The 72,089-nt window shown below is 45.7% G+C and overlaps 1 protein-coding gene and 1 pseudogene across 1 annotated transcript in view; one reads left to right on the top strand and one right to left on the bottom strand.

Annotated features, from left to right (window-relative positions):
• Positions 1–13,598: 13,598 nt before the first annotated feature.
• Positions 13,599–44,076, top strand: LOC141988518 (olfactory receptor 5AR1-like; annotated as a pseudogene).
• Positions 44,077–57,867: 13,791 nt separating this feature from the next.
• LOC141989300 (interferon-induced very large GTPase 1-like) overlaps positions 57,868–72,089 on the bottom strand; it is a 25,237-nt gene continuing 11,015 nt past the window's right edge. The window contains exons 2-4 of the mRNA XM_074955771.1: positions 68,388–68,515; positions 65,433–65,658; positions 57,868–62,630 (exon numbers count right to left, since the gene is read on the bottom strand). Of these exons, the coding sequence (XP_074811872.1) occupies positions 57,868–62,630; positions 65,433–65,658; positions 68,388–68,515 (5,117 nt within the window). The remainder of the gene's footprint in view (positions 62,631–65,432; positions 65,659–68,387; positions 68,516–72,089) is intronic.

The raw sequence follows: 72,089 nt of genomic DNA, 5'->3' as shown, positions 1-72,089 counted from the left end.
TCTAATAAAAATAAAAGTGTAAAAATGATGGTTGTGCTAAAAGCACTAAAGAGGGAAGTGTGGAAAAAAAAGGCATTTCAGTGCAGTCATCTTAGTTCTGTTAAAAAAAAAAAAAAAGCAAAAGTCAGGCTAACTCTAACCCCTAAGAACTCAAAACTTCTAAAGTCAAAACTGGTGTAAGCGTACAAAAATTGCAAAGCAAAAACCTTGCCTTAAAAGAACAATAAAATGTAATTGTAGCAAAAACATGTTAAAAACAAATACAATATAAAAAATGTATAGACAAAGCAGAGCTTTATGTAATAAAAAGGTATAAATACTTGCTTTACATTGTTTATACTTTAAAAATTTGCATAAAAACAGACACTCTGTCCAAACGGCTGTCTTCCTTCTTGCAATTGCCTAAAAGTAAAACTGTCTCTAACTTGTTGCATGCAAACTAAAAGTAAGAACTTGTCTTCTTCCACAATATCTATTTGTTCTTGTGTCCAGATTGGTACTGAGCTTAAAGAATTCCTCTCCCTCCCTGGTATTTATCCCTCTGATGTATTTATAGAGAGCAATCCCATGTTCCCTCAGCCTTCTTTTGGTTGGGCTAAAGAGGCCAAGCTCCTTGAGTCTCCTCTCATAAGACAGGTTTTCCATTTCTCGGATCATCCTAGTAGCTCTTCTCTGTACCTGTTCCTGTATCCTTCTTAAACATGGGAGACCAGAACTGCACGCAGTCTTCCAGGTGAGGTCTCTCCAGTGCCTTGTAGAACGGTACTAAAACCTCCTTATCCCTACTGGAAATACCTCACCTGATGCATCCCAAGACCGCATTAGCTTTCTTCACGGCCATATCACATTGGCGGCTCATAGTCATCCTGCGGTCAACCAATCCTCCAAGGTCCTTCTCCTCCTCTGGTACTTCCAATTGATGCATCTCCAGCTTATAACTAAAATTCTTGTTATTAATCCCTAAATGCATGACCTTACACTTCTCACTATTAATTTTCATCCTATTACTATAACTCCAGTGTACAAGGTCATTCAGGTCTCCTGTAGGATACCCCGGTCCTTCTCTGAATTGGCAAAACCTCCCAGCTTTGTATCATACACAAACATTATTAGCGTACACTCACTTTTTGTGCCGAGGTCAGTAATAAAAAGATTAAATAAGATTGGTCCCAAAACCGATCCCTGAGGAACTCCACTGGTAACCTCCCTCCAGCCTGACAGTTCTCCTTTCAGTATGACCCTCTCTAATAATTAGTATTATTGGACTAATAATTCCCCATGTGGCACCGTAACAAACGCCTTACTGAAATCTAGCTAAATTAGATCCACTTTGTTTCCTTTGTCTAAAAAATCTGTTACTGTCTCAAGGAAGGAGATCAGGTTTGTTTGGCACGATCTATCTTTTGTAAAACCATGTTGTATTTTGTCCCATTCACCATTGACCTCAATGTCCTTAACTACTTTCTCCTTCAAATTTTTTTCCATACTACAGATGTCAAACTAACAGGCCTGTAGTTACCTACCCAAATCACTTTTTTTCCTTTCTTAAAAATAGGAACTACGTTAGCAATTCTCCAGTCATGTGGTACAACCCCTGCGTTTACAAATTCATTAAAAATTCTTGCTAATGGGCTTGCAATTTCATGTGCCAATTCCTTTAATATTCTTGGATGAAGATTATCTGGGCCCCCCATTTAGTCCCATTCAGCTGTTCAAGTTTGGCTTCTACCTCGGATATGGTCATATCTACCTCCATAGCCTCATTCCCATTTGTCATGCTACCATTACCCCTAAGATCCTCATTAGCCTCATTAAAGACAAAGGCAAAGTATTTGATTAGATATTGGGCCATACCTAGATATTCTATGATTCTATGATTCTATGATTCTCCTTAACTTCCACTCAGTCCTCAGTGTTTAACTGTCCCGCTTCTTCTTTCTTTGTTTTCTTCTTATTTATATGGCTAGAGAACCTTTTACTATTTGTTTTAATTCCCTTTGCAAGGTCCAACTCTACATGGCTTTTAGCCTTTCTCACTTTATCCCGACATGTTCTAACCTCAATAAGGTAGCTTTCCTTGCTGATCCCTCCCATCTTCCACTCCCTGTACACTTTCTGCTTTTTCTTAATCACCTCTCTGAGATGCTTGCTCATCCAGCTTGGTCTACAAGTCCTGCCTATGAATTTTTCCCCTTTCTTGGGATGCAGGCTTCTGACAGCTTCTGCAACTTTGACTTGCAGTAATCCCAGGCCTCCTCTGCCTTTAGATCCATAAGTTCTTCAGTCCAATCCACTTCCCTAACTAATGTCCTTAATTTTTTTAAAGTTAGCCCTTTTGAAATCAAAAACCCTACTCACAGATCTATTTTTTTTATCCTTCCATTCAGGTTGAGGTGAATTAGCTCATGATCACTGGAACCAAGGGTGTCCCCTACAACCATTTCTTCTAGGAGGTTCTCACAACTTACGAAAACCAAATCTAAAATGACATCCCCAGTTGTTGGTTCAGCAACTACTTGATGAAGGAATTCATCAGCTATCGAATCTATTAAAATCTGAGCCCTATTATTATTACTAGCACTTGTCCTCCAGTCCATATCTGGGAAGTTAAAGTCTCCCATGAGCGCACAGTTCCCATGAGTATTTACTTCATTAAAGACATTAAAGAGGGCCCTATCCATATTGTGGAAGAAAACATGAGGTTTTCATTGTGTCCTCCACCGCTTGGGTCACCACCACTGCTGCCTCTGTGTCTGTCTTTGCCTTCTCACCTCAGTCCTTCTCCTCCAGCGAACTCCCCCTCAAACTCCCCTGTCTCCAGCTCTGTTGGCTGGCTCCTGTGCCGCTGCAGCCACCTACACTCCTTCCGGCCAGAGGAGGGATTTCAAAACGTTCTGAAGAGTGCGCAGAAATGGGTAGAGGAGCTTCACACGGAAGCTATTTCCCCACCCATTCAAGAATACAAGAGTCACCGAAGAAGACGACATTTTGTTTGTGAGGCACGGGAGAATCTCATAAGAGACCCCAAACAACAATTCAAAGCTGAATTCTTTAACCGGGTGCTAGACTGTGCGATACAATCAGTTGCAGAACGTTTCATGCAGCTCAAGGATCACAGCAGTATATTTGGGATGTTGTAGGATATTCCCAGACTCCTCACTGTACCTGAAGAAGACCTAAACCAGCAATGCAGGGCACTAGAGACCGTGTTGGCACCTGATGACATGTGTGATATTGATGCAAGTGATTTAGGTGATGAACTGAAAGCCCTTTTAGGATACATTCAACAGGATCAACTCCAAAGGCTGTTCTGGAATATACGTGCACAAATAAGATGACCACCATCTTTCCAAATTCTTTTGTTGCTCTGTGCATACTTCTAACACTTCCTGTAACAGCTGCCAGTGGAGATCACAGCTTCTCCAAGCTGAAATTAGTAAAAACACATCTACGCTCCACAATGACCCAGGAGAGGCTAGTCGGCCTTGCAACCATCTCAATAGAGTATGAGCTGGCCCACACTGTGGACTTTCAGGAAGCAGAAGCAGTTCAAATCTCTGCAACCAAGAAGGCACGGAAAGCACCACTTTGATTATTCAAACATCAAAATGCCAGTGTTAACTTTCAAACGCCTGAACAGCAAATGTAACTTTTCTTGTCTGCATAGTAAAGTGTACTTACAATTTTTGAACAAGGCATTGAAAGTTGTTAGTTCTCCTTTATTGGGGTAGGTAGCAGAGCAGTACCATGGGCGGAGTAGAACAGAAAGAAGTCAGAATTGAGACCTTTCAAAGTTTTGGCCCAAGCAAGGGGGCATGGGGGCGTCATTTGAGCTCCCCGCCTGATAGGGTGACCAGACAGCAAATGTGAAAAATCAGGACGGGGGTGGGGGGTAATAGGAGCCCATATAAGAAAAAGACCCAAAAGTCGGCACTGGCCCTGTAAAGTTGGGACATCTGGTCACCCTAATGCCTGAGGTGCCAAAATGTTGTGGGCCGGCCCTGGCGGCAGGTGCAGTGTATTGAATAAAACAAACACATACAAAACAGGATGTGATTGAAGAGAATTAGTCATTAAATAACTTATTTCTCTTCTGTTTATCTTGATGGAGGTATTAAATCAGGAATCACAGACTCTGCAAGCCCCAAAGCTGCGGGAGAAAGGTGGCATAAATCCAGAGTTGGAATTAGACTTTCAACAAACCAGAGAGCTGGAGGAGACAGACCTTCCCCAAGACAATGTCCTCTTCTCGCCCTTTGTTCTGTAGTGGCAGTGAATATGGTTAGAAGAGATTGGCACTGCCAAGTGTGATTGAGGCTTGTGAGAGTGAAGTATTTTCATTGTATTCTGCAGATAATATTGCTCAGATTTAAAAGGAGATGCCGAGTTAACTCGAGCTACACCTTATGCATTGCCCTAACTCGACTCCTGTCCACACAGAAAAACCCTTAAGATGTGGCGCTTATAACTCAAGTGAGCTGGCCCCTCGGGGCACAGGCTAAAGCCTAAGTTAGCACAACTCACCAGCTAACATGATCTTTCTGTAGTATGGATGCAAGCTAGCTGCACTTGAGTGCTTCTAATTCTCCAATGCCTTCCCACTCTTCCCCCTGTGTACCAAGAAAGGACAGACAAGTTCTCCCACCATCCACTGGGAAAGAATCCATAGAGTGGCTCAGCTCACTGCTGTGCAAAGAGCCTTGGGATGAGCTCCTAAAAGTCTTAGTGCCCCACCTGAGTGAGTGCAGTGCCAGTGTGGACACAGCAGGACCTTTGTTTATTCACAGTGTGGCTCTTCTCATTTGAGAGAGGCTGACTCAAGCACAGTAATTGAGTGTAGAAAACTCAAGTTAACTCTGCAGTGAAGACAAAGCCTCAGATCTTTCGGCTGACAGGGATCTATTCTACCACAGTGGTTCTCAACTGGGGGGGTCTGTGGCCCTGTGGGTGGGGGGTCACAAGCAGGCTTCAGAGGATCTGCCCAAATAAACCAGAGAGCATGGCTGGCCTTAGACTCGGAAGCTTCTCTATCAAGCCTTAAAACCCACAGATTGTGTTAATCACTCTTATTGATGGACCTGGCGATTCCACAAGCTACTGCCCACTACCTCCAACTGTAACACAAACTTTAACTGTGACATCAGCAACATTAACATAAGCTTTCTAGAAATGTGAAGATACATGATCTATTCTTTTTGTGTGGGGGAAGTAGGAATTCAGAGTTAAGGTTTTGTGTTGCAGTTCGAGCTAAAGGCATTTTTTGTGTGTACTGTATTTCTTTATAGTGTTGCCTCTCGGCCCAAGTGGTTAGCAGTATTCGGGGCCTCTCCAGGTTGTTTCCATTAAGAGGAGAAATTGATTATAAATGTCCCATATTTCTTGGTACAATCTTGTTTACTTAAGAAGAAGGTGCACACAGCTCTGTTTCCCTGAACACAGTAGAAATGCAAACTTGCTTGTAGCCAGTCCTGTGCCCTAACAAAGGGCTTTTTCTTGGCTTCCTCCACAGCCACATTACCAATGCTTCTCTGGGTTTCTGCTGGCTTCCTTATTCCTTTAGATAGTTATCTGCAACATAAATCCATTCCCCAGCCCCTGCATTTTTGCAATCAGTCCTAGGGTTCTCCTCAGCCTGCTTGTCTCACCTTCTGCTCAGGCCTTGCCATGCTGGTCCATGCCTTGGGTGGTGGGTTCTGTTGTTTTTGCTCCCACTAAACCATGAGGTATTTAATTGCTCCCATATTTAGCCTAACTGAAAGGGTGCTTTGTCCACACCTGAACTTCAAAGGTGGCTATCAATGGACGGGAAATACGTAGGAGGTGGAGAGAAGAAGAAACTGCAGTCATAAGTGGGGAGGGAGAAAGAGCACAGATCCTAGCTCAGCTGCAAAGGCCTCCTTTGCCTTTCACAAAGATCATCAGTGATGGGGATCCCCAGTGATTGAACTAAGGATCTCTTGTACCATGAGCCAATCATCAGGGAGAGAACTCCTGACTAAGGATGCATGACATTAATGGTGGAGGCATTTACAGAGGTTATAGCTGCCCCCACCATTCCTTCTCTCCCATGGTCCTCCCAGATATTCCTGCTCCCCCAGTCCTTCCATAGCATAGGCCAGAAGGGCCTCTCCTTGCCCCCCAATAACTTCCCTTTGCAGCTGGGGAGGTGTCCCATCAGTCCTGGCTCCTCAGAGCAGGACATCCCTGCCCGCAAACCGCAGGAGAAGCTCTCTGAGAAGCAGAACTGGCACCTGAGCTCTGGAAACCGCTTCAGGGACAAGTTTCCTCTCTCTCAATTTGACAAGGGGGCAGGAATAAGAGGCATAAATCCCTGGAGCTGTGTCAAGAGCTGGAGTAAAGGACTGTGTGTCCATGGGTGAAGGTGGGAGGGGAATGGATGGAGATGTGGTTCTCTGCTCTCTCACACTGAACATGTCAGCCAGCACAGCTGAGCCATCGTGGGGTTCTGTTAATTTTCTGCTGTTAGATGCCTGCCATAAATTATTGCCTCCCATCTGAATGAAGGCAAAGCAAGAGGGGCACTGTGCCCTAACCCTTGTCTAGACTTAGGGGATGTCTTCACTACCAAGCGTGGCAACGCTTTAACGTGGCTGTGTAGTCGCAGCACCAGCGCTAAGAAAAAGATCTCCCAGTGCTGTAAAAAAACCCACCATGACCAGGGGAGTAGCTGCCAGTGCTGGGAGCATTTCCCCACCCTTGTGTCCCACCCAGCTACCAAGTGGCAGGAACTTTTACCAGCAGTGGAGCGTGGGGAACCCTGGTGGGCCAGCTTATATTCCATCTTAGTTCTGTGGCCTGCCGGGGATATCAGCTGGTGACTCCTCCATGGAGCCGTGAGCACGGGCATGTACTTGGTGCACTTCACCTTTGTCCCTGAAGCCTGCCCCTTCTGTGGCGTGAGGGAGAACCTGGCGCATGGGTTTCTTCAGTGCACCAGTCTGCAGCCCCTCTTCCAGCTCTTACTGAGGTTCTGGATGCACTTTTCCCCGCACTTGTTTATTTACCTCGTCAACCTCCTCCTAGCCATGACTGAGGTGTCCATTCGTAACACCAGGGAGAGGAGGTTGGCAGAGTGGGGGCCCTGTGACTATGGGGCTGTCTTTCATTCTTTTATCTGCTCATGTATCCAGACAGAATTCCTCTGGGCAGTGTCCCCCGGCTCTCTCGACACCTTCGAGGAGCAGTGGGTGCTGTGCGGGGTTCTCTGCTCGGTGTCCCCTTCTGGTTCCCTAGTTTTGGCCCTTTGACCCCCCACACATGTTCCTGTTATTGCCTTTGTCGTCCCCTGAACTTGGTTGGGTTCTGGTTCAGTAGCTCCTCCCTAGGCTGGGGGAAGAGCTTTTAACAGTAGGCAAGCTAGTGCTCGGCCACGTCCCGGCGCTCAAAAGGACCACTCTCCCACTGCTCCCTGGCCCTCCTGTATCACATTACCCAGTCCCAAATATTGAAGTAAAATAACCCCTCTTCTCCTACTTGAGATTCCTGCTGTTTATGCATCCCAGGATCTCCTTAGCCTTTTTGACCACAGAGTGACCTGGGAGCACATGTTCAGCTGATTATCCACCAGGGTCCCAAATCTTTTTCAGAGTCACTGGTTCCCAGGATAGAGTCCCCCCCATCCTGGAATTATGGCCTACATTCTTTGTCTCTACATGTATACATTTACATATAACCAAATTCTAACATGCATTGTTTGTTTTCACCCCATTTCCCAAGCAATCCAGGTCACTCAGTTTCAGTGACCTGTCCTTTTCATTACGTTCTATTCCCCTGAATTTTTGCGTCATCTGCAAACTCTATCAGTGACAGTTATATGTTTCTTACCGTTCATTAATACATATATTAAGTAGCATAGAGCCAAAAACTGATCCTTTTCTGGGACACCACTAGAATCACATGCATTCAATGATAATTCTCCATTTACAATTACATTTAGTGACCTGTTAGCCAGCTTTTAATCCATTTAATTTGTACCATCTGAATTCTATGTATGCAGTGTTGTTGTAACTATGTTGGTCCCAGGATAATAGAGAGATAAGGTAGTCCAATATTTATTGGTCCAATAAAAGGTATTACCTCACCCACATCATGGGATCTATTTTCCCTAAATCCGTGTTGATTGGCATTTACTATGTTACCTTCCTTGTATTCATTATTAGTTGAGTCCTGTCTCACCCATTCCATGATCTTGCCCAGGATAAATGTCGGACCGAAAGTCCTATAATTACCTGGGTCATCCTGTTTTCCTTTTTAAAACATTCATGCAACATTAGCTTTCTTCCAGCTGCTGTATATAAACAGATCTCCTGGGCATTGAGCCAGGGCTAGTGTGGGGACATAGTCACACTTATTATCAAAGACACATATGTTTCAAACCGGAACTGGTAGTCTGTAGTTCATTTTTTGAAATTACAATTTGCAAACTGCAAAGCAGTGTTGTCTCCTAAGGGCTGTAGACTTAATACCTTGGAAAAAAGTCTTGAATTCAAACTTAACACTGTTTCCATATTGCTAACCCCAAGTGTTGACAGATCATGAGTCGGACCCTGCCCCCCACAAAAATCATGAGGTTGTCTAAAAAATTATGAGATTTAAACTGTTAGGCATTTTGGTTTCTATTTATTTACTTTCTCGTTTTGAGCTCTTAGGCATCATGTTTTTGAACTTTACTCTGAGACCACGAAGGTTAGAAATTTCCTTTTTTTAAAAAATGAAAACTGAATAACATCACTCCGAAACTTTGCGAGAGTTTGAAACACTGCTGCTTGCAGCGTTGGTACAAAAGGAACACAGAGGGGAAGACAGAAGACTAGTGTTGCCATGAGGCAGAGAGACGGTTGTTTGGGTGACTTAAATTGTGGATTTCCATCATGCCAGAGATGTGGGGGCGGGTTCTGGGGCCATGGTTTCTCCTGGAGGTGGTGTTTTGTGTGTTGTGGAGTAGTAGTTTGTTCAACTTTTTGTGTGTGTGTGTGCCGTGTTAATCTTATATTGGTCTAGTGTGCGCCTTGACCTACTGTCAGTCAGGGTTCCCCCACCTTATGGGGGCACGCCAGACTAAGAGCTCTCCTCTGCCGCTCAGAGCAAAGAGGGAACATTGGACATGCACAATTAGGCTACAATCAGGGCTACATAGAGAGCTCAAGAAGGGAGCATTTTAATAACACGAAATGGGCTAAATTGCACTCTCACTGAAATGAACAGTAGACAGTGCAATGGGCAGGTGTCTACAACAGGGGAATCTGGTCCAACATCTGAACACATGGAGAATGTCCAACGCCAGCACACTGATCGTCCGCTTTTCAGCCGCCCAGGACCCCTCACCCTTTCCCCCTAGTCAGTAGAGCAGCGGGTATTTAATATCAAACTGAACTGGAACATGCTGACTCGTCAGACCCCTAAGATTTTTCACCCTCTGCTTTGGGCCATGCAGACAGCGGTTTCTATGAGCCCTGCAGCGTCTCACTGAGCGTTTTGTTCTGATTTATCACACGGCGCCAGCACCAGGTGGTATCGCAGCGTCGCCGAGGCCTGTGACTGAGGAACCTTTGGGAGATGCCGACGGAGCGACTCCACTGACAGAAGCAACCAGAGGTAACGTCTCTGACAACAGGGCCTTGGGGGAAAGTGTCTCCTTAGCTGGCACCGCAGGGTCATTGCTGGGCTGTTGTACCCATTGTTATATACATGTAAATGGAGGACTCACCCCAGGGGTGCTTCCTTGTGGCTGGCCGTAGTGTAGCTGCTCTTACCTCTCTACCACCCTCTGACACACTCCACGTGCACGTTAGCCAAAGTTCACAGAGGTTTTAAATTTTCCCCAGGCCAGGAGTTCTAGATTTTCCCCAGGTAACATGTCAATTTCCCAGAGCATGCCCACTCTGACCAGAGAAACCTGGGTGCCTGTGTCTCACCATCCCAGGCATTCTTTGCCATTCACTTTGGCAACTTGAATAAACTCTAGTTGGTCTGACTTTACAAAATTCATCAGGAGTCCCTCAGGCACATCTGGGGGTCCTGTGTTTATGACAGCTGCATTAACCTGGGCTGGATGGGGTGTGGACCTAGATTCCCTTTTAGGACAATTGTCCCTCAGGTTTTCAGTGAAACACCTCCTTCAACCGTCCTCCTGTGAAGGGGGTTTGTGAGTGTGATTTTCAGGAGTCAGTTCTGAGGTGGTGCGTGCCTGGGCTCCCAACCGCCTTCTCTTTTCCCAGCAATAAAATGGGGTCTCTCTTTTCTTTGTGCCTTGTGCTCACTGGGTGCTCAGGATTGTACATAAGGCTCAGCCAGATCTGCTGCTTCCTGTACAGAACCCAAAGATTTATCGCAAATGGTTTCTCTGATCTCTTCAGGTCATATACTCAGGAAATGTTCCTGTGCAAAGAGGTCAAATAATTGGTCATAATTCTCAGCCCTTCTGCCCATTTTTTTCATAAAATCACATCTGATAAACCTTTTTGGCCTCCCTCTCTTTGGCTGTCTGGTCAGCTTCCCATTTTTGGTGTTTCTTAGTCTCCCATTCTTTATCTTTCTGATCAGCCTTCAGTCTGCCCAGTTCAAACTTTGTCATTCCATCCATGGCTCATTTTATACTTTTTTGGGGTCTGTTTCCTCACCTGAAATAATCAAATAGAACACAACAAACTGTAATCTTTTCTGTCTGTTCCCAGTCCTCTAACTCTGAATCACTCCGAAATCTAATGTACCAGCGCTTGAAGCTCGAACTTCAGTCAACCAGCAAGCTGTGTGTAAATTTTGCCACCAACTAGGCCACTGTGACACTCTCCTGAAGTCCCTCAGAACCAGTCATTGTTTCAGAGGGGGAGCCGTGTTAGTCTGTTTCAGCAAAAACAACAAGGAGGCCTGTGGCACCTTAAAGTCATTGTCATGTCATTGTCTTACCTCTCTGCATCAGCAAAGGAGAGTTTTGCTGAAGCTTAAACTGTGTGTCAGCTCCCTGCCACACCAGTCTGTCTGCCCTCACCAGCAAACTCCTTGAGACTCTGCTAGCCTAAACTTTTCCTTGCAGGTAACCTACAGTGTACTCTAGTTCTCAAATTCCCCAGAGACGTCTCTCTGCAGCGTCCAGTTCCTCTGATTGGACACTCATAGAAATTTAGTTTGCTGCCTCCAAAGAGACAGAAAACACACTAGCCAGTTAATTTAGATGAGGACTCACTCTTCATTTTGATATACAGGACTGAGATGGTTTCATAAGAAAACCAGAATAGGTTTATTAGTGAAGAACTTAGATTTAAGTAATACTAAGAGGAAAAAAGAGAGATCTAGTTACAAACAAAACAAAAACAAAACACATTTTCTAGTGACTAAAATTTAATCTTAGCAAGTTACAATATTTGCCTAAGCAAATTTCTTGTTTACAACATATTACCAGCATCTTCCTCACTTCAGATAAGAGGATTGAAGGGCTAAAATCCGTATGCTGTTCTGTTTGTCGGGTTTTGACATGTTTATACTCCAAATATTCTCGAGGGCTGATTATCGCCTTTCCTTTTGACGACATGGGCTTTACTCACCCTGGCTGCTGACCTTGTTGGGAATGTACGTCTTTCCCCTTATATTTGTGGTTTTAATCTCCACAAATGTTAGCCTTAATGGGGATTTACGTTTCCCCCCCTTTTGAATACTGTGGTCTAAATTTTTACACTGACAGCTTTGATGGGGATGTACGTCTCCCCCTCTTTGAATACTGTGGTCTAAATCTCCACACAATTGCCAGCCTTATTGGAGACTTGTGCTATTTGAAGGCATGTACGTCACATGCCTGGGGGGGCGCTCCCCTAGGGCTTGCAATGTTACATGCAATGAGGAAATGGGACCACCAGTTTGCACTGCTTACCGCTCGCATACCCAACCAGTTCTGGGCTTAACTCACGGCCAATCGCTTGCTGGTGGTTTATCCAAGTCCTCCATAACACACCCCTTAGTTTAAGCAGTACATAACCCTCTTGCACATGTCTCCCCTCCCAACTGGTACCCTTATTAACCCCTCTGCTTATACTACACATGTCTAGGTTCCTTTGCACTTAAATTTAAAAAAAAAAAAGTGGGAACAAGATGTGTCTGAAAAGGGATGAGAGACTTCTATCCCTGGCCTAATGAGGTGGTAAATTAAACATACTCACCTCCTTTTGGATTTCAGTCTCAGTTCCTCAATCAGTTCACAAGCTTGTATCCCGGACGAGCCCCCAGCTGAAGGAACAAATATGGACACCGTGTAGAATCAAACACGTGGGTTTATTACATACAGCGCTGAGTGTTACCTCGCTTATTAGGCTTATTAGGCTCAGAGACACTGCCAAACAATTGATTACGATGGATTATATGAATTTTCCATGGGCGGAGGGAAATGACGGGGTAGGTAGTCCCAAACCCCTGGATAGGTTTAGCAGCAAGACAAGATAAGCACAGTAGCCAATGGTCAAAGGTTACATAATGTCTCCGCCCATGGATTCAGGTTAACACATGACACTTAATTAGTACACAGGTGTTTTCCATTAAACAATATATAAAGTGTGTTAGTATAAAATATATATATATATATTGAATTCTGATTTGGGATCCATAGATAATGAAAAAAGAAAAGGAGGACTTGTGGCACCTTAGAGACTAACCAATTTAGTTGAGCATAAGCTTTCGTGAGCTACAGCTCACTTCATCGGATGCATACTGTGGAAAATACAGAAGATGTTTGTTTTTATACACACAAATCATGAAAAAATGGGTGTTTATCACTACAAAAGGTTTTCTCTCCCCCCAGCCCACTCTCCTGCTGGTAATAGCTTAGGTAAAGTGATCACTCTCCTTACAATGTGTATGATAATCAAGGTGGGCCATTTCCAGCACAAATCCAGGTTTTCTCCCCCCATTTGTGCTGGAAATGGCCCACCTTGATTATCATACACATTGTATGTCAGGCAGCCCAGCCAACAAATGGTTCGTGATAGGTTTCAGCTCATTTCAGTGAGCACAATATTTTTACTCTTGTGAGCGAATCCAGGAGTATGTGGAAATCTCTGCTGAGCTCAGCTTCCCTTTTCCTGTAACTGCCCTTTCAACTCCCCCCTAGAAAGTTACTTTGAAAGGAAAAAAATGTTACATTTCTGAAATTCATGCACAGCCCCTTAAAGGGAACCTTGCATGAGCTGCTGTGACCTGAAATGGTCACAATTTAACTCATTCTGGTGAGTGGAGCACATCAATCTAGCTAGGAGAGAAAACAGCTGCAACTGGCCATTGTCTCTCTACAACTGTTTGACTTCTTGATTATATCTTACTGAAAGAATCAGTTCCCCAGACATTAAATGTAGTCTAGCTTTAGCGGCTTCAAATGTTTATTTCTTGATCCTTAGGGAAAAAATAATATATATATTTAATAGTGAATTATTGTTCCAGACCATGGGACTCGGTAACAGCGGCCACTGATGAAAAGGCCTTGGAGATGATATGCAGGGAACAAAATAACCTGGTCAAATTACTTCAAAACAATGCTGGTAAGGTGGCCAGTTGATGATCACACAGCAGGACTACCATCGAATCAACGAAGGAAAGGATGCAGAGGACAAAAGAAGAATATTGTTGGATGTGATCCAGCGGAAGGGGGAACTGACCTGTAAGCAATTTCTGGAGAGTTTACAAAGCCTGTTTCCTGATTTCCAACAGCACATACAATACTCAGGACAGGGTAAGTGGTGTCAGTGTGTCCGATTTTAAAAAATCATTTTTCCACGTTAAGAATGTAATTGCTGCAACACTGAACAGGGGGATTTGTTCCCAACTCAATTCCTACTTAGTAGATTCAAATGCTGCCTCCACCTCTTGGACATAAGGGTTTCCTGGAGAGGGGGGTGGTGCTCTTCCGCTATGGAAGGAGAATGGGGTGAGGATTCCAGGGCCTGCGCAGATGTATGCATCCCTAGTGCTGTATATAGAGTTCATCTGAGTAAGGGCCCCTGCCTGGCATTTTGCAGCAATATGTGGGATCCAGGGCAGGGTGGCCGAGACATAACTATTTCCTAGAGCTTTTGCAGATAGACGGTTGTAGCGAGGGCTGGGTTGGGTATGGGCCTTGTAATATCTTTGGGAGTTTTATTGTTGGTTGAGTTTGTTGGCGTCTGCGGAGGGAGATACCACTGATTGATTTTGTTTCATGAATTTAATGTTGAATTTCCAATTGTCACATTTTTAACTTGACATAAATAAATCAGTACCTTCGGGCAGCTAATCAAAGGGGCTTATAGTGGCATGGTAGCTCCACTGTACTTAAGGTTGAAACTAGTTTACCGTTTAAGAGCTGACATTTCTTACGTGCTCTATAATCCATGTGCGTACTTAGATTGCCTTGAAATTTGCTGCGTCTCCTCAGGTCTTGCGGTAGGGTTAGTCCAAAATTAGGGTCTTTTCAACAATGGGATCCTGAGGCACAACCATCATATATCAGCATTTTCCCGTTCTTCTAATATGTTTTGGCACACACCTGGGGCTCTGTTGCAAGCCAAAGTGTCTGTCACCTGAGCTCACATGTGGATCAAGGTGATCTGCTGTGCCATTGCTCTGGAGCCACACCTGTAAACTGAGACTCTTGAGTACTTTCCGCAGAAGCTTTCTGAGAACATGTGTTGGGCTCATTAAGTTCTCTGCCTGCTTCACCTGGAAGCTCTGCTTTTGGATTTTTTGCCAGAAAACAAAGCTTCTGGTGTAAAAGCTGATCTTTCAAAGTGCTCTTAAATCCACAGGCACACACTGATTGGCTTGAAGATTCTCATTTGTGCCAGGGACAGAGTTAGAGGTTCAAGAATGGGAGTATTTGGTGAAGGAGTTCCTCAGATACATGCACTTCAGTAAGAAGCTGATTTTAATATTTCCATTGCTCAGAAACGCATGTCTGAGATAGAGGTAATGGTGCAAATTTGCGGTTCTTAGAATAAAATCATCTGAGAATATAACTTGTCCAAGTATCATCTTTACCCGAGAGTATGTAACATCATCTCCCATTTCACCTGGCCAGCTCCCCCGCAGTTTACTGAGAACTATTCTTATTTGCCCTGTCTCTGCTTTTCATGGGTGTTCCATCTATATGCCTGTGGTGTGTGACCCTGGGTGTGAAGGCACCATCCTCCTCCTGAAGAAAAGCCAGGATGAAATCTGTCTGGGAAAACAGGAAAATCAGGACAGTCTCAAGGATCTTGTTTTCTTTTCATAGTCTTTTTATGTAAGGAATACACCCAGGAATTCAGATGGCCCTGAGTCTTCAGAGATGGTGATTTCTCAAGGTTTTATAGCAGAGTGACAGCCCTGCTATAGTTAAGGTTAGGACAATGTTTCCATTGAAAGCTCACTTTTCTAAGTGCCCTAAAATTTACAGGGTTACTCAGATTGCCTTGCTTCATAGGGATGTGGGGTTCTGTTAGTAATCCAGATTTGGAGACATTTGACCAAGGGCTTCCTGAGGTATAGTCGCTCCTCCAAAAACAATTTCTTAAACGTGAGAGCTTTTGGCAACCTTTTTGTGCTCACAGATAGAGCTCAAACCAGGGCTCAGGTCGTTGCATCAAGAAATTCAACACTCGACAGTTACCCCAAGAGAGGGGATGGCAACCACCAGCCCTTGGGGGAAAATCAAATTAAAAAATTATTTGAAAAAGATTTTGCCACTCTAGCCTAGCTCGTCAGAAGCCTCTTGCGCTAAATGACAAGCTAGGTTAACTATCTAGAAAACTACCTCTGCCTTACAGCACCTCAGTACCTGTTAGGGAATATCACAGTCATTAATTCTAAGCTTCAACCTGCCCCAGTCTCTGTGAGTTCAAATCCAACCCAATGAAGAAATCTGAAATAAAAGGGGATTTTTACTGTAGGGAAATGTAATCCGAGTACAGCAGAATCAACAAAACAAGCTGAAACTATTTTTGAACAGAAAATAAACTACACAAACTAATGCTCCCAGGGAGGTGAGGGGTGATTAGGGGTGCAAGAGTAGGTGGGAATAGGGGGACAGGGTTTGGGCCTGCAGTGAGGGATGGGGATATGGTTAGGAGGGGGACACATGGAAATGGAAGAGAAGGAAGATGGGTCAGGGGTTAGGTATGGGGGAATGGGATAAGGATTGGGGGAAAGGGAGGTGAGAAGGGCGGGGTCAGAGAATGTGAGAGGTATCAGAGGAAGTTGGGGATTTAAGGTGGGAGGGGCCTGTTAGCCCTGACTTGTCCCCTTCCACACGTGTTCTTGTATCCAGGGACGCCCTACCCCTCTGCAGGGATCTGAGCCCTTCTTCCTGCCTGCTATGTGTTCTGGAATCTGGGGCATCCTGCTCCTCTTGCTGTGTCAGAGCCCCTCTCCCTGGCCATCCATGTGATCTGGGATCTGGTTGAATGAATATAACACAAATTTAAACATCTGAAATCCAGAAACTGAATAAAGATACACTTCATCCCTGTGCTGGAGGAAGCGTGGTTGGGGTGGGCTGGCCAGAGTGTTTGGAGGAGGATCCTCATTTGGACGGGACACAGACTGGTTGGACCTGGAGCATAGCTGGGGAAGCCTGGATGAAGCAGGGGCAGGAATCCCAGCTGAGGGTGGGACTCAGCTACCGAACGAATCCTAAAGTATAACTACATTGGTTGTAATAAGTAAGAGCTAAACCAACTGACCAACAGTTAAAGATCTACCTGGTGAAAGGGAGGCCACAAAGTAGGCACTCAGGGAACTAGTTGTTCCAAGACTTGCTACCTGGCAATCATGAAAGAAGTGAGCTGGGATTGGAGCTGCTGCTCCTTATCGATCCTTAGGACCAAATGTTTGGTTCCATGAGGGAGAATGTGGACACTGGTGTGCTAGAGGGCACCAAAGATGCATGAATATCCCAGAAATGGGAAACCATCTGGGCTGTTCACAGAGGAGCATGGATAGATCAGATATTGCTGGCTGCCTGATACAACCTCAGGCCACATAGTGAGCCCACAGGGGCAGCCAGGAACCCACTGAACTGCAGTAGAGATCTACTCCTGCTGTGCGACTGGAATCTGCTTCAGCAGCCGTCACTCCAAAGCAGGAAGGCGCTACAGCTTCTCAATGGGCTAAATGAAAATGGATAGCTTGTCTCCTGGGAGGAGGTAATAGGCCAATCTCCCAGTTCTGGCTGTGGTAGAAGGAGGTCTTAGGGGTGAGAAAGGAAGGAGAATCAGTCCTATGGACACATGTACACACTGATGACACATGCGCACACATACATATTTTCGAGTAAAGAGAAGGGGAGGGTAATGCAATGAGAAAATGGTCCTTCCTCATGTTTACTTGGGGGTGTTAGAGGAGGCAGAACAGGAGATCTGAGCACGTTATCCAGCACCTGAGGGGATGACACAGAGCATCCCAACTCTGAATAAGAAGGGAGCATTTATCAAAAAGAGCCAGATACTCCATTTCCCAGAAATGGCCAGAAAACAAAGGAACTGAAAGTGGAAGGCCAGTAAGAGTGCAGTGTGGGGAGGCAGAGTGAAAAGTGGGGATCTGGGTGAGCCTGATAATTGCTAGGATATGAGATTGCTTCATTGTTTATCTGCGTATAGTAACTTGTGTGTAGAGTGCAGCTCTCATCTGATAATGATGGAGTCTGTCCAGAAATCCAGCAACTCTGTAACTGTAAAGACAACCCAGTCCCCTCGGGCAAAGAGAGCAGGGCTAGTTGGAATGTAAGTGACTGAGTGTCCTGCCAGCCACCTCAGAGGACCTGGTCTCAACGTGTGCAGAGAAAGGTGGGGGTCTGTGTTTATGCCATTCTCCTCTACACCATTAATGCAAGTATTAAATAAGATTGGATGAGACATCAATCCCTGTGGGACTCATTGGCCCCCTTCCTACCTGCTGATCTCATGCCCCCTCACAGACAGAAACCTATGTGGGGCTGTGTACGTCATGGTTGCATTGTGACCACTGTCCACTTGCTCTGCCGGCACAATGTGGCTGCACTGCACACGTAAGAGGGCATTGCTGGCAAGTGCGGCCCCACTGAAACTAGGTCCACGTTCTATCTCTGTTCCGTGCCCTGAGCAGGAGGGTGATGGAAGGAAGTGAGCGTGGTCAGGGAGTTCCTCATGTTGGCTGTTCCTGACAGCTGGAGTGGTCATAGTAGCTTGTGTGCAGCCCTCAGACCTCCGCTTTGACCAGCATTGGAGACTGAACTGATCCCCAGCAGCCCAAGAACAGGGTGCCAGCCCTGGGCACAGCACCGTTAAATTCCACCGATACTCCACCAGTTACAGCCGACGGTGCACCACAAAGACCTTCCCCTACTTTGAGGGCAACCACCATATTGAGACGAACAGTCCCCCACTCCTTGTCTTCAAACTTCTAAAATCTCCTCCCTGAGGAAGTGGCCTGAAGTGCTAATCTCTGGGAGGAGCTGTCATTGAAAGGGAAAATAACCCTTCCCAGGAGCAGCTCCCTTCACTCCTTCTCCTCTGGGCCTCTGGATTCCCCCTGCCTCTGCCCCCAACATTCACCTAGATCCCCACAGTTTGCCATCTTCTCCACTGAGTTGTGGGATTGATTTAGAGCAGGACTCCTTGGAACAGGGCCCTCTGCTTCTCTCTCCCTGTGTTACTATACTGCACTCATTACCATGGTATCCGAGTGTTGACACAAATCTGTAAAGCAGCCTCCACACCCACTGCTCTCAGTAAATACCAATGAGAGAGAGTGAAGTAGTCAGGACAGGGACAGGCCCTTTCCTCGTTTAGGACAGTTATAACAGCTTCTCTTCAAGCCTGTCTACACTAGGAAATTTGCACTAGCATAGCTACGCCAATGTAACTAGATAATTTGAAGTAGTGGAGTTTATGCTGATGTGGCTAGGTAATTTATCAAAGTAAATTGCACCAGTTCAGAATATTTATATTGTGGCGGGGAAGGGGAATTTCCAGTAGTGTAGCAAAACCTTTGCAAATTTCCTTAATGTAAACAGTCCCGTGATTTTAATGTATTTCTTAAAGCCCCAACTGCTGGAATCATGTTATTGCATGACAATCTCCCAAAAGGCTTCACACTTAATGGGTGCCAGGATCTTTCACTGATCTCAGCCAGCAACTCTGATTCCCAGAAATAGTCTTGGGGAGAATGAAATAAAAGTGAGATACTAGTTCAGGTGGTGCCCACAGTCAAACAAGTCAGTGGCAGAGCCAGGAATAGGACCCACGAATCTGGATTCCTAGTTACCCATTTGCTAACCATTAGACCCCAGTCCCCTCCCAGAGTCAGAAATAGAACCCAGGAGTCCTGACTCCCATTCTCCACCACTGTTCTAAATCCCTAGGTTCCACTTCCCTTTCAAAGCTTGGAGTAGGACCCAGCAGGCCTAACTCCCAGCCATGGTGTTTTAACCACTAGACTTACTCCTTTCCCAGTCAGGGACAGAACCAGGAGCCTTGACTCCTAGTCCTGCTCTAATTACTAGGTTTTCCCTCCCAGAGCTAAAAATAGAACCCAGGACTGCTCTAACCACTAGACTCTATTCCTTAAGAGTCCTATCTGCTGCCCCTGCTCTACTCCATTAGACAAAGTTAGGAGTGAAAGTTAACTAGAGGAAGGCTGTGTGCATTCTGTGCAGTACAGCATAGCGTTCATATCACTAAAAGTTTGCAGAAGAAAAGCCATTACGTCCCCTAATGAGAATCATCACTATTTGAATATTGAGTGAGCAATGTAAGGCACATTTAAAAGTGAATCTCTGAGCAAGCTGGGACTTTAAATAGCATAAGTGACCTGGGGATGGGCTGTGTGGAATGAGAGTGACCTGACTGGATCGAGGTCTGGGTGAATACATATGAAACAGACTGCTGTGTTCCAGGTCAACACAGTAAAAATAAAAATCATGATTTTCCAGGTAAAGCCTGAAAACAATCAAAACAGAGAGGTGGGTGAGGTTCTGTGCCTTGCAAAGTGCTGGAGGTCAGACTAGATGATCATGATGGTCCCTTCTGGCCTTCAAGTCTATTAGTCTATAAATCGTATTAGAGAGACATGGAGATTGAACATACCCTGTATTATATGTACAGGGCCTGATAATAAACACATCAGGAAGTTTCAGATCATCTGTCAAAACACTGCAAGGAAGAGTGCTGCAGGGTATCTACGCCATACATAAATAATTAAATAGATACCGCTCCCCAGTGAAACTGCTGCTAAAACTGTCTGAGAGCAACATCCAACCCATTCTGCTACATGGGAGTGAGATCTGGGCCCCAAAGCTAAGAACGGATTATATTGACTACTGTAAAACCCTCATAGAAACCCTCCGCCTGCAGGTCAGTGCATGGGGACTTCAGCACCAGCAGCTGCGGAGCAGAGCTGAGCCAATTCTATTAAATCCACAGCCAGAAACGAGTGATCCAAACCAAGATGTGCTCAGAATGCTAGACCAGCAACTAAAACTCCAACACATCAGTCACTGGGAAAAGAAATAAAAAAATAGCAACGAGCGGGACTGCTGCAGAACCCTGCAGAGACCGGTCACCCTAGCAGCTTCACTACAGTGACCTGGGCAGGACGAGGGCAGATTGTCTCCGGTTACAGAATCAGTGACCACAAACTAGAGGAGAGAATTAGGAGGCATAAAGCAATCCAAGTCCAGAGAGGAATGACTGCGCTTCCAGCACGACAGAGGAGAGAGACTGAGACAGGAGACTCTTTCTACTCCAGTGTCCTAAATATGAGGGAGTGCAGGAAAATATCCCCTCAAATGATCAGAAATCCTAAAAGACATCTGATCAGAAATGCAACAGAGAAAAAACTGTGACTGGCCTTGTGGGACAGAAGGCAAAACGCTCTGTTATATGAGACCTTTATATGAGACCTTTTCCTCCCTGAAAGGGAGGGAGGCTGTCCCCCGATAGCAGCCCTGTCCCCATACATAAGCACGCTGTGCCCCTGATTTTGGACTCATCCACCTGAATATGGGCCCTATCACATGAGTGGGGGCCCTCCCCCACCCGTGAATGAGGCTGACAGCAGGAGGACAGTCACAGGGGAAGCAGCTGCAGCGGCACAGGAGCCAGCAAACAGAGCTGTAAACAGGGGCGTTTCAGTGGGAGTTTGAAAGGGGAGTTCGTATTGTGATACTTGTGTGGGGTTTGGTTTTGCTGTGGGGGGTGGTGTTTTGGGGTGGTTTGTGTTTCCCAGATTAACAGGATTTAGGTGGGAAGGCTATGACAGATACAGAGGCAGCAGAGGGAGTGACCCATGTAGTGGAAGACACAATGAAGATGACTGGATGTGGAAGCAGCAGTATGTATATGATCCTCGAGGGGCTACCTGGTAAGAGTTTTGTCTGCATCAAATGCCATCTGATAGAGCTGATGGAGGAAAAGATCCGAGGATTGGAGATGCAGGTGGAAAGTCTGGTAGAGTTTAGGAAGAGGTTTGAGCAGATTATGGAGCAAAGACATGAGGCAGCTGAAGGGAAAAGCTCAGACTTGCAGATAGAAGGAGGACTGAAGAATTCTGAGGGGAGACTGTTGGGTGAGGAAAGTGGTCAGTGGAAGCATGTGACTAAAAGAACTAGGCAGAGGAAAAGACGGGCTAGTGAAGGAGAAAGAGAGCTTAGGAATAGGTTTTCAGAGTTGGAAAATGAAGAAGGGGCTCAGCAGGTAGTGACTGAAGGTGGAAGGGCAAGGAAGAAGAGAAGAGCGGCTAGTCCTATAGGAAAAGGGGGAAGAGTTAATGGAGATTACACCAAATATGAGCCCCAGGAGGATACAGGATGGGTTAAAAAGGATTACAAGGGAGAATGGGAATGGAAAGAACTTGCAGCCAGAGGGAACAGGGGATAGACTGGAGAATAGCACCATCACTAGGAAAAGGCAGGTCTATGTGATTGGGGACTCTTTACTGAGAAGAATAGATAGGCCTGTAACCAGAGCTGATCCAGAAAATAGGAGGGTGTGCTGTCTTCCAGGTGCTAAGATACGGGATGTAGACCTGAGGTTGAAAAGGATTCTAAAGGGTGCGGGAAAGAATCCCCTAATTATCCTTCATGTGGGAACAAATGATACGGCTAGATTCTCGCTGGAAAGTATTAAGGGAGACTATGCTAGGCTCGGGAGGACGCTTAAGGAAATTGAGGCTCAGGTGATCTTTAGTGGGATTCTGCCTGTTCCTAGAGAAGGGCAACAAAGGTGTGACAAGATTATGACTATCAACAGATGGCTCAGGCAGTGGTGCTATAAGGAGGGCTTTGGGATGTATGGCCATTGGGAGGCATTCATGGACAGAGGACAGTTTTCTCGGGATGGACTTCATCTGAGTAGGGAAGGAAATAGACTTCTAGGATGGAGGCTGGCACAACTGATTAAGAGAGCTTTAAACTAGGAATTTGGGGGAGATGGTTGGGAGATGTCCAGGTAATCTCCACGCCAGAATTTAGCATTGAGTGGAAAGAAAATGAAGAAAGAGTGGATACAGCCGTAGGTAGGAGGAAGGGCAGTGTAGATACAAGTCTAATAGGTTATACTGGTAGTAAAATAACCGTGCCTAATAGGGTACAGAATGTGAGTGAGGCCAAACAGCAAAAATTAAGATGTTTGTACACTAATGCGAGGAGCCTAGGTAACAAAATGGAGGAACTAGAGTTACTGGTGCAGGAAGTGAAACCAGATATTGTAGGTATAACAGAAACCTGGTGGAATAGTAGTCATGACTGGGCTACAGGTATTGAAGGGTATGTGCTGTTTAGGAAAGACCGAAATAAAGGTAAAGATGGTGGAGTAGCACTGTATATCGATGATGAGATAGAATGTAAAGAAATAAGAAGCGATGAAATGGATATGACTGAGTCCGTCTGGGCAAAAATTAAATTGGGGAAGAAAACTATTAGAGCCTCCCCTGGGATAGTGCTTGGGGTGTGCTGTAGACCGCCGGGATCTAATTTGGATATGGATAGAGCCCTTTTTAATGTTTTTAATCAAGTAAATACTAATGGAAACTGTGTGATCATGGGAGACTTTAACTTCCCAGATATAGACTGGAGGACGAGTGTTAGTAATAATTTTCAGATTTCAGATTTTCAGATTGCTCAGATTTTCCTAGATGCGATAGCTGGTGGATTCCTTCAGCAAGTAGTTGCTGAACCGACTAGAGGGGATGCCGTTTTAGATTTGGTCTTGGTGAGTAATGAGGACCTCATAGAAGAAATGGTTGTAGGGGATAATCTTGGCTCAAGTGATCATGAGCTAATTCAGTTCAAACTGAACGGAAGGATTAATAAAAATAAATCTGCAGCTAGGGTTTTTGATTTTAAAAGGGCTGACTTTCAAAAATTAAGAAAATTAGTTAGGGAAGTGGATTGGACTGAAGACTTTATGGATCTAAAGGTAGAGGAGGCCTGGGATTATTTTAAATCAAAGCTGCAGAAGCTATCGGAAGCCTGCATCCCAAGAAAGGGGAAAAAATTCATAGGCAGGAGTTGTAGACCAAGCTGGATGAGCAAGCATCTTAGAGAGGTAATTAAGAAAAAGCAGAAAGCATATAGGGAGTGGAAGAAGGGAGGGATCAGCAAGGAAAGCTACCTTATTGAGGTCAGAACATGGAGGGATAAAGTGAGACAGGCTAAAAGTCAAGTAGAGTTGGACCTTGCAAAGGGAATTAAAACCAATAGTAAAAGGTTCTATAGTCATATAAATAGGAAGAAAACAAAGAAAGAAGAAGTGGGACCGCTAAAAACTGAGGATGGAGTGGAGGTCAAGGATAATCTAGGCATGGCCCAATATCTAAACAAATACTTTGCCTCAGTCTTTAATAAGACTAAAGAGGATCTTAGGGATAATGGTAGCATGACAAATGGGAATGAGGATATGGAGGTAGGCATTACCATATTTGAGGTAGAAGCGAAACTCAAACAGCTTAATGGGACTAAATCGGGGGGCCCAGATAATCTTCATCCAAGAATATTAAAAGAATTGGCACAAGCAATTGCAAGCCCATTAGCAAGAATTTTTAATGAATCTGTAAACTCAGGGGTTGTACCGTATGATTGGAGAATTGCTAACATAGTTCCTATTTTTAAGAAAGGGAAAAAAAGTGATCCGAGTAATTATAGGCCTGTTAGTTTGACATCTGTAGTATGCAAGGTCTTGGAAAAAATTTTGAAGGAGAAGGTAGTTAAGGACATTGAAGTCAGTGGTAAATGGGACAAAATACAACATGGTTTTACAAAAGGTAGATCATGCCAAACCAACCTGATCTCCTTCTTTGAGAAAGTAACAGATTTTTTAGACAAAGGAAAGGCAGTGGATCTAATTTACCTAGATTTTAGTAAGGCGTTTGATACCGTGCGACATGGGGAATTTTTAGTTAAATTGGATAAGATGGGCATCAATAGGAAAATTGAAAGGTGGATAAGGAATTGGTTGAAGGGGAGACTACAACGGGTCCTACTGAAAGGTGAACTGTCAGGCTGGAGGGAGGTTACCAGTGGAGTTCCTCAAGGATCAGTTTGGGGACCAATCTTATTTAATCTTTTTATTACTGACCTGGGCACAAAAAGTGGGAGTGTGCTAATAAAGTTTGCGGATGATACAAAGCTGGGAGGTATTGCTAATTTAGAGAAGGACAGGGATACCCTACAGGAGGATCTGGATGACCCTGTAAACTGGAGTAATAGGAATAGGATGAAATTTAATAGTGAGAAGTGTAAGGTCATGCATTTAGGGATTAATAACAAGAATTTTAGTTATAAGCTAGGGACACATCAATTAGAAGTAACGGAGGAGGAAAAGGACCTTGGAGTATTGGTTGATCATAGGATGACTATGAGCCGCCAATGTGATGTGGCCGTGAAAAAAGCTAATGCGGTCTTGGGATGCATCAGGAGAGGTATTTCCAGTAGGGATAAGGAGGTTTTAGTACCGTTATACAAGGCACTGGTGAGACCTCACCTGGAATACTGTGTGCAGTTCTGGTCTCCCATGTTTAAGAAGGATGAATTCAAACTGGAACAGGTACAGAGAAGGGCTACTAGGATGATCCGAGGAATGGAAAACTTGTCTTATGAAAGGAGACTCAAGGAGCTTGGCTTGTTTAGCCTAAGTAAAAGAAGGTTGAGGGGAGATATGATTGCTCTCTATAAATATATCAGAGGGATAAATACCGGAGAGGGAGAGGAATTATTTAAGCTCAGTACCAATGTGGACACAAGAACAAATGGATATAAACTGGCCACCAGGAAGTTTAGACTTGAAATTAGACGAAGGTTTCTAACCATCAGAGGAGTGAAGTTTTGGAATAGCCTTCCAAGGGAAGCAGTGGGGGCAAAAGATCTATCTGGCTTTAAGATTAAACTCTATAAGTTTATGGAGGAGATGGTATGATGGGATAACATGGTTTTGGTAATTAAATATTCATGGTAAATAGGCCCAATAGCCTGTGATGGGCTATTAGATGGGGTGGGATTTGAGTTACCCAGGAAAGAATTTTCTGTAGTATCTGGCTGGTGAATCTTGCCCATATGCTCAGGATTTAGCTGATCGCCATATTTGGGGTCGGGAAGGAATTTTCCTCCAGGGCAGATTGGAAGAGGCCCTGGAGGTTTTTCGCCTTCCTCTGTAGCATGGGGCATGGGTCACTTGCTGGAGGATTCTCTGCTCCTTGAAGTCTTTAAACCACGATTTGAGCACTTCAATAGCTCAGACATAGGTGAGAGGTTTTTCGCAGGAGTGGGTGGGTGAGATTCTGTGGCCTGCGTTGTGCAGGAGGTCAGACTAGATGATCATAATGGTCCCTTCTGACCTTAGTATCTATGAATCTATGAAATTACATCACTGATAGCCGAAATTTGCACAGAGACAGCAAAGCGGTGGATTGCTCATGGAAGAGACCCTCTGCATTCAACCCCATTCCCGTGTAGAAAAGGTACAGGTGCCAAAGCAGCCTTGTCCCTGCTCCCATCCAGGGCCCTACAGAGGATCCACACAGGAGATGGAGTTGGGAAGCCCGGGGCAAGGCTGCAGAATGCTTATTTCCCCCCCTCAGTCCCCTATGTAAATCTGAGGAAACAGCCTCAGCCTTTACCCCTCACAGCAGGGACTTCCCTTGAAAGTGAGATTCCAGGGGCAGTTGTCTTTGTGAGACTGTCTGACAGCACTGCTCCACTGTTTCATATTGTCTGGGACCTGTAAGGGCAGGAGATCCTGTACCCAGTGTACAGGCACAAAGACTATATGCAGATATCTCTGGGTCTCTGTTGGATCCCCCAGGATATCCATAAATCTCAGGTGGTCAATGCAGTTTAGGAGACAGACTCTCTGCTTTGTCCAGGATGGAGCAAACCTCATCTTCTGGTGAAAGAATTCAGAGTAAATTCTGTGAAGGGGCCTCAGGGAGTTTTTATCTCTCCAGGAGTACCACCCATAGATTTTTCCCCTTGGGAAAGCGCAAGATTTTCCCTTGGCTAAGGACCCATAGCGCCTTTTTTGCACTGTCTCTCTGGCAGTCAATATGCAATGTTGTAATTATTTTATTTCTGAATCTTACGTCTTACTTTCCCACTCATTCCATTTTGAAGAAACAATACATGTCTGAATTCTTGGTAACAGAATACATAATGTTTGGAACATTGATTTAAATAGGAACAATGAGTCATCCACAGGAGTCAGGTGAAGAACTCTACTCTAAGGAGCCCTCTGGGATACCTGGAACCCAAACACACTGAATTGCTACTGGATTTCTCTCAGATTTCAATTCCCCAGTCAGTGCAAACTCTGGTTCAAATCAAGTTCTTATTGTCCAACTGCATAGCTGTGGCTGCCAAGTTGTGTGCAGCTTTACGTGTGACATTTTAGATAGCTAAGAGAACCATTGGCTTCCTGAGTGGTAGCAGAGGTTGGAGAGGGAGGCACCAATTCATCCAAAGCACTGGAAGCAAGTGTAAGTGGGAAGGCCCTATCCCGTCACATTTCTGGAAGCAGGTAGCAAGAAGGCCCCAGGACCCCATGACACATGCCCAAGGATTCTTCTCCAAGGTGGATGGCAAAAACAACTTCAGGGAAAGGTCCCTGGGGCAGCTGGAAATGTTATTGTTGGTTGCCTTGGGCAACTCGGTGGATGGCAGACTTGGGGTGGTGCTGGGTGCATGGAGAGGGTCCTGGAACAACAATGTGAGTGGGGACCTGGATTTGGGTGCGATGGGGTGGATGTTGAGACAACAAGGTGGATGCATAGTGGGTGTGTCGGAGGGTGGCTACTAAGGCAGCTGGAGTGTGTACTTGGTTGTTGGGTGCTGGGTGTGGCTGAGAGAGCTGAGGGACAGCTGCCCATCCCTGGTTACTAGGAGCCAGAAGGGAGGCAGGGAGGCTGCTAGCGGGTGGAGCTGTAGGGGAATCCTTGAAACCTGCCTACAGCCCAGCGGGGTGTGTAACAATACAGCAGAGCTGTGGGTACATATGAGGGGATAGGGCTAAAACCAGGAGGGTCAGATGAGATGTGGCCACACTGCTGCAATTTAATATACTCTTTGTCCAGCGATAAGTTCCCAGTCCCCCTGGTGTTGCATTAGACACCCTCCATTTCCTATGCTATAACCCAGTTATTTTTTTGTCTATTCCACTATCTGGCTCCCTCCTAAACTCCTGTGAAGCATGAAAAGTGTGTTCTTAGTTATACTGATCTGCATCTGTTAATTTTAAAAGGCAGCCTTTAATTCTACTCTATTCAAGCTTGTATACCACCTTCACTATGATAATATTTGAGTGTCTTCCAGGAGAGCATTCAGCAATATGACTAGAAAGTGTCATGTGTTTCTTTTTCTCTTCCTCTCCCTAAGGAGAAATTGGTGGGGTTTTATTTTTATTTCTCCTTTTTTCTTTTTTGCTAAAATATATAATCCTGTATCCTGAGATCTGTGTTTATATTAGCAAAAGCAAGGTAGAAGAAGTACACCTTTCACTTTGAGTAGAAGGTGTTGAGGGTTTTGTTGGTTCTTAATTCCTGTGGGCATTTGTTCCACAATCTGGGACAGGCCTCTGAGAAAGCTCCATTTCCTGCACAGATTCATAGAGTTTAAGACCAGAAGGGCCCATCTGATCATCTAGTCTGACCTCCGGTGTAACGCAGGCCAGAGAATCTCATTCATTTAACCCTGTACTGAGCCCAATCATTTGTGTGTGGCTAAAGGGTCTTTCAGAAAGGCATCCAGTCTAAATGTGAAGACATAAAGAGATGGAGAATCTACGACTTCCCTTAATAATTTTTTCCAATGGTTTATCACTCTCACTGTTAAAAAATTGTGCCTTGTTTCTAACTTGACTTTGTCTGCATTGAACTTCCAGCTATTGGTTCCTGTTACGCCTTTTCCTGCTAGGTTAAAGTGCATTCTAGGCCTTGGTATTTCCTCCTCATTAAGATATGCATACACTGTAATCAAGTCACCTCTCAGTCTTTTTTTTGATAAAAGAAACAGATTGAGCTCTTTAATTCTCTCATTGTAAGACATTTTCTCCAGCTGTGACTCTTTTCTGCACTTTCTCCCATTATTAAAAATGTGAATACCAGAACTGGACACGACCATTCCAGTACTAGTCTCACCAATGCCATCTACAGACATAAAAGGGCCTCCTTGCTCCTACTCACCAGTCACTTGTTTATACTTCCAAAGATTTCAGTAGTGCTTTCTGCCACATCATTGCATTGGGAGCTCAGGGCCTCTCCTTCTGCCCCTCCAGCCCCACGAACATGATACAGTTCTGTGGTGACCTAGAATCCTATTTTCGACGTCTCCGACTCAAGGAATATTTCCAACACGCCTCTGAACAACATACTAATTTACAGAGACCTCCCTACCAACACTACAAAAAGAAGGATTCTAGGTGGACTCCTCCTGAAGGTTGAGACAGCAGACTGGACTTCGACATAGAGTGCTTCCGCCGATGTGCATGGGCTGAAATTGTGGAAAAGCAGCATCACTTGCCCCACAACCTCAGCCGTGCAGAACACAATGCCATCCACAGCCTCAGAAACAACTCTGACATCATAATCAAAAAGCCTGACAAAGGAGGTGCTGTTGTCATCATGAATAGGTCAGAATATGAACAAGAGGCTGCTCGGCAGCTCTCCAACACTACTTTCTACAAGCCATTACCCTCTGATCCCACTGAGAGTTACCAAAAGAAACTACAGCATTTGCTCAAGAAACTCCCTGAAAAAGCACAAGATCAAATCCGCACAGACACACCCCTGGAACCCCAACCTGGGATATTCTATCTACTACCCAAGATCCATAAACCTGGAAATCCTGGACGCCCCATCATCTCAGGCATTGGCACCCTGCCAGCAGGATTGTCTGGCTATGTAGACTCCCTCCTCAGGCCCTACTCTACCAGCTCTCCCAGCTACCTTCGAGACACCACTGACTTCCTGAGGAAACTACAATCCATCGGTGATCTTCCTGAAAACACCATCCTGGCCACTATGGATGTAGAAGCCCTCTACACCAACATTCCACACAAAGATGGAGTACAAGCCGTCAAGAACACTATCCCCAATAATAGGTTTCAGAGTAACAGCCGTGTTAGTCTGTATTCGTAAAAAGAAAAAAGAAAAGGAGTACTTGTGGCACCTTAGAGACTAACCAGTTTATTTGAGCATGAGCTTTCGTGAGCTACAGCTCACTTCATCGGATGTATCCTATGTAGCTATGCATCCGATGAAGTGAGCTGTAGCTCACGAAAGCTCATGCTCAAATAAACTGGTTAGTCTCTAAGGTGCCACAAGTATCCCCAATAATGTCACGGCTAACCTGGTGGCTGAACTTTGTGACTTTGTCCTTACCCATAACTATTTTACATTTGGGGACAATGTATACCTTCAAATCAGCGGCACGGCTATGGGTACCCGCATGGCCCCACAGTATGCCAACATTTTTATGGCTGACTTAGAACAACGCTTCCTCAGCTCTCGTCCCCTAACACCCCTACTCTACTTGCGCTATATTGATGACATCTTCATCATCCGGACCCATGGAAAAGAAGCCCTTGAAGAATTCCACCATGATTTCAACAATTTCCATCCCACCATCAACCTCAGCCTGGACCAGTCCACAGAAGAGATCCACTTCCTGGACACTACAGTGCTAATAAACAATGGTCACATAAACACCACCCTATACCGGAAACCTACTGACCGCTATTCCTACCTACATGCCTCCAGCTTTCACCCTGACCACACCACACGATCCATTGTCTACAGTCAAGCTCTGCGATACAACCGCATTTGCTCCAACCCCTCAGACAGAAACAAACACCTACAAGATCTCTATCAACCATTCTTACAACTACAATACCCACCTGTGGAAGTGAAGAAACAGATTGATAGAGCCAGAAGAGTTCCCAGAAGTAACCTACTACAGGACAGGCCTAACAAAGAAAATAACAGAACGCCACTAGCCGTCACCTTCAGCCCCCAACTAAAACCCCTCCAACGCATTGTCAAGGATCTACAACCTGTCCTGAAGGATGACCCAACACTCTCACAAATCTTGGGAGACAGGCCAGTTCTAGCCTACAGACAGCCCCCCAACCTGAAGCGAATACTCACCAGCAACCACATACCACACAACAGAACCACTAACCCAGGAACCTATCCTTGCAACAAAGCCCGTTGCCAACTGTGCCTACATATCTATTCAGGGGACACCATCACAGGGCCTAATAACATCAGCCACACTATCAGAGGCTCGTTCACCTGCACATCTACCAATGTGATATATGCCATCATGTGCCAGCAATGCCCCTCTGCCATGTCCATTGGTCAAACTGGACAGTCTCTACGTAAAAGAATAAATGGACACAAATCAGATGTCAAGAATTATAACATTCATAAACCAGTCGGAGAACCCTTCAATCTCTCTGGTCACTCGATTTCTGATCTCAAAGTGACTATCCTTCAACAAAAAAACTTCGAAAACAGACTCCAAGGAGAGACTGCTGAATTGGAATTAATTTGCAAATTGGATACAATTAACTTAGGCTTGAATAGAGACTGGGAATGGTTGATTCATTATAAAAAGTAACCTATTTCCCCTTGTTTATTCCTTTCCCCCCCCCACTGTTCCTCAGACATTCTTGTTAAATCCTGGATTTGTGCTGGAAATGACCCACCTTGATTATCATACACATTGTAAGGAGAGTGATCACTTTACATAAGCTATTATCAGCAGGAGAGTGGGGTGGGGGGAGAGAAAACCTTTTGTTGTGATAAATACCCATTTTTTCATGGTCTGTGTGTATAAAAACATCTTCTGTATTTTCCACAGTATGCATCCGATGAAGTGAGCTGTAGCTCACGAAAGCTTGTGCTCAAATAAATTGGTTAGTCTCTAAGGTGCCACAAGTACTCCTTTTCTTTTTACCTTTCCCTGAACATCCCTTTGTTCTTATGTTAGGAGGCAAGGAGAACAGAAGCTCTTGGTTGCCTTTTCAATTCCATTCATTATTTTATACTCTATACTTTTATCATGTCCCCTCTTACTCATTTCCTTTCTAAATTTAAAAAAAATCCCAATCTTTTTGGTCTCTTTTTTCCAAGACTTTAATCATTTTCATTGCCCTTCTCTGAAACCCCTCCAGTTCTGTAGTAGCCTTTTAGAGAAGGGGTGATCAGTACTGCGTACAATATTCTGGATGAAGCTACATCATATTTTTGGTATGTACTATTGTCCATCCCATTCCTTATTCATCCTAACATCTTGTTAGTTTTTTTGGACCACAGCTGTTTGTTGAACTGGGGTTTTCAGTGAGCTGTACCTAGTGATACCTAGATTCCTTTCTTCTGTTTATACTGTTGATTTAGAAACCTGTATGGTTTATGAGTAATGGAAATTTGTCCTTTTAATGTGTGCTACTTTGCATTTATTAACATTAAACTTCATTTGCCATCACATTGCCCATTCACCTAGTTTAGTTACGTCTTTCTGAAGTTCCTCAGAATTTTCACTGGAGTTCTCTAACCTAAATAATTTTGTGTCATCAGCAAATTCTGCTGCCTCACCATTCACCCCTTTTTCTAGATTTTTAATAAATATATGAATATGTAGGGAAAAATTAGTGATTAATTATTGATAATTATTTCCCTCTTAAATTTTGTGTAAGGTTCTTTCAATCTGCGGAAAGAAGAAGAGAATCAGCATATCCCAGAGACAGTGGAAAAGGACTTCCAAAAAGGTATTTCTCCTTATAATTCTTCCTTCTGTACTTGTAGTTCACATTACACTATATGCACATTTAAAAACCCCTAAGCCAAAAGAACAGCGAGGTTGCTAAGTCAAGCACTCAGGAGTTAAGGAATGCTAGAACTGAAGTTGCTGCGGTTGCTGTTTTCTCTTTGGAGCGCTACCTCTGTGGGGCTGGAAAACATACTCAATGCAGACAAAGGGGCATACAAGAAATCATGTGGGTCTAAGGAGCAAGCTCATATTGGCATTTAGGAAACTCTATAGGGTACATAAGCATGCCCGGTGCAGTGGAAGGTCAGTGGGGCTGGAGTATGCTCAGTGCAGATGGAATGTCCAGAAAATTTAGCAGCAAACCTCTGACAAGTTCCATTGAGCTACAAGTGGTGATTTCCAGATGCATATAACTCAAATAAATCTGGGTGAATTTTTATGGTTGACAGGAAAAGACATCTTTCTGACACCCCACGATTATCCCCTGACAAATATAAAGTCCCCGCTCCAAAGCACAAAGGGATTAGAGCTCTTCAAATAAATGGTTTGGGGGAAGAAGAGAAGTTTTAACAATTGTAAATCAGCTTATTTTTCATAGTCCCATTATTGGAAATAGCTGACCCATTTTCCTTATATTTTTTATAATAATTCAGCCAGCAGAGGTTCCATGCAGACCGAGCATGGAAAATTTCGGCCTAAGTGGTTAAGGTTTGGAAAAGTTATCAGTAACTGAAAATAAGAGATTCGAGGATTGGGCCAAAAGAAATCTGATGCGGTTCAACAAGGACAAGTGCAGAGTCCTGCACTTAGGATGGAAGAATCCCATGCACTGCTACAGACTAGGGACCGAATGGCTCGACAGCAGTTCTGCAGAAAAGGACCTAGGGGTTACAGTGGACGAGAAGCTGGATATGAGTCAACAGTGTGCCCTTGTTGCCAAGAAGGCTAACGACATTTTGGGCTGTATAAGTAGGGGCATTGCCAGCAGATCGAGGGACGTGATCGTTCCCCTCTATTCGACATTGGTGAGGCCTCATCTGGAGCACTGTGTCCAGTTTTGGGCCCCACACTACAAGAAGGATGTGGAAAAATTGGAAAATGTCCAGCGGAGAGCAACAAAAATGATTAGGAGGCTGGAGCACATGACTTACGAGGAGAGGCTGAGGGAACTGGGATTGTTTAGTGTGTGGTAGAGAAGAATGAGGGGGGATTTGATAGCTGCTTTCAACTACCTGAAAGGGGGTTCCAAAGAGGATGGATCTAGACTGTTCTCAGTGGTAGCTGATGACAGAACGAGGAGCAATGGTCTGAAGTTGCAGTGGGGGAGGTTTAGGTTGGATATTAGGAAAAACTTTTTCACTAGGAGAGTGGTGAAGCACTGGAATGGGTTACCTAGGGAGGTGGTGGAATCTCCTTCCTTAGAGGTTTATAAGGTCAGGCTTGACAAAGCCCTGGCTGGGATGATTTACTTGGGGATTGGTCCTGCTTTGAGCAGGGGGTTGGACTAGATGACCTCCTGAGGTCCCTTCCAACCCTGATATTCTATGATTCTATGATTAAGTTCTGTAGGTAAGAGAGACAAACATCTGAGCCACATAGAGCTCTTCCTGAGGCCTGGGAAAGGTACTCTGAGCATCACTGTTAAATGCCAGGTGGAACAGATTGCTTGTCGTAAATTGCTAGCACGTATTGTAATGGACCATTCAAGTACCTTTCCCAGACCTGAAGACGAGCTCTGTTTGGCTTGAAAACTTGTTTCTCTCTCCAAAAGAAGTTCGTCCAAAGGAAAATAGTAAACCATCCACATTTTCTCTCTAATATGCTGGGGCCAACATGGCCAGAACTACACTGCATACAGCTCTGCTCTAAGACAGTTTGCATTAAAACATCCTGTTGTTGTTACTCCCCCCTTCCTTCCTGCTAACTCATGGACTCATAGATTTCATGGCCAGAAGGGACCACTGTGATCATCCGGTCTAACCTTCTGTATAAGACAGGCCAGAGAGCTGGGAATCCTCTGTGTTATAAATCTTTTTATTAGCCCACAAATTTACCTTACCTCCTGATTTTGCAGGTGTGATTCTTTTCCATTTTTTTCTTTATAAATTAAGTTCTTCTTTTAAGAACCTGATTGATTTCAGTGTCCCTGAAGACAAAGGGTCTGTTCCACCTGGCATTTAACGGTGATGCTCAGAGTACCTTTCCCAGGCCTGAGGAAGAGCTCTATGTGGCTCAGATGTTTGTCTCTCTTACCTACAGAACTTAATCATAGAATCATAGAATATCAGGGTTGGAAGGGACCTCAGGAGGTCATCTAGTCCAACCCCCTGCTCAAAGCAGGACCAATCCCCAAGTAAATCATCCCAGCCAGGGCTTTGTCAAGCCTGACCTTAAAAATGTCTAAGGAAGGAGATTCCACCACCTCCCTAGGTAACCCATTCCAGTATTTCACCACCCTCCTAGTGAAAAAGTTTTTCCTAATATCCAACCTAAACCTCCCCCAGTGCAACTTCAGACCATTGCTCCTTGTTCTGTCATCAGCTACCACTGAGAAAAGTCTAGATCCGTCCTCTTTGGAACCCCCTTTCAGGTAGTTGAAAGCAGCTATCAAATCCCCCCTCATTCTTCTCTACCACACACTAAACAATCCCAGTTCCTTCAGCCTCTCCTCATAACTCATGTGTTCCAGTCCCCTCATCATTTTTGTTGCCCTCCGCTGGACGTTTTCCAATTTTTCCACATCCTTCTTGTAGTGTGGGGCCCAAAACTGGACACAGTACTCCAGATGAGGCCTCACCAATGTCGACTAGAGGGGAACAATCATGTCCCTCGATCTGCTAGCAATGCCCCTACTTATACATCCCAAAATGCCATTGGCCTTCTTGGCGACAAGGGCACACTGTTGACTCATATCCAGCTTCTCATCCACTGTAACCCCTAGGTCCTTTTCTGCAGAACTGCTGTCGAGCCATTCGGTCCCTAGTTTGTAGTGGTGCATGGGGTTCTTCCATCCTAAGTGCAGGACTCTGCACTTGTCCTTGTTGAACCTCATCAGATTTCTTTTGGCCCAATCCTCTAATTTGTCTAGGGCCCTCTGTATCCTATCCCTACTCTCCAGCGTATCTACCTCTCTTCCCAGTTTAGTGTCATCTGCAAACTTGCTGAGGGTGCAATCCACGCCATCCTCTAGATCATTTATGAAGATATTGAACAAAACCGGCCCCAGGACCGACCCTTGGGGCACTCCACTAGATACCGGCTGCCAACTAGACATGGAGCCATTGATCACTACCCGTTGAGCCCGACAATCTAGCCAACTTTCTATTCACCTTATAGTACATTCATCCAGCCCATACTTCTTTAACTTGCTGGCAAGAATACTGTGGGAGACCGTGTCAAAAGCTTTGCTAAAGTCAAGGAACAACACATCCACTGCTTTCCCCTCATCCACAGAGCCAGTTATCTCGTCATAGAAGGCAATTAGATTAATCAGGCATGACTTGCCCTTGGTGAATCCATGCTGACTGTTCCTGATCACTTTCCTCTCCTCTAAGTGCTTCAGAATTGACTCCTTGAGGACCTGCTCCATGATTTTTCCAGGGACTGAGGTGAGGCTGACTGGCCTGTAGTTCCCAGGATTCTCCTCCTTCCCTTTTTTAAAGATGGGCACTACATTAGCCTTTTTCCAGTCGTCCGGGACTTCCCCGGATCACCATGAGTTTTCAAAAATAATGGCCAATAGCTCTGCAATGACATCCGCCAACTCCTTTACCACTCTCGGATGCAGCACATCCGGCCCCATGGACTTGTGCTCGCCCAGCTTTTCTAAATAGTCCCGAACCCCTTCTTTCTCCACAGCGGGCTGGTCACCTCCTCCCCATGGTGTGCTTCCCAGTGCAGTAGTCTGGGAGCTGACCTTGTTCGTGAAGACAGAGGCAAAAAAAGCATTGAGTACATTAGCTTTTTCCACATCCTCTGTCACTAGGTTGCCTCCATCATTCAGTAAGGGGCCCACACTTTCCTTGACTTTCTTCCTGTTGCTAACATACCTGAAGAAACCCTTCTTTTTACTCTTAACATCTCTTGCTAGCTGCAACTACAGGTGTGATTTGGCCTTCCTGATTTCACTCCTGCATGCCCGAGCAATATTTTTATACTCTTTCCTGGTCATTTGTCCAATCTTCCACTTCTTGTAAGCTTCTTTTTTGTGTTCAAGATCAGCAAGGATTTCACTGTTAAGCCAAGCTGGTCGCCTGCCATATTTACAATTCTTTCTACACGTCGGGATGGTTTGTCCCTGTAACCTCAATAAAGATTCTTTAAAATACAGCCAGCTCTCCTGGACTCCTTTCCCCCTCATGTTATTCTCCCAGGGGATCCTGCCCATCAGTTCCCTGAGGTTGTCAAAGTCTGCTTTTCTGAAGTCCAGGGTCTGTATTCTGCTGCTCTCCTTTCTTCCCTGTGTCAGGATCCTGAACTCAACCATCTCATGGTCACTGCCTCCCAGGTTCCCATCCACTTTTGCTTCCCCTACTAATTCTTCCCGGTTTGTGAGCAGCAGGTCAAGAAGAGCTCTGCCCCTAGTTGGTTCCTCCAGCACTTGCACCAGGAAATTGTCCCCTACCCTTTCCAAAAACTTCTTGGATTGTCTGTGCACCTCTGTATTGCTCTCCCAGCAGATATCAGGGTGATTGAAGTCTCCCATGAGAACCAGGGCCTGCTATCTAGTAACTTCCATGAGTTGCCGAAAGAAAGCCTCGTCCACTTCATCCCCCTGGTCCGGTGGTCTATAGCAGACTCCCACCACGACATCACCCTTGTTGCTCACGCTTCTAAACTTAATCCAGAGACACTCAGGTTTTTCTGCAGTTTCATACTTGAGCTCTGAGCAGTCATACTGCTCCCTTACATACAGTGCAACTCCCCCACCTTTTCTGCCCTGCCTGTCCTTCCTGAACAGTTTGTATCCATCCGTGACAGTACTCCAGTCATGTGAGTTATCCCACCAAGTCTCTGTTATTCCAATCACATCATAATTCCTTGACTGTGCCAGGACTTCCAGTTCTCCCTGCTTGTTTCCCAGGCTTCTTGCATTTGTGTATAGGCACTTGAGATAACTCGCTGATCGTCCCTCTTTTCTCAGTATGAGGCAGGAGCCCTGCCCTCTCGCGTGCTCCTGCTTGTGTTTCCTCCTGGTATCCCACTTCCCCACTTACCTGAGGGCTTTGGTCTCCTTCCCCCGGTGAACTTAGTTTAAAGCCCTCCTCACTAGGTTAGCCAGCCTGCTTGCGAAGATGCTCTTCCCGCTCTTTGTTAGGTGTAGCCCGTCTCTGCCTAGCACTCCTTCTTCTTGGAACACCATGCCATGGTCATAGAATCCAAAGCCTTCTCTCCAACACCACCTGCATAGCCATTCATTGACTTCCACGATTCGACGGTCTCTACCAAGGCCTTTTCCTTCCACAGGGAGGATGGACGAGAAGACCACTTGCACCTCAAACTCCTTTATCCTTTTTCCCAGAGCCATGTAGTCCACAGTGATCCGCTCAAGGTCATTCTTGGCAGTATCATTGGTGCCCACGTGGAGAAGCAGGAAGGGGTAGCGATCCAAGGGCTTGATGAGTCTCGGCAGTCTCTCCGTCACATCGTGAATCCTACCTTGAATGGAAACCAGTCAGGTCCCTGTGCACAGCTGCTCACCTGAGGGGCAGCTACAGTGCCCAGTTCCTAAGGCTTCCCACTCTCCAGTATCCTCTTCCTGTGGTCTTCCGCTAGACTGCCCCTCTCCTCATATACCCCCAGGTTCCCACCAAAGTCTCTTTCTCTCCGGACCCAGAAAAGAAATGTTGGGTGGAATAGCCCATCCGCTCATTATTTTGGCCACCAATTAGGCCTAATATCTGATATACCGATTTTGTTCTATTAATTTCTGGTTCCACATCTTCTGTTTTTACCAAGCATGATTTCAACATAGTCCTTGAGTTATGGACCTAATTTAGTCTCTCTGTCTAGTTCTTTTGCACCTGTTTATAATATTTTGCCAACAAGTTTTGTTATTCTAGTATTATTTTCTAATGTTTCATATACTTTTTACAGGAGAGATCACAATTAGAACAAAGTTGCAGGCCCAGTTATCAAAACATAATGGCAGGGAAAGGAATTTGGCTATGGGAGAGGTTTGGAGACCCTCCCTTGCCTGACCCCTCTGCTGTTAAAAGTAGTGTGTGGTTGAGAGTTGCTTTATAGTGAGGCAGCTCTACCCTATTTCGCCCTTTGAAGCAAATAACTGTTCCTTATAATACTTGAACCTCAACCCATTGCTGGCCCTGCTAATCCCTGAAAGGGGGGTGGGGTCCAAAGGAACACCATTCCTGGAAACTGGTGGGAGGACCAGATCTCAGGTTTGCATCCAACGATTTTGGGTAACAAGTGTAAGAAGGGAGATGTGACAGCTCTTCCCCATAGGTTCTAAAGAGAGAAATTAGATGGGATGGTGGTCACATGACTCTGTAGGGGATTTTGAAGGGTTGACTCCCCTGGGCACCCTTGCTGCAGTTGGGTGATCTCTGGCAAGCTTATCAGCCTGTGGACAGGTTCTTCTATTGTTTTTTAATATGTTTTCTGTGCAAAGCTTTCACCGTAAAAATAAATGTCTTTGCCTAGAAACGGTTGTGTGGTAACTTAAAGCAGTTGGCTTAACTTAAGCAGCCGAGAGCGAGTACCCTTGAGCAACCAAGGAGGAATACAAGCACTGTTGCCCTGGACTGTGACACACTTTTGTCCATAACCTTCCGTCTCAACCCATAGCCCCTTATTCTTGCAGTACTGGGCACTCCACCAATGCTTCTACTAAAGCAAATTAATTGACACACCCTCTCTTCTAGGCCCAGACTCTCTGCATGTCTTAGCTTAGACTTGACATGCAGCACCCTGAGCTAACCCAGTCCTGTCTGGTCTAGTGACTCTGCAAGTTCCCCTGAATCCTGATGTATAGCCCCTCTTGTTACTCCAATCTCAGGCTTTTACTCACCTCTGACATGCCCCTTAATACTGACTGCTTGAACACCCATTCAGTTGTGCATGGAAACTTGTTGTAAAGGTCCTAATATTGGATTCTCACCCTATCAGTCTACAAACCTTATTTTCTCCGGGAAAAAAAGTAATGAAAAAAATATTGTGATGAACATTTCCAAGTATATCCCTGACTGGAAGTCCTAGGAGGATTTTCAGATTTATGGACTGCATAAAAGAGAGGACAAGAACAAAGTGATGCATTATCATTTCCAAAAACGTGAACAGTATTTGAAGACAGTATAACGGTGACTAGCTATCTCCTGGTGCCAGGAGACATAAATGGTGTTTTAATGATACCCCTTGTGCCTGATCTGAGATTCAGAGCGCTGAGGGATTCTGCCCCCAAACACTGGAAGACCAAATATATACACCCTGACTCTAACTACACTCTACATGATCTAGTTGAATTCCAGCAAGAGAGATCTCTTTCTTGCAACAAGCAATTTTAACATTATAGGACAAAAACTGGGGTGAGTATCATAATTCTTTTTGAGATCTATTTCCAGGAGAAAGCTACAAAATCAATTCGGTCTTCTGAGAAAAAGATTGGTTTTCTCGTCTCAAAATGTTGACTCCTTTGACACCGGAATGATTATCTTTCACTAAATAATTTGCAGTAAAATGGGACAGACTGCCTGAAATACCCTGAGTGCTGCATGAGATTGTTCAAGGATATTGGGCTAGACCCTCAGGTGGCGTCGATCAGCGTAGCTTTGTGAAGCTGGTGGACCAGGTGCCAGCTCATGCGTGGAGCCCTCAGCCTCACTGAAAACTGACAAATCCACAGCTGGAAACCAATATGGTTCACCTGTGTGTTCATACTGTTAAAATAGGTGTTAGATTTATAGAGCTGTGTTGAAATGTTATGAAGTGCTTGTGAACTGTGGCATGCAAATCTCACATGTCTATATCCCAGGTTACAAGGTAATATTGAAATGTTTTGCTCTGTTACTGTAAAAGTGTGTCTTATGAAACTGGAAACCCCCACAGTCAGGAGGGAAGCGTTACCAAGTGTGAAATACTAGTTTACCATAAGAGGTGTCATCTGCCCAACAAAAGAAGGCCATTGACGCCAGACAAACCAAGACTTTGATGATTGTTTTCTCTAAACCCAGGAAGAGGGAATGTGCACAAATGCTCATCCCATCACAGCTTGAAAACTGGGGAAAGGGTATAAAAATCCTTGTCAAGGAGGAATTATCATCAATATGCTGCTAAGAATTTGGGGAGGGCAATATTTCTAAGCATAAGCAAGGGATTCCCAGGCTGCTTGGCTTGGATTAGCCCTAAAGGATATATAAAGCTTGCGCATTACAGAAGCTTCTATTAATTTTTGGAACCTAAGACTGTAACTCAGTGTGTATGTTTACCTGCTTTAACCTTGTAAATAACCCTCTTGTTTCTTTTTCCTAGATAATAAACCTCCAATTAGTTTATTATAGGATTGACTACAATCTTGTCTGTAGTTTGAGATCTGAGGAGCAACTGACCTGGGGTAAGGGACTGGAAGTAACCGGGATATCGTTGTAATTTTTCTTATAAGGGACCATCCATCACAAAGACAGGCTTGCCTGGGTGGCAAGATACACCACAGCACTGGAGAGATCTCTCTGTGACTCCATTTAAGGCTATTATAGTTCCTGAGGAGTTCACCCTTGGTACTTGGTTGGTGAAAGAGAATTATAGAACACACAACCAATCTGGGGTTTGTGAGTAACAGTCTACCTTGAATTTGGCACTCATGGTCGTGAGCCACTCCAGACAGGTTGACAAGCTCCATCAACCTCAATAGAGCTACAGTGATTAACACCGACTGACGATCTGGCCCACTGTGCTTGCATGAGCTAAGTTAAGGTGTACTTTGTGCAAAGGAAAGAGACAATAGTAAGATCAAAACACCCTGTTGGTTGCAAAGAATCAAGTTGTAAGGGATTTTTCTAAAAATGTGGTTAATTTCTTTGAACATAACATGTTTTCATTTAAAATTCCTTAGGGAGGATTTTGTGCTGGTGAACTACTCCTGATCAACATCCCTGGCAAGAGAAGATCTCTCTTTAAAGACACTGCAATATGGAACTGGCTGCACTGGCTTCCCCAACACACCATTCTCTGCCCCCGTGGAAGGTCTTTCAGGTTCAGGGTGGATTCACACTCATAATACAATGAAAGTAAATATCTCTTATATGTTTCAGATTTTATTGGCAACTTGAAGTGGAAGAACATGCACATGGGGACCCATCTGACTTCTAAGGGAAACGTGCTTGAATGTTGTCTGACCAGCACTTCCCAATTTGTCTCATTGTGACTGTCTAGGTGGATGCGAGGTGCGTATTCAGTGTGAAACTCTTAACGTCTTCGCTTCCAAAATATCTTCTGAGAAGAACAGGATGGTCCTCCAACTTTCTCCAATCATTCTGAATAAGCAAGAGAGATTAACATTGCTACCGTGTATAGGAAGATCAGCTACTGCAAAATGAGCATGGGATGGGTAGATCGCTCCACGGATGTTTTACTTGGTGTTTAATAGGTCCTTTCCTCTTGAGGTGGAAGCTTGTCCCAAGCTCACTTGCTGCCTCCGATTTCCAGTTTTAAGGTGATGTGAGGGGCCAGAGCAGAGGTGAGGGTCTCACCCATAGTTTTCATTCAGCCTCCCTTTGCTTGATTCTTCTGTTCATTCATATATCCTCAGTTAATATACACTTCCTCACTGTGAATATTATTCTTATTAATTTCAGCACGAATGGTGTTTATTTAATTTCATCAGAGACTTTATTCTAAATTCATGGTTTGAATTGACTTGTAAAATAGCAAGGTTCCTAATGAATGGTTTAATTATGGAAGGATGCTAGAGCTCTAATATAAGGCTGATTTTCTACCACTCCATGCACTTCCGTACTGTAGGTCAGATTGTTGCAGCAATGCCTGGCTATTTATTTCCATATCAATTAAGTTATATTTACAATTGCCAGACTTGCAATAGGTATTTCAAAAGTACTGACTTGGAGATATATCTGCAATTGTCGATGGGTTCCAAGCTAGCTGACTTTTGAAATGCTGAAATGCACAGCAAATTTTTTTAAATATTTTTTCTTCCCATTTGCCTTTGTTTTATTTTATTTTATTTTAAGGAAGAAAAAACTTGGGAATTCCCCAGTGACATGAAATTTTATTAAGAGAAATTAATGTAGGCATGATATAACTTGGCTTGTCTATCTTGACTTGCTTCTGTGTGTCTAGATGGCGGCACCCACTTTCCACCCCAACTTGGTTCCTCTTCAATAATAAGTATCATCTTTGATTTATTAGTTATGTATCCCCCAGCAGCATAGACCATATCTGGAAAATATAATGCAGGGAAATCACACTGGGGTGACTGAGTTCATCCTCCTAGGGTTCACAAGCAGTCCACAGCTACAAATCATCCACTTTGTGGCATTTTTGGTTATCTACATTGTCATCCAGGTGGGGAATCTCGGGATGATCGCATTAATCATAGCTGAGTCCCAGCTACACACCCCCATGTACTTTTTCCTTTTCAACTTGTCCTTTATAGATATTGTTTACTCCTCTGTTATTGCCCCTCGGGCTCTGGTGAACTTCTTAGCAGAGTGTAAAGCCATTTCCTTTGCTGGATGCGCCATGCAATTTTTCTTTCTCTCTCTCTGTGCACATGTTGAGGCTTTGCTTCTGGCCGTGATGGCGTATGATCGATTCATAGCTATACGCAAACCGCTGCTGTATACTATTATCATGTCAAAGAAAGTCTGTGTCCAGCTGGTAGCTGCATCATACTTCTACGCCTGTGTCAATGCCGTTGTGCACACAGGCTCTTTGTTCAGCCTGTCCTTCTGTGGTCCCAACATCATCGATCACTTCTTTTGTGACATCCCCCACTCCAGAAGCTCTCCTGATCCAGCACTCACATGGATAGCAGAGTGCATTTCGTCTTTGCTGCTGTAACTGCATTGAGTACTGTCCTGATCATCCTCATCTCCTACATTTATATTATCCTCAACATCTTGAGGATCTGGTCTACGGAAGCCAGGCGCAAAGCCTTCTCCACCTGCGCCTCCCACTTGACGGCCGTCAGCATATTGTATGGGACTCTGTTCTTTATGTATTTACGGCCCACATCCGGCAACTCATCAGATCAGGACAAAGTGGTGTCCGTGTTCTACACCCTTGTGATCCCCGTGCTGAACCCCCTCATCTACAGCCTGAGTAACAAGGAGGTGAAACATGCCCTGAGAAAAGTGGTATACCGAACAATTAATGATTCTTTAGTGGTTGGATGATGATCATAGAATCATAGGACGGGCAGTGACCTCGAGACGCCATCTAGTCCAGTTCCCTGCAGTCAAGGCAGGACTAAATATTATCTAGACTTAACATTAAATCCTATTATCATGCTGATTTAACGTTCAATAAAGCTGGGGCATGATCAAGTTTCTACTGTCTTTGATGCAGTTTGTACCACTCACTGTTTCTTTCCTGTGTAATCGACTGGCGAGTGTGTGCTGTCACTTACATGTGCCCCATTTTGACCTTCTGCAAAAGGTTCTGAGTTGTTACAGCCCCCAGCCGTGGAGCTTTACCTCACGCTGTCGTAGCTCATGCTTGTGGCTCTTCAGTTCTCCAGTTCAGTCTCTTGGGAGTCACACCAGGAACTGTCACACACGGCAACAAGCCAATTAGAGGGTGGTATGCTCTGTTGTGCACTCAGCGAGGGGGTGAGCACATCAGGCTGCTGTACGTGTTATGTGTAGGCAGCAGCAAGAGGGTTCCAGGCGTTGGGCTACTCTGTGGGCCTCATTTTCCTCTCACTTCCACCAGTAGAAATCAGGTTTTGCCTTTTTTCTGATTTTTTTTTTTTTGGTTGGTTTACCAAAATCAATGGGGTTCTGCCCAACAAGGCCTTGGTAATTCCCTGCGAGGTTTGTAATGGATTGTGGAGCCAACCAATCACACCTTACAAGCTAAAACTTCGGGGATCTCTTAAGCAGCCAGCAGGATTGTCCTGATGAAGGCGGGTGGGGAGAAGGGCCTGGATGCAGCCTCAGTCCCTGACCCAGAATGCCCTGCCTTCCTAGAGCACTTCCCTTCTGAGGAGCTCAAAGCACTTCACAGGCCTGAGGAATTTACCCTCCTGTCTGCCCTGGGCCAACAGGAGACAAAGGAGAATATGTTTCATGACAGTCAGGTCCTGCTGCCTTCATCCCCTCCTGCTTTCACTCCTTTGTCCCAGACCTCCCTTAGCCTTGCAGCCTTCATGTTGCTGTTTAGTCCGCCCACATCCCCCCTCACCCAGGCTGTGGTTAAAGCCTGTCTGTTCTCCATCACTGCCCCTCCCCACCACCACTCAACCCTGCTCCTTGCCTTGGTCATCTCTCCCCTACACTCCTGCGGCTGCCGCCTCGCTGGACTTGCTGCCTCTCCCCTCCCTCTCCCTCAGCCCAGCCAAAGCATAACTGCTAAACTCCCCTGCTGCTCTGGTCATGTCTCTCACTTCTTTACATCCCTGTACTGGCCTCCCTGTATCTCATGCAGTAAAGTCAGATACCTCCTCCCCTTCAAGACCCTGCCTAACTCCACTGTTGCGCCCATCTAGTCTCCTCCCTCAGTACGCACCCAGGTCAATATACAACCCAGATCTTACACAAAAATCATGGTGTTGCCAATCCTTTGGTATCTAAAATCAAAGGTTTATTTACAGAAAGAAAGAAAGAAAGAAAGAAAGAAAGAAAGAAAGAAAGAAAGAAAGAAAGAAAGAAAGAAAGAAAGAAAGAAAGAAAGAAAGAAAGAAAGAAAGAAAGAAAGAAAGGGAGTTAAAACTGGTTAAAGGAATCAAATACATATAATAATTGCAAGTTCTTAGTTCAGGCTTGTAGAAGTGATTGAATAAACTGCTGGCTTAAGTCAAGTCTCTGGTTGCCTCCATACCAGTCCTCAGTCCCTGTGTTAGAATGTTCCCATTAGTAAAAGTCCACAGTCCAGAGGTTTGAGCAGGAAAGAGGCAAAATGGAAGATGTTTCCCAGGTCTTTTATAGCTTCTGCCAAGTGAAGGGAAACCCATTGTTCTCACTGTGGAAAATTCCAGATAACAAGATGGTGTTTGGAGTCACATGGGCAAGTCACATCTCCATGTATGATTCGCTTAGTCATAGCAGGTTTCAGAGTAACAGCCGTGTTAGTCTGTATTCACAAAAAGAAAAGGAGGACTTGTGGCACCTTAGAGACTAACCAATTTATTTGAGCATAAGCTTTTGTGAGCTACAGCTCACTTCATCGGATGCATACTTTCCACAGTATGCATCCGATGAAGTGAGCTATAGCTCACAAAAGCTTATGCTCAAATAAATTGGTTAGTCTCTAAGGTGCCACAAGTCCTCCTTTTCTTTTCGTCATAGCAGAAGCCATTACTCACACTCTAGTTTGAACATTCACAGGAAAGCCCATTAAGTGCAGATGGGTGTCTTCCATGGTCCATTATCAGCGGTTGCATTTCTGAATATTGCAAAAGGTCCTTTTTCTAGATTAAAATCTTACCGCACTGGGTTATATAGATTTATCACAAGGGGACAAATTCTGCGCTCCTTTCTCAGTTTGTACTCCGTCCTTATTCAGGGAAACACTTGATCTTTTTTTTCCTTTTTTTTAAATCATGATTGGATGTTTTTCTGAAAGCTATGATCTAATTCAAATGGGAATTATTTCAGGGAAGTTATATGGCCTGTGCCGGGGTGGCCAAACCGTGGCTCGTGAGACTCATGCTGGTCTTTTACAGTTAAAGTGCAGCTCTCGGAGCCCCCCATTGCTCCCCCATTCTATGCCTACCAGACTGGGGGAGCTTGGGGCTTCTGCAACAGGATGCTAGGGCTAAGGGTTCTGGCTCAGGGGCTAAGGGTCTCGGGGCTTCAGCCCCGCGGGAGGTGCCTGTTGGGGCTTGGGGCTTCAGCGGGAGTGGGGCTGAAGCCCCGAGCCCTGGCAGGCGTGCCCTGCGGGGATGAAGCCCTGAGACCCCCTGTCTCCGGATGGCAGAAGCCCCTAGTCCCACCATCCGGCCGCAGGGCTGAAGCCCCCAGCCCTGGCAGGTATACCCCGGCTCTTGAACTTCAGAAGATTGTTGTATGTGGCGCAGAGGGTCAGTAAATTTGCCCATCCCTGGCCTGTGCTCTACAAATCAGACTAGATGATCACAGTGGTCCCTTCTGGTATTAAGAATCTCTTAATTAAATCAATCTGGCAAAATGAGAGCAAATTTCAGGATTTACCCCACTGGTCTTGATTAGAATTAGTCCCCTGGAATGAAGAATCGTTCCTACCTTCCATTCCCCATTAGAATCAAGAGAGTGATGAGGTCTCTGCTGCCAGTTAGGTTTCTACTCTCATTTCCTTATGTGAAGAGATGGAGAGTTGAGTAAATGAAACTGAAACTAAAGTGCTGGGAACGCAGCCTGGTGGAGACCTGGTTGGCATTCTAGTAAATTGCACAAATGAAGAATTTCAGACAAACCGTCAAAATGATCCTCCTCACGAATGAGTCTGAGACATTTATTGACAATAAAAGTGCCCCGGCTAGGGGCAGCCGCCCCAAAGAGGCTCATAGGGTACACCACAGAGATGCCTGCACTGCAGAACATATTGTAGGGGATAATCCAGCATCCCTGCACCAATAATCCAGGTTAGGGGGTGGGTAGGAGGGAGAGCTGGATATGACCAGGTCCAGGTGCCATGCTGAAGGGCTCATTGTAAATACACACACACAGAGATCTTTTAGAGTAACTGGATCTAATAGATTGTTTCCATCTCTTATCTTTGAGACTTACTTTAAAATCATTTATACTCTGAAATGTGACTCTGTAAAAGGGCACTGTAGGCTTCAGAACTGTTTTTTTTCCAGGGACTCCAGTGCAAATTTAAGAACTTCAGAATGGCCAGACTGGGTCAGACCAATGCTCCATCTAGCTCGGTATCCTGTCTGCCGACAGTGATCACTGTCAGGTGCTTCAAAGGGAATGAACAGAGTAAGGCCGTGTCTACACTGCCACTTTACAGTGCTGAAACTTTCTCGCTCAGGGGTGTGAAAAAACACCCCTCTGAGCGATGCAAGTGTCAGCGCTCTAAAGTGGCAGTGTAGACAGTGCACCGGCGCGGGGAGAGCTCTCCCCCGAACTGGTGCCGCGACTACACAGCCACATTAAAATGCTGCTGCGGCAACGCTGCCACAGCAGCGCTTTAACGTCGGCTGTGTAGACAAAGACAAAGTGATCCCCTCTCATCCAGTCCCAGCATCTGGCAGTCAGAGGATTGGGGCCTGGAACCCCAGAGCATGGGGTCGCATCCCTGACCATCTTGGCTAATAGCCATTGATGGACCTATCCTCCCATGAATTTATCTAGTTCTTTTTAAAATCCAGTTATACTTTTGGCCTTCACAACATCCCCTGGCAGCGAGTTCCACAGGTTGACGTGTGAAGAAATACTTCCTTCTGTTTGTTTTAAACCTGCTGCCTAATAATTTTATTGGGTGACCCCTGGTTCTTGTGTTATGTGAAAGGGTAACTAACACTTCTCTATTCACTTTCCCCATACCATTCATGATTTTATAGACCTCTATCATTTCTCCCCTTAGTCACCTCTTTTACAAACTGAACAATTCCAGTCTTTTAAATCTCACCTCAGATGGAAGCTGTTCCATATCCATAATCATTTTTGTTGCCCTTCTCTGTACTTTTTCCATTTCTAATATCTTTTTTGAGATGGGGAAACCAGAACTGCTCACAGGTATGGGAGAACCACAGATTTATATAGTGGCACCATGGATTTATATATGTTCAATTTACAAGTAAGACACGTGTGTGTGTGTGTGTGTGTGTTTATAAACTTTCAGCCTGCAAACTCATCCTGCCTTGTGTAGTGTTTCCCACTCTCACCACTTTATCATTAATCTCCTGATGTTTTGTATTTTTAATTAAGGCTCGAGCTCCTGGACTCATGGGATTACAGGAGAATCTGCGCTTTCATTTTTTAAAGTAAGTTTCTAGACCTTAGATTGCAGAGTAATGCTTGAAATCTTTTGTAAGAAAGAAAAGTTTAAAGGCTCAAAAAGCAGAAGCAACATAAAAAGAATCCAAATGTTTTTACTTTTTTTAATCAAAGATTTTTAAGCCAATCTCATGATTTTGGTGTCCTGATACGATTTTGAACAGTTGGTATTGACAAGACTGGAGCCAGACTCTCAGCTGGCATAACCCCTCCTTGTCTCAGTGTAGGGCTATTACAGGGTGGGCACGTGATGTGCTGCAGCTGTCTTGACCAGTGGAGCGGCTGGCTCCTTGGGAGCTGTTATTCACCAACACAAGTTAGAGCAGAGCAGAGGCTGTTTTAACATAGGACAGAGGGGATGATTCAGCCTGTAATAGCTCCCAGGATCAGGGGAGCAGAAAGCTACCTAAGCTCCCCATCTAGGTGGTCCATAGCAGTGCTTGGTGCTCCTGGGGATCCGGTCCTGAATTATACTTGGTTCCTTTCCCATCATTATCAACAGTAACAATTTTGGCTAGCAAATTCTATTCTTTTGTATGTATATTCCATTCTGTACAATTCCATTGTTTTCAACTTCTGCTCTGTGACATCTGTGCTGCCCAATTGTCTTTAAATGCATGGATGTGAGAAGTAAAGGGAAAAGTCGGCATTCCTTGCCATCATCACAGTTCCTACAATACTGTCTATAATGCATTCCAATACTTGAGAAGGCTTTCACTTCAATCTCCAAAACCCCCTGCCATATGATTTTTCTGGCCCCAGGGCTCACAGATGCAAAAGGTGGTGTGGGGGGGGGGTGGTCCATAAGGTAATTCTTTCATGAGGTCATCCCTGACTCATCTCTGGGTTGGGATTTCCCCTTCTCCATGGTCTTGTAAACTGGTTTCTTCCTACTGTATTGAGAATCAAGGTGATTCCTCTAGATGCTTTGCTTTTTAATGGGTATCAATGGACCACTCTCTCCCCTAAAGGCTGTAGCTGTTGCTGTGGGCGAAACTCAGCCCGTGTACACCTACATCTTAGGTCGGCATAAGTTATGTTGCTCAGGGGTGTGAATAAGCCACCCCCTCCCCCGAGCGATGTGAGTTACACTGACCCAAGCACCAGCGTGAAGAATGCTGTATCCGCAGGAGAGCTTCTCCAGTGACATAGCTACCGCGGCTGGCAGTAGTTGGAATAATTGAGTCGACAGGAGAGCTCTCGCCAAGTGGGTTAGAGAACCTGCTCTTGCAATGCTGCAGCTGCACCGCTGTAAACTCTGTCACACAGCCACAGTCTCAGCAAGGGCCGGTGGCTCTTACTCTCCTGGGACGTGTCCCAGCCACGTGAGAGTTATGTAACATCCATGTACAGACGTTACTTGTAACATGAGAAATGCAGAATTAGCATATGAGTAGTGGACTCATCCATTCACCAGCATTTCGGAACGTCCAAACACTACATATTTTAGTGGAATGTTCACAAAATGTTAATAACGTTCCCCCAGCATTAAGTCTGACAGACTCTCAGTTGATACGTAGGCCTAGAGTTGGCCTAAGCCTGCAGCATCACACCAGCTTCCTTTTTGGCTCCCAGGTTGGCTGAGTGTCTGACTCCTTCTCTGGTTTTAAATCATCTTTTTCCCCTGGCTCTGGGGCTCACAGAGTCTTTGACTCTTGCTCTGGGTTTAAATGACCTAATAAGAATGCCAGAAGAGAAAAAAAACTATTATTATTTAAGGAATAATTGTCTTCATTCACCTGCCTGACCATTTAGCTACATAGCCATTTGTTTTCTAATATATATTAACACAAATGAAAACTTTGTTTAACAATAGTTAATTCTGCAAGAGACAAAACCTTTAAAGCATGGAAAGGGGAAAGTCTCCAGTATTCATTTCCACCTTCGCATCATCGGCTGCACCGTTGATAACACACGGCAACACTCCATCTCCAACAGTTACTGAGAGCAGGATGCAACCCAACTTCTCACAAATCTCACACTCTAATGCAAACTTTAACGCCTACTTTATTCTCCCTTGTAGGAAGAAATTGGCACATCAGACAGTTGCACAGTCCATGCATGTATAACATTATTCTACCTTAACAGCACTTGGATTGCAGTCAAGATTTTGCATTAGAGTGTGAGCAACAGAGGACAGCTGATCCTGTGGTTAAGTGTCTGGACTGGGACTCAGGAAATCTGGGTTTAATTGCTCGCTTTCGCACAGACTTTCTGCGTGACCTTCAGCAAGTCACTTAATCTCTTTGATTCACTTTCCCATCTGTCAAATGAGTGTAATCAAGTTTGCTTAAACTGTAAACTTGTTGGGGGAGAGCCTGTCTCTTATTCGGTGTCTGTACATCACCTAGCACAATGGAGCTCTTTGATAGATGACTGTGACATGCTGGGAATCAGGAAGCCTGGATCTATTCCCAGCACTGACAGAAGAGGGTATTCTAGTGGTTGAAGTGGTGGTTATGGACAGCATAGCCAAGCAAACATATTTGGCACGTGCATTCTGAAAGGCAGCATGGCTAAGTGGGTGAGACTTGGATCTGTATATTAGAGACACTTCACCTGAAGGCACCTTGTGAGACCTCTCCTTTACCTTATTTGTAAAATGGTTGAGTGATACCTCCGACTGAGAGAGCCACGGCCACCACTTGAGTCCTTTTCCCATCCCTACAGTGAGAGTCAGGAGGAGAAGGACCAAAGAACTGTTGCTCCAGGAGCGTAAGAATGTCTGTTGTCGTCTGCCTTCAGCCATTCTGGAACCCCACAGCTCCTCCTCCAGCCAGGAAGGAAGAGCAGCTGCTCAGAATGAGGCTCAACCCAGAAAGGAGAGAAGAGTAAAGAACAATGAGGTACCTGAGATGCCAGAGCAGATCAGCAAGGGACCTAGCTGCCAGCAAGGGACTGGAGATGCCAATGAGGGACCAAAGATTCCAGTTTTTTCCTGTATAGGTGGCTCTTGGATCTGCACTAGTGCCAGCTCAGACGTGCCCAAAGCTAGGAGCACAGCAGAACCAGAAGGTTCTTATATATCTGTTTATTTTTAAATTGATTTTGTATTTTGGGGGACAGGGGAAGGAGCACAGAAGCCCAGTCAATGTGTGAAACTCATTGCCAGGGATGTTGTGAAGGCCAAAAGTATAAAAAAAGAATTAGATAAGTTCATAGAGGATAGGTCCATCAGGAGCTCTGAGCCAAGATGGTCGGGGCACAATCCCATCCTCCAGGTGTCCCAAAACCTCTAATTGCCAGAAGATGGAGTGGTTGACAGGGGATGGATCATTCAAAATTGCCCTGTTCTGCTCATTCCCTCTGAAGCATCTAGCACTGGCCACTGTCAGAAGACAGGATATATTGGACTAGATGGTCCGTTATTATTGTCTGACCCAGTATTGCCATTCTGAAGTTCTTAAGCCTGAGTTATGAGCTTGCTGGAGTCAGTGAAGTGTCCTTTAGAATCTACTATAGTACACTCTTGCTATAACACCCTCGAGATGGGATCTAGGGACCAGAGATCCAGAGTCCTTGCAGTCCTGGGGCCATGGCCAGGGACAGAAAGAGTCTGTCTGGCCCCGGGGCAGGAGGAGCTGTGAGCTCCCACAGTGGCCCCACTACCCCGCGTCTTTTGCTATAATGAACCCCTGGTTATACTGAACAACCGGCTTGGATTCCTAGAGTTTTGTTATGTGAAGGGGCACTGTAGGTGATGCAGTGAAAAGCTGAGTAAGTAACTGAAGAGCCTTGCAAGAAGTCCAACAAAGAACAAGAATCTCTGTGTACCAGACCAGGCTACTCCTTGTAGCCTGGATGCACACAATGCTCTATATAGCTAACATGAACCCTGGCTGCTGGACTCTTAGCCAGCCCCTGCAGAAACAACCTGAGTGCCCTTAGCTCATAACGAAGACTTGACAGTACTGCACAGTATTCAAAAGTTGCACCAGTTTATCTAAATTGTAAGAAGACACCTTTCTTCTTAGTGTGGACACAGCCAGTGATGCCATCCTAGACACAGGATTTGTCCGCTTCTCCGGCAGACATTTCTGTGTTTTTCCCTACACATGAAACACCCTTTCTGAGCTTGCCTGCAGTGCCAATTAATTCTTCACGTTCAAATCCCTCCTTGCAGGCTCACTGCTATCATGATGATACTGGAAACTAGCCAGCTATCCTGGCAGGGTAACAGGGTATCTCTTTGATAATGCAAAATAAAAATGGAACTCCTTTCAGTTAAAGATATTTTTGTACTCTCAGGACATCACAGTCTGGCTTCTTGAAATTGTACAGCTGGATCTTCTGAACTGCACCTGAGTTCCATCCAATCTAAATGCCAAATGAGGCAGGGGTCATGAGGCTGGAATATCTGCATGTACTTAATGAAGTTAAAGCCTTTGGGCATTATTGTCCAAAACATTACATCTGTAATTGGAAATATGCCCCAAACTCAGTGTAACAGCTGTTGTGCTATTTTCCTGTGAAAAATAAAGTGAGAAAGAGGTACGACTTACCATGTCCTGAAGGTTGTAAATCCAGATTCCGTAACGGAAACAAGAGTGCTAAACACTCCAGAAATTGCTGACAAGTGGATTCTCTTTACTTTGTTTGTTTGAATTAATAATTTTCTAATTTTGCTCACTGTATCTTCTGTTTGATTCATGCTGCTGTACTCCTCCCTTGTAATAACAAACTGTACAAATAACTCATCTAAGACATTATCAGGGTCTCTTCAGAGAATTTTGATTAACTCTTTGCGTTTGAGTAGAACTGAGTGTTTATCACTAGTGGCTGATGCTATAGAATTACATGCAACTGCAATAATTAAAAAAAAAAAAAAAAAAAGGTTTTTCCTAAGCTGCAAGAAATAGGTTTTGTGAAGCCTGGTCTCCATACAGTATTTGTACCAATTTAACTGTGTCACTTAAGGAGTAATTTTTTACTGATAAGAGTTAAATTGGTGCAACCGTTAGTGTGGATGCCATTTGTGACAAAGCTCTGTCCTTGCCTCCATGGGTCCCGCGTTTCCTGGAGGATTTCGCGAGCCTCAGAGGCTCACTGTGACCCTCCACGTAACCCTTCTCTCTCTAGAGGCAAGGGTCACAGTCTACTGAGCCATTTTCATCATAAGCCAGCGAGGGAGGTGAGGAGAAGGTACCCTCCCCTGCACAGTCTCCGTTGTCTTCCAGTCTCAGTGATGAATCAGGGGACAGTTAAACCAGTACAATGGGGAGCAGGGGGGACAAAGGGGCAGGGAGTTCAGGGGGAGGGGTAAAGAATGGGGGGGATTTAGGAGAGGGCCATGGTTGGGGAGGGCACAGTTTACATGGGTAGGGAAGGGGGAACTCCAGAGAGTGGAGAGAAGCAGATTTGAGAGAAGGTTGTGGGGAAGAAAAGGGGCAGGATTCATGGAGCCAAGGGGAAGGGCCCTGTGGGATGTTGGGAGGGATCAGAGGGGAGAAGAGAGTTCAGAAGGCAGCAGATGTGGGGGAGTCAAGAGGAGGGAGGTTAGGAAGATGTACAGGGGGAAGGAGCAGCTCAGCATCAGTGAGGAAATTTAGTGAAGGGGTTTTCATGGGGTGGCACTTCTCAGGCCTTTCCCAGGCCCCTGGCTCTGGCAGCTGCCACTCCCCCATCAACCCCATCTGGGCCCCTCTGCCCTGGGCAGCGAGCTCTCAGGACAGGGCTGTTTGCTTTGCAGCCTCAGCCCCCTGTTGATTCCCTGCCCCAGGGGAGCTGCTGCCCCATCCCCCTCAGGCGGAGCAGTTCTCGGCTGACAGGACAAAGGGAGCAACCGGCGAACAAGCATCCATGAAAGGACTGGATTGCTACCTGCTCCAGGGTGGGGGGACATTGCAGCCACTGGAGGTGGCAATAGACCAGGGAGTTTAGGTCAGTCCCATTCCCTTCCCCTGTGATGCCTCCCAGGGATACCCAGGGCTGAGAGACACTTCGCTACCACCTGCCCTCCGTGTGAGGAAGCCTTGTCGGTGCATGCCAGGGGGTCACTCCCCAACACAAGCACTCCCCTCTAGGCCTCTGCAGGTCTTGCTCTCTCGGTATAGATGAGTGATAAGCACACACCAACCCTCGAGCATCTCTCTGGAGTGTCCAGCCCCTGAACCACCAGACCTGGTGTTCCCAAACTGCATCTTATCAGTTACACCACACTACACAGCTCCATTGAATACTCCGCACTCAGACTTGTTCACACAGAAAGCAAGTATGTTTATTTAACACAGGGATTCAAATGATAAGAAGTAGAAATATTAGAAACAAAGGGTTACATATAAAATAAAATCATGACATGCATAGTCGACCCTCAACTTGATTAATAGGACATTGTCCTGTCATAAGAGCAAAAGCTTGCCCCAAATCCTTCCAGCCAGGTGTGGCTGTGATCTTCTATTCATGAGACTAGCATGCAGTCCTCTTGTCTCCTCAGTGGGAAGATTCAGAGTTTGTCTCTTTATCTACAGTTATCGTCTAAAACTCCATTGTGTGCGCTTGGAGGATAATTCCCGCTGCTTGTCTTTTCCTGTCCAGGACACTCTGCGAGCACTTGATTAACATTTTGCTCAGACTGTAAATGGGTGCCCATTGTGAACCATACAGTACTCAGCAAACATGCAGATAAACCGATAAACATCTCTTGTCTGAAAGAAACCTGTTTTTCACCTTTTCTCACCAGTCCCAAGTCATAAACCTTAAGAACATGATTTTCAGTCTATATACATAACTCCTTACATGTTATCTGTACATACATTTTGCAATGATTAAGATGACCAGTGTGACACAGGCTTTCAGTAGAGATGTGGTATGATACTCTTTGGTGGACTAGTATGTAGATATCAGGCCCAGGGGATCCCTGAAATCCTAATGCACCCCTGTGTCCTCTGCCAGTTGGCACCAAGAAGTCCCTGGGTCACACACCCCCATCTGTGTCCCAGTAACACTCATGCTACTGACCAGGGAAGTCCCTCAGAGTAGAAGAGACTGGGATAAAGGGGAGCAAGGCTCAGGGTGGGGAGGACTGAGTCCCAACCCCGCAGGGTCTCAATTACTCTGTAGGGACAGCTCTGCTCTGGTGCTGCAGGAGCTCAGGGTGAGAGCTGGGGTGTCCTCCATGGGTTCAGGCAGGGGCTCATTCACTGCAGGGAGTCAGGGTGTCCACAAGGCACTAAGTGCCGTCCAGGGTATTTACTAACCACTCAGGAGAATGGGGCCAAGGAGCATATGGGGATTTGCCAATGATTCTGTTTTTTGGGGAGGGGAATTGTGGTGAGGCTCCAGGGAAAGATGATTACTGGCTTGTGCAATGGCAGGGGCTATTTGGTGCAGATGAGCACGAGGGGTGGCCCCTGGGGAAAGACACAGAAAAGAGAGTGACACTAAAATATCAGGTTTCAGAGTAGCAGCCGTGTTAGTCTATATTCACAAAAAGAAAAGGAGGACTTGTGGCACCTTAGAGACTAACAAATTTATTTGAGCATAAGCTTTCGTGAGCTACAGCTCACTTCATCGGATGCATGAAGCTCACGAAAGCTTATGCTCAAATAAATGTGTTAGTCTCTAAGGTGCCACAAGTCCTCCTTTTCTTTTTACTAAAATATCAGGGACAGAGATCGCAATAGCCAGAGAGGATGGGAAGAGGGAGGGGTGTTGCCTTGAGGACACTAGAGGGAGCCACTTCCCCATCCAGCCACCTTCTCAGGCCAGCAGTTGAGAAAGGGGACATGGGCAGGGAGAGCAGCGGGGGTCCTGGGCTGGGGTGACTGCAGAGAGTTTGGGCCGGAAATGCTATTATTGATTATTTTTATCTCTACACATTTCAATCAATGTCTCTATTTTTCTTTTATTTAATCCTCTTATTTCCTCTTTAACTGTAGAAAATCTTCCTTCTGGGGCTAAGGTTTAGCTGCATCCCTTGGGGACTGTTCCAGCAACTCAAAAGAGACCTTCTATTGACTGTGGGAACTATGGCCAACCCAACATTCCATAACAGATAAAAAGTATCTTTTCCCCAATTTTTATTCCATTTTCACATCCCAGTCCCTTAACTTGCTATCAGTCTGTGACACACTCTAAGACAGTAAGTGGCTGAACTTGGGGTCTGGGGAAGGTCTAACATGATCCTGGATGCATAAGGTGCTGACGCCATGGGAGTTGAGGCGGGAACTTTGGGGAAGGCAGTGGGATGGGGGCGGGACAGGGGTGGGAAGAGGCAGGGCAGGGATGAGGCCTCAGGGAAGGGATGGAGTGGGGGTGGGGGGCAGAGGGGGGTTGGTGCCTATGCTGAGATGTATAAACAAAGAAGTATCAAGGAGGATTAGGGAGATATTACTTCTGTATATGCCAATGGTGAGACCATTACTGGGACATTGTGTCCAGTTCTGGTGTCCATCGTTTAAAAAAAGTGTGTTGGAAAATTGGAGAGGTTTCAGAAAAGATCTGCAAGAATGATTCAAGGTTTGAAAAAACCTGCTTTATACCAAGAGACTTGGAGCTCAATGCATTTACTTAACAAAAGAGAAGGTTGATCATGATCTATAACTACTAAAGAAGAAAATAACAGATAGTAGAGGCCTCTTGAGTCTAGCAAACAAATGACAGGTTTCAGAGTAACAGCCGTGTTAGTCTGTATTCGCAAAAAGAAAAGGAGTACTTGTGGCACCTTAGAGACTAACCAATTTATTTGAGCATAATCTGATGAAGTGAGCTGTAGCTCACGAAAGCTTATGCTCAAATAAATTGGTTAGTCTCTAAGGTGCCACAAGTCCTCCTTTTCTTTTAGCAAACAAATGTAGAACAAGATCCAATGTCTGGAAATTGAAGTTAAATTTATTTTTAATTGAAAATAAAATTCAGCTTTTACAGTCAGAGTAACTGATCTGGAACAGTGCATTGGTAAATTCATCATTATTTGGGGTTTCCTTCTAAAATATCTGCTCTTCTTAGTTCAACCACAAATTACTTGGTTTGATAACGAGCTGCTTCTTACCAATTACGGATGAATAATTTCTTCCGCAGCAGGAATTATTGGACGGAATTCTCTGGCCAGGTGTTATGCTGAAAGCCAGACTAGCAGATGATTATTGTGGTTGCTGCTGGCCTCCCTTGAAATCTAATAATTTGTTAGGAAGAAATTTCTGTTGTTCCACAACTGTCCATTCAGGGTTCCTTGAATCTTCTTATGGAGTATCTGGTATTGCCCACTCTCGGAGACAGGATAGTAGACTAAATGGTCCACTCTGCTCTGGTCAAGTGTGGCCGTTCTTATGTTCCTAGCAGTAATTGTATAGCAGTCACTCTGTACATTGTATCATAAGTTGTCATGTGACATGAAAAATCAGAAACCTGTCAGCTCGACTTAGAAGCTGTGAAGTGAACATGAGGTTCTGAGACTTAAAAAATACAATACAGAATATTTTGTAATATGCCATTTTTTAAAATTAAGGAAAGTTTCAAATATTTAAACATATGTATATTCCATTTCAACAGGCTCTCACCATGTTTTTATTTCATGTTAAAGACTTCTTTTAGGCCTTCCTGTGCCCGAGTTTCAGTTATTTTTCCCCAGTCTCTTGGGAGATCTGCTGGGTTAGCATTATAACTGTTAGCTAACTGGTGATTGAACTTCTGAAAAATAAACTTCCAGTAATCAGAAGCCTCAATGCTGGGATCTGGCTGAATGCGCCAGTCTGGGTAATAGATGCGATAATCTTTGTAGGGATGACGTTTCCCTTTTGTGTCTGAATTTCGGAATGAGTTCTCAGAAACCACTTCAGATGAGCATATATCATAGACAAGTTTTTGTGTATCAAGATACCTGTAACCGCATAATCCTTGTGGCCGATGCACAGATGCAAAATGCTCCTTGTGGTCACTGCCTCCTGCTTCACAGGGGACTTTACAAAATGGACACTGCTTCCCACAGCCAAACACTTGCTTGAAGATCTCATCCTGGGGTTTTAATGACAGATTGGAGAGTTTGGCCTGAATATCCAAACCACCAAATTGGAGTAAGATTTCTTGTTCCAGATCCAGAAGAAAAGTTTGAATATTAGCACAAAACTGGCCTGTTTTTGCTGTGTTTTTAAACTGTATCCCAAGTAAGTTGTCCTTGGAAATGACTAGGTCCTGCTGCAGCGCTTCACAAAAGTTGTTTAAAAATGCTAAGACTGTGGTATTTTTTTCATTTTTGGAGCTTTCCAGAACTTCCCTCACTTTCTTTACTATTGTAGATAGAATCTTTTTCTCCAACTCTCCCAGACGCTTAGTCTCCCTGTAATGATCCATCATCCATCTCTGAATCCAGGTTTTGACAAATTCTTCATAGTTTTTCATATATTTCACATAGTTATCAAAGTTCATCTCCTCCAGAAGCTTTTTCTGTACAGTGAACTGGAAAAAGGTCCGGCTGCCATATTCAATGGACTCTGCCTTGTTGAGAATGTCATCTACTATCTCTATTCCTAGCCTTTTGTTGATATGATCCACCAAGGCAGGTTTGAGACACTGATAACAGAAATCCCTGGCCCTTGTTTGGTTCTCATCTTTTTCCAAATACAGGTCAGTGAAGGTGGAGAAATACTGAAGTTTCAGCTTCTCTAGACGACACTGAGGATCATTTTGTTGGATAAAATCTTCATGCATCTTCTGAAATCTCCAAGCCGCCTCCCCCAAAATATGAATTTTCAGGTCAACTTCAAAGCAAGCAGTAGTGCCGAGTTTTTTAACATCCTCCTGTTGGAGCCTCTCATTGATCATGTTCAGCAGTTCTCTGCAATGGATTTCATCGTAGTCCACTTTGGAATTTACCTTTTCTTCCGAGTATCTTTTACCCTCTTCTATTAAGGATTTAGCAAGTTCTTCTGTGTGAACAGTTGTTTCACATTCCCCTGTGGACAAGAGTTGTTTCATAGTTTTGATCCATGCTGTATCTATGTACTTGTTTTTCATTCTGAAATTGTTAATTCCATGAAACAACAAACTATCTAAATCCTGTAGCTTCTGCCTGACGGCACTCCCTCGATTTGCCAGGTCCTTTCTCAACTGGGACTCCATCTCTCGATAAACTTCACGTTTCTGTAAGCTGCTGAACTTCAACTCTGACAGTGTTTCTCTCCACATGTTTTCAAATTGTGATTTCAGTTCCTCATGCTCTAGTTTATGTTTTTTATTCCTACATTCATCCAAGACCCTGTCAACTTTCCCTTCAATTATCTGCATGTATGAGGTCTGGATGTTTTCTGTCTTGTGCTGGCCTTTTCGAATTCGAATTGCTACCTCGCACTTGTGCTCGGAGTAGCTCTCAAGTTCGTTTTTGAGGCTGTTTGCACTCCTGATAAAATCTTCTCTGTACTTTTCTATCAGGTGCAGATTCGAAACTCCACTTTCAAAATAATCTTGTAAATTATCCAAAACTTTTTGTTTCTCGTGCTGCAGTTTTTCCTGTGCCTCATTTTTCAACATGGATAAGGCACTAGCCTGTAGTTTCTCTGATGTCTGATTCTGAATGACAGTTTCCTTTTCAGATACCCAGAGATGTATCTCTTTGCGGAAATGCCACTCCCACTCGGAATACTTCATAGACAGCTGGTTATAGGCTTCAGCTACAAGGCTGTTTCTGAAACTGAAGATGAAGTTCTCGTGTTTTACAGCATTCCACAGGCTCTCCACCCATTTGACAAACTGGGGAATGTCCTTAGGGGCTCTATTACGTGACTGTTTCTTTATAAAATCAAGCAGGTATTTCTTTAGCTCACACACCCTCTCACTGTATCCCATGTTCACTGGAGCCATGGGAGGGACTCCATGCCACAGCCCAGGGATGTACCAGTTGTGTTTCTCTGCATCATAGTCCATAATACATGAAAATTTCACTTTTTTACATTGTTTTTCCATCCTAGCTGCAGCTTTGGTCATTTCATTCAGCTGCTCTAGGAGGTGCTTCCTGTCCCTCATGTTTTGCTCACGCGCAGACACATCACTGACATTCTGATGCACAAATTGGCAGTTGGCTTTTTGCCCTATTTCCTCCATTCTGAGAAAGGCATGGACCGCAATTTGCAGAATATCCTTCATTTCAGTGGCATTCTCCATGGCCATGTTAACGATGGTTATGTCACTTAACCCAATCACCAGTGTGGCCAGCTCATTGTCATGTTGATAACTATCCTCCAGCAGGGCCAGTTCAGGGGCTTTCAAGCCTTCTGTGTCTATCACCAGGATGAAGTCACAGCCCAGTTCCTGCTGAAAGTTCTCTGCCACTTTAATGAGCATCATGAAGGCTCCCCGCGTACATCGGCCACTGCTCACTGCAAACTGCAGGCCGAACATGGTGTTGAGGAGGGTGGATTTCCCAGTGCTCTGTACTCCCAGCACCGTCAGAACCACCATTCTGGACCTTTCCCCCAGCTTGGCATGGAGCTCAGTCAGAACATCTGTCACCCAATGCAGTGGGATGTTGGATGAATCTCCATCTAACAGTTCCATAGGAAACCCTTCCAGCATCAGGTCAGCTGCTATGCCTGGGAGATGGATGAAATGTCTTTGGCATTCTGCCTTGTCTCCTTCTTTAACCATTGAGCATTCAGCTTCATAGAACTGCCCCAACTCACGCATGAAATGCTCAACCCCTAAGGAAGTGGTAGATATTAATTTATCCAGCATAGTTAGTGCTTGTGGGTCATCTCCTGCCATTTTACTTTCCCCTTTATATTGATCCCGTAGTTTAAAAAGATTATCTCGAGCAATGTGATCCAGGCTAAACTTCATCCATTTCAGGAAGTAATGTTTCTCCATTAAAGGCAATTGTTCTATTCCATTAATAAATTTAATCAATCCATCAGTAAGGTCACATTGATTCTGCTGTCTACGTAATTCCAACAGTTCCTCTCTCAGTTGAGATTTATAGTCTTCAGTGGCAGTCTCCCCTTGCCTTCTCATTCTGCACAGTTCTTTTTCCACTTTAGCCAATTTTTCCCAGAGATCCCCCTGCAGTCTCAGCATTTCCCTCTTGTACTTTGCCACATCTTTTATTTCCACAGTGATTTCTCTCGCCCGCTTGCTTGCACTCTGGCATTCCTTACGGTCCTCATCTACCTGGATTCCTAGTTCACGTGCAGTCACAGCCATGGCTTCCAAATTCATTCTCTCGGGAGGTGAACTTGTTATGCTTTTTATTGTATATTTCAGTTTTTGAACAAATCCTGCATTATTTGTGGTGCTGTCTTTCTTCAGCAGTTGCGATTTGCTCAGATTCAGCACTGGAGCCAACTTATTAAGGAATCCCAATGTTTCCTTGGGATTTCCATTCTTGCAGTTGAGGATGAAGTAGTATTTAGTGGCTGATCCCTGCAGGGATGATAACAGCGTGTATTGTCTCTCACTGATGCTCTCAGTAACTATGAACACTGCTGAGGAGACCACTGTTAAAAAGCTGAACTGCAGCCAGTGAGATTCAATGTCTCCACGCAGATTTGTAGCTGCAACGGGTTCTGGGAAAAGATCTGAATTCTCCCTCCCAGCAGGGAAATACCAGGAAATCTCAACCAGCCCATCTGCGATTTCCCGAGGGACATTCCCAGAGTCCATGTCCCGATGGATAAAGAAATCGTGGTGCTGCTGGGAGGGGCTGAGAACCTCATTGAGGAGTTTGGACTTGGAGAAGCTGCAGTTCCCAATCCGCACAAAGGAAATGGTTGGCATTGCTGTGAGCACCAGGCTCTCCTCTCTGAACCCTCTGCTCTCTGCCAGGGAGTGCGGCCTCCACTTCCTCACAATGTCCCTCATGGCCCACAGCAGTAGGGTGCACTTGGGGGTGTTGATGGGAGGTAGCAGCAGAGGGAGGGCAAACTGGCACATGGACATTTTGGACAGGATCTCCTGCTGTAGGAAACTGTCGGAGCAAAGCAGAACGGCACAGAGAACATCGAGGGGATGTAGAGACTCTCTGATGTCAGTGTCACTAAAACTAAAAACATCTCCACCTGCAATCTGTGCCTCCTCACTGCCTCCTTCATCATCATATGCTCTATGCACAAGGCTAGTGTTTCTGGCTGTCCCATTCAGAGTCATTAGTTTCCTCAGGAAATGCCACGGTAAATCCCCTAACATCTGAGGAGTCCAGTTTTCTATACTTTCTGAGCCAATTTCCAGGACATGCTGCAGCCTGAGTTTTGTGCTTTGGTATTCCTGCAGGTTTAGCTGAGAAAGGAGTCCTTGAAAAGCTTTATTTTTCTCTGTAAAACAAAATGAAAATAGGATTCTCACGACTTTCGGAAGTTAGATATTCCCAGACAGAACATTTTTAGAGATGGAATTAATGATGTAAAATCTTAATAATTTAAAAGGAAAATTCCATTGGTGGCTAGTAATTAGGGGCTAATGGAGTTAAAGCTAATAAACTAATCCCCCTCTTCTATTTCTTTAACTAACCTTTACAGCAGGGCTTCTCAACCTTTTTCTTTCTGAGGCCCTCCTCAACATGCTATAAAAACACCACAGCCCACCTCTGCCACAATAACTGGTTTTCTGCATATAAAAGCTGGGGGCAGCATTAGGGGGTAGCAAGCAGGGCAATTGCCTGGGGCCCCACACCACAGGGACCCCCACGAAGTTACATTGCTCAGGCTCCAGCTTCAGCCCCGGGTGGCAGGGCTCAGGGACCTGGGCTTCAGCCCCATGCGGTGGGGCTTCAGCTTTCTGCCCTGGGCCCCAGCGAGTCTAATGCTGGCCCTGCTTGGAGGCCCCCCTGAAACCTGTTCAAGGCCCCCTAGGGGGCCCCAGACCCCTGGTTGAGAACCACTGCTTTACAGCATATACTGTTCTTTTCTCCCTTCTCTCCAGCAGCCATATGAGGGAACAGTGGGGGGTCGGGAAGGGGCGGAAGGAGAGTCTGGCAGTGCTCCCCCCACCTTCTTTACAGCATCACGGTAGAGGGCTGTCTCTGGAGGGAGGGGCTGGTGGGACTGGTGCCCTCATCCCTTATTGGTACATGCAGACTGGAGCTGGAGGTGTAATTTCAAGCTGGAATAGACATAGGCATGCTAGCTTTGTTTGATCTAGTGTGATAAAAATACAAGTGTAGCCACAGTGGCGGGGTCGTGGGATGCCCGCGTACAATCCCATCTGAGATCCTATGTACGTGCTCAGGAAGCTAGCCCACACCACCGCAGCTAGCGTCTACCTTTAGTGTGCTCGCTTGATCAAAGCTAGCGCGGGTATGTCTGCCCAAGCTGGAAATTGCACTTCGAGCTCCAGTGTAGACAGGCCCTAAAAGAGCTCCTCTCTCCACTGAAAGTATAGAGCGTTGCTGAGGTCAGAACATGCATACACGCTGCCTTTTCAATCCTCTTGGCACAGAATCAGAGTAATCCTAGAGTGTGAGTGCAGGTACAGCCCCCGTGCAAAGCTCCATCCCCACCTCAGGAGCAGCATGCGGGGCCCAAATCGCAGGAAGACGAGGGAGAGTGAATGAGCAATCGTCCAAGGTGTCACTTTCCTGGTAGGGACCTGTGACCAGGAAGCAGTAGGCCCATGACACAGTGAGGTGAGTGAGCAGTGAAAAGAGTGGCAGGGAGGCCTGTGACAGGGAGGTGGGGAGCAGGGCACATGGATTTCTCAGCTCTTTATTTTTCCCAGGTGGGAGTAGGGCGTGAGAAAGCCGAGTGGTAACTGTCTGCTCATTTTCACTAGGAGCAATGATAGGAGTTACAGCATTAGGAGCTACTGAGAGGAGCAAAATGTATTTATTGAAGGAGAGGAAAAGCCCCAAATTGATTAGTTGGTTAGGTGATTTTATTGGGACATCAATCCAATCAGGAAGCAAATGTGGGGACAGGGGTGCAAGGAGAAGGGGTAAAATTGTAGAGAGGTTCTCACATTGTTAACTGGGTTCTCTCTCAAGGCAGATGGGTCATTTGTGAGGCCAGAAATTAACTTGATTTGTATCTGTTTTTTTAGAGAAGACCCCACCCCATTATAGCCAAAAGCCTGCTGGAGTGTGGGAGATCCAAGTTCAAGTCCCTCCTTGAAATCAGCCAGACTGGGTTTTTGAAAAGGGGCCTCCCACATCACAGGCGATTGCCCTATTGAGTATTCTGGGGGATGCATATTCCATCCAGCTCAAAAGATCACCAGTCTGGTTGCCCTGGGCTGTCTTTTGTGCAAGGCTTGAGCCAGCAGGCATGCTCTGAGAATGCTACCAGATCAGACTCCACAGGCTAGAAAGGTGGGGCAATGTCTAGCTGAGAATCCCCAGGCTTGGGGCTGCTGTCCCATCTGCAGCTCCTGCTGGGGCTCAGGGCTTCCACCCTGTGACTCCTTCCAAGGCTCAGGACACCCATTTTTCAAATTGGCCAGGGCCTCTGGGCATGGGCCCCATGGGCCCATGTGTTAATCCTCTACTGACTGTGACTTGCAGCTAGGAGCCCCTGGCTGGCGCGCTCCCAGCAGCACTGGGGGGAATCGAACCCACCTCCACCTCTAGGAGTCTCCTCCAGCTGCAACAGTTCCGTGATACTTCACCCCAGCAAGGCTCAGGCCTTGTCTACCCTACTAAGTTTTGTCGCCAAAAACTGCCTTTTGGCGACAAAACAGTGAGAGCGTTCACACTGCAATGCGACTTTTGCTGGGAAAAACGTCTGGTTTCGGCAACAAAAAATGTCCACCCTAAGAGAGAGTTTTTTCTTTCCCCCTCCCTTTATTGTTGACAAAGAGCCAGCGTAGACACTGCTGTTTGTTTTGTGGACAGAACTGGCTTCCGCCAGTATCCCACAATGCCAGTTCTGATCGCTCTGTTCAGTGTTTTGATTTCTGCTGCCCTGCAGGCATGTGTCCCTCCCCTTTCAAAGCTCTGAGAAGTATCTGACAGCTGAGTGTGCTGCTCTCTTTGGGGAACAAAGAACAAATCATTGGAATGCTCCTGTTCTGCCCGGCACTAGGAACACAGCGGCAGGCAGACTGCTGTCACTGGTGGGGGGCAGTACTGGATTTATAATGGTGCCAAAGGCACCATGGCACTGGGCCCGTGCACAGCAGGGGCCCCCCCGGGCCCGGCACTCCACCTCCGCTACAGCCCAGCAGCCGCAGTGCTGGATCTCCTCTCCAGCCCCTTCCCCGGATGACCTGGACCCTGGACTTCTCCTCCCCCTGCTCCCGCCCATCGCTCCTCCTCTCAGCTGTCCGGCTGAGGGCTCCTTTCGTCTCCCCACCACATGCCTTGCCGCTCCTCCGGGTTGCCGGTGATGGACAGTCTGCCGCTTCAGGCTCCCCTGGGCTCAGGAACCCCAAAGCCAGGGGCTGTCAACCAACCGCCCGGAGTGGAGTGGAGGGGATGGAGTCCCTGCTTGCCGCTCAGCTGCTCTGCAGCAGAGGAAGGGTGGGGGGCTAGGACCAGGGAGAAAGTAGGTACCCGCTCTATGTGGGTAGGTGTGTGGGTGGGATCCTGTTTACCCCCTCCCCAGCTCTGCTGCGCTTGCGGTTTACCCCTGGTCCCTCCCTTGCTCCAGGGAGCAACCCTAGCTCCTGCCCCGCTGTGCTTTTGCCCCCCCGCCCCTGCCTTGCTCCAGCTGGGGACCAATCCTCCCTGCCCATGCCCTGCTGTGCTCTTGCCCCTCGCCCAGAGGAGGATTTACCATAAAACACAGGGTGCCCTGGCACAGGAACCCCCCAACAACAGGGGGCCCCAGGGCTGGGCAGCTGCAGGGGCAGAAGCTTGATCCTGCTGGCTCCTGCTGCAGGCTTCACCCGCCCCCACTGGCAGCCAATCTCCCCCCTCCCCGAGCGCGCCACATCCCCTCTCCTCCCCCACCCTCCCAGCACTTCCCCTGCCTCCAAACAGCTGTTTGCCAGCGCTCAGGATGCTCCAGGAGGGAGGGGGAGGAGCAGGGCTGTAGCGCACTTGGGAGCAGGGACTTGGTGAAGGGCTGGAATCTGGGCAGGACGGAGCAGAGGTGGGGCCCTTGCACTCCCTCTACACATACGCCCCCAGCCCCACAACCCCAGCCCCAATTTATTCACCCCCTTCACACACAGGGAGCCCCCTGCCACCCTCCCTGACTCCAGCACCCCTTCACACACCGCCCAGCCCCCGCCGCCCTCCCTGACTCCCGCATCCCCTCACACACTGCCCAGCCCCCTGCCGCCCTCCCTGACTCCCGCACCCCCTCACACACTGCCCAGCCCCCTGCCCTCCCTGACTCCCGCACCCCCTCACACAACCCCAGCCCTGACTCCTGCACCTCCCCACATCCCACTCTCACCAAACAGGAGCTCCTTCACCCCCACCCCACATCCCCACCTGCACCCCTTGCACCAAACAGGAGCTGCCCCAAGTAAGCGCTCAACACCCCAACCCCCTGCCCCAGCTCTGAGCCTCCTCCCACATCCTAACTCCTGGACAGACCCTGCACCCCAACTTTTTTTACATTTTGTTTAATAAGCACTCTTATCCAAAGCACTTTACAATAGTTAGCTAATGGTACAAACAATATTTGGAAAGATCATTAAGTGATCCATTGAGACCCTCAGCAATTTTCAAGTGGTCTGTGGAAAAATAAGTTAGACTACAAAAACAATCAAGGTACCTCACTTTATTTTCATTTTCTTCCTATTTCTTATAGGAGGACAATGAAGAACAAAAGAATGAACAGCGGGGCCGGGCGGGGGGGGAGATAAGAGAGAATGTTCTTTTTCTTGGCTGGGTCCCAAGGGGGGGGCCCAAAAATGAAGCTGAGCACAGGGCTCCACTAACTCTAAATCCGCCACTGTCCTGCCATATGAAAAAGCTATATAAGATGGGGAGTGACATCATAAGGGTTCTTCACTCCCCACCCAAGAAGAGTCTTGGAAACACGCAAGAACAAAGACTGAACTGGGGGAAGCGCAGGACCCAGGCTAAAGGGATTTCTAGCCTGTGAAGGAAACACCTGGGGGGTTCTAAGATGTAAAGCAAGTGCAGCTTGCCCCTTAAGAATCTTCAGCCTGCTTGTATCATCTCTTAGGGTGAGAATCTGCTAATTCATATCCAGTATATTTAGTATAAGAAGTTTAGTTTGTGTGTTTAGTTTATTTGCTAGGTAATCTGCTTTGATCTGTTTGCTATCCCTTATACTCACTTAAAATTTATCTTTTGTGGTTAATAAACTTGTTTTTGGTTTATCTAAACCAGGGAGTTGGAGTGGGTGTGTCAAGGTTCCTTCCCCATTCTGAACTCTAGGGTATAGATGTGGGGACCTGCATGAAAACCTCCTAAGCTTACTTTTACCAGCTTAGGTTAAAACTTCCCCAAGGTATAAACTATTTTACCCTTTTGCCCTTAGACTTCCACTGCCACCACCAAACTTTATCTGGGTTCCTGAGAAAAAGTAGTTTGGACACATCTTTCCCCCCAAAATCCTCCCAACCCTTGCACCCCACTTCCTGGGGAAGGTTTGGTAAAAATCCTCACCAATTTGCATAGGTGACCACAGACCCAAACCCTTGGATCTTAAGAACAATGAAAAAGCAATCAGGATCTTAAAAGAAGTATTTTAATGAAAGAAAAAGTAAAAGAATCACCTCTGTAAAATCAGGATGGTAAATACCTTACAGGGTAATCAGATTCAAAACATAGAGAATCCCTCTAGGCAAAACCTTTAGTTACAAAAAGACACCAAAACAGGACTATACATGCCATTCAGCACAGCTTATTTACCAGCCATTTAAACAAAAGGAAATCTAACGCATTTCTAGCTAAATTACTAACAAGTTCTAAGACTCCATTCCTGTTCTGTTCCCAGCAAAAGCATTACACAGACAGACAGACCCTTTGTTCCTCCCCCCTCCAGCTTTGAAAGTATCTTGTCTCCTCATTGGTCATTTGGTCAGGTGCCAGTGAGGTTATCCTGGCTTCTTAACCCTATATAGGTGAAAGGGTTTTACCTCTGGCCAGGAGGGATTTTATAGCACTATAAACAGAAAGGTGGTTACCCTTCCCTTTATATTTATGACATCATGTCTTATTTCCACAGCCCATCCTCTCATCCTGCCTCTTTTCTCCATCCATTGGTGAGTGCTGCTGCTCCTCCCTTTTCCCTTCGCCATTCCCCTGGTGGCTCACCTTCTGTCCTCTCCTCCAGCTCTTCTCTGGTGTCTCCCTTAGAGCCCTGGGAAACAGCTAGGAGAAACAGGATGAAATTTAATGAAAGAAAAGATTAGGCTCAATATCCAGAAAAACTTCCTGACAGTGAGACCTATGAAGCCGTGGAATCATCTTCCTAGGGGGAAGGTTGGAGCCCCATCACCTGGGTCATAGAAAATTAGGACTGGATAAACACTTGGAGAACAGACAGTATGCAAAAATACTAGGCGTCTTCAAGTCTCCCTGCCAGAAAAATCCCCACCTGTTCCTGGCTGTTTTGGGTCTTAGTGATGCTTTCGTTTTGTTTCTCTGTTTGAAATGTTGCTAGATGCTAACCTCATCTTTGTAACAAATGCATTTGCTGCTGGTTAAATCTTCCCTTGGGCCTTGTCTCTACTAGGAAAATTAAAACCATAGATCAGCACCAATACAGGGCAACTGGTTTTAGCAATAGAGGGGGATGTTTTTTCAGTTTGCAGTCTGGTAGCAGGCAGTGTGTTGTGAGAGAAGCAGAGCCTTTGATGAAAGCTGAGCCCTGATTAGGGGGCCAGGCATCCCTGATTAGGGACCCTATAAAGGCAGCCAAGCAGCCAGCGGCACATGAGCAGCAACACAAAGCCAAAAAACAGAGCTGACAACAGGGAAGTTTGAGAGGGAGCTTGTAAGAGGAGTTTGCGGGAAGGGGTGTGTGTGTGTTGTTGTTGTTTTTGACAGGTGCTGAGGAGGGAAGGCTATGACAGCTACAGAAGCAGCCACGGTAGGGACCAAAGAAATGGACGAGACAATGAAGATGAGTGATGTGGAAGCTGCAGGATTTATATCATTCTGCGGAGGGTACCTGAAAGCTGCTTCCTTTTTATGCCTGCTAGATTTGATTGAAGAGCGGATCAGAGGTTTGGAGATGCTTTTAGAAGCCATGGTTGAGTTTCAAAGAGGATTTGAGCAGAGGATGGAAGGAAGGTGAGAGGAAGCTGAAGAGAAAAGTCAAGACTCAATGCAAGCTAAATTGAAGAGCTGTGAATGTAGGCTGCTAGATGAGGAGAGTGGCCAGTGGAAGCATGTGACTATGAAAACAAGGCATAGGAAAAGACCAGCTAGCGAACAAGAAATAGAGCCGAGGAACAGGTTTGCTGAGCTGGATAAAGGGGAGAGGCAGGCAGTAACAGAAAATGGATGGGCAAGGAAGAAGAGAAGAGTAGCTAGTCACCCACAAGAAGAGGAGAAGAGTCAATGGAGGTAGCCAGAGTTCAGAGCCCCAGGAGGAGAGAGGAAGACTTGCCAAAGATTGCAAGTGAGAACAGAAGGCAGGGAGACTTGCAGCCAGAGGGATCACAAGGGGGAAGGCTGGAGAATTGAACCAACACCAGGAAGAGAGAGGTCTATGTGACCGGGAACGTCCTACTAAGAAGACAGGCCTGTCACCGGAGCTGATCCAGAGAACAGAAGGCTGTGCTGTCTGACAGGAGCTAAGATATGGGATGTGGACCTGAGGCTGAAGTGGATCCTAATCGGAACAGGAAAGAATCCATAAGAACGGCCATACTGGGCCAGACCAAAGGTCCATCTAGCCCAGTATCCTGTCTTCTGACAGTGGCCAGTGCCAGGTGCCCCAGATGGAATGAACAGACCAGGTAATCATCAAGTGATCCATCCCCTGTCGGTCATTCCCAGCTTCTGCCATATCTCCCCTTAGCCATCTCTTTTCCAAGCTGAAAAGTCCCAGTCTTATTAATCTCTCCACATAAGGAAGCTATTCCATACCCCTAATAGTTTTTGTTGCCCTTTTCTGAACCTTTTCCAATTCCAATATAATCCACTGATTGTCCTCCACATGGGAAAAATTATGCTGCTAGATTCTCACTGGAACAATTTTCCCTATGACTGGAGAATTGCAAATATAGTACCTATATTTAAGAAAAGAGAAAAAAGTGATCCAGGCCTCTTATTTTAACCTCAGCTGTATGCAAGGTCTTAGAAGAAATTTTGAAAGAAAGAATAGTTAAAGACATAGAGGCAAACAGTAATTGGGATAAAATACAACATGGTTTGCAAAAGAAAGACTATGCCAGAAGATAACAGATTTTCTAGACAAAAGAAATGCAGTAGATCTAGTCTGCCTGAATTTCAGTTAGGCATTTGCTATAGTTCCACATGGGAAGTTATTAGTTCAATTGGAAAAGATGGGGATTAATATGAAAATTGAAAGGTAGGTAAGGAACCAGTTAAAGGGGAGACTACAATGGATTGTACTGGAAGGTGAACTGTCAGGCTGCAGGGAGTTTACTAGTGGAGTTGCTCAGGGATTGGTCTTGGGACCAATCTTATTTAACAGTTTCATTAATGAACTTGGCACGAAAAGTAGGAGTGTGCTAATTAAATTTGCAGAAGACACACAGTTGGGAGGTATTGCCAATACGGAGGAGGACTGGAATATCATACAAGATCTGGATGACCTTGAAAACGGGAGTGATAGAAATGCGATGAAATCTAATAGGGAAAAGTGCAAGGTAATATACTTAGGGACTAACAACAAGAATTTTTGCTATAAGAAGGGGACATATCCGTTGAAAGTGACAGAGGAGGAGAAAGACTTGGGTGTATGGATTGATCACGGGATGACTATGAGCCACCAATATGATATGGCCTTGAAAAAGGCTAATGGAATCCTAGGATGCATAGAATCATAGGACTGGAAGGGACCTCGAGAGGTCGTCTAGTCCAGTCCCCTGCACTCACGGCAGGACTAAGTATTATCTAGACCAGGGGTTCTCAACTTTTTTCTTGCTGAGGCCCCCTTCAACATCCTATAAAAACACCAGGGCTTGGCGCGGGAGGCAGGGAGTGCAGGGCTCTGGGCTGGGGGACACCCTTGGGCATAGGCATAGATTTACTTCTATTTCGGGGGGGCAAGGGCTGGCAGGGATCAAGCCAGCTCTGCACAGCAGGGTCCAGGGACAGCGTGCCCCCTCCACCCCCTGACTCACTTAGGAGGCCACCCAGCTGTCTGGGTAGTGGGGGGATGCAATAAAAAAAATATAACTCAAAGGGGGGACTCAGTTCAAAAAGTTTAAAAACAGTTCAAGGTGCAGGCAGGGGAGTAGCTAGGGGCTGTGTGCAGGCAGGGGATCGCTCCGGGTGCAGGGAGGGGATAGCTAAAGGGCTGTGTATGGGAAGGGGGTAGCTCAGGGTGCAAGGAAGGGGTAGCTATGGGCTGTGTAGTGGCAGGGGGGCTCCCAGTGCAACTCCCAGCTTCAGGGGGCAGGTGTTGGGGCTCCCAGCTTCAGCCCCCCTGGCTTGGGGTGTGGGTGAGGGCTGCTGGCTTCAGCCCTGCGCTGCTCCCGGCTTCAGCACTGGTGCTCGCTGCGCCAGGTTTCAGCCCCGGGGCTCTGCGGCCCCCTGAAAGGGCTCTGCAGCCCCTGGTTGAGAACACTGATCTAAACTATCTCTGGCAGGTGTTTGTCTAACCTGCTCTTTAAAATCTCCAAGGATGGAGATTCCACAACCTCCCTGGGCAATTTATTCCAGTGCCTAACCACCCTGACAGTTAGGAAGTTTTCCCCTAATGTCCAACCTAAACCTCCCTTGCTGCAATTTAATCCCATTGCTCCTT

Source organism: Natator depressus, chromosome 6 (assembly GCF_965152275.1).
Source record: "Natator depressus isolate rNatDep1 chromosome 6, rNatDep2.hap1, whole genome shotgun sequence".
NCBI classification, from domain to species: domain Eukaryota; kingdom Metazoa; phylum Chordata; order Testudines; family Cheloniidae; genus Natator; species Natator depressus.
Note: the sequence above shows the minus strand (reverse complement) of the source record. Positions and strands in the feature narration are given on the sequence as shown.